This window comes from Aegilops tauschii, chromosome 4 (assembly GCF_002575655.3).
Source record: "Aegilops tauschii subsp. strangulata cultivar AL8/78 chromosome 4, Aet v6.0, whole genome shotgun sequence".
NCBI lineage: Eukaryota > Viridiplantae > Streptophyta > Magnoliopsida > Poales > Poaceae > Aegilops > Aegilops tauschii.
In genome coordinates, this window is record NC_053038.3 from 396,778,149 (window position 1) to 396,850,237 (window position 72,089).

Genomic DNA, 72,089 nt, shown 5'->3' on the forward strand with positions numbered 1-72,089 from the left:
GAAAATCCTCAAGCTGAGGCTTCTGCTCAGCCTACTGAAGAGCATGCCAGCACCGCTGATGACAATCAGGCTGCTGAAGAAACTGCTAGTGTCAGGGCTGATGACTGCATTCCAGCCGCTGAAGAAATTGCCAGGGCAACCACTAGTGTTGCGCCTGAAGAAACTGAAGAAGTCAGGGCAACTGCATCAGTTGTGCCTGAAGTAATTGAACCAAATTCCTCTGCCCCTCCTGCACCTACACCAACTACGATCCTTCCATCTGCATCAGATGTGAAGAAGACCAAGGCTGCAGAGCGTGCAGTAGTGAAGAAAAGGAAAGCATCAACTTCATCAGATTCTTCAGCTTCGAAGAAGATGAAGCCATTGACCAGCTCTTTTGCAAATCCAATTGATGCTATTCCGGTCTCATCCATGCCATCAAAGGACCTTGTTCCTTTTGATGAAGAATATGTGATTCCAAGTGAATCAGATGAAGAGAATCCTTCTGCTGCTTCGTCAGAGCAGTTGGATGAAGAAATTGAAGCGGATGCAATCCCTTCAACCCCAATAGTCTCATCGTCCATGCCTCAGTTCACTGCTGAAGAGGCCGGCGTTGAGGAAAAGAGTGAAGATGAAGATGTGGACATTGGGTGTACAACACCAGTGCTGAATGATGACTTTTGGGAAAGTCAGCACCCCAACTCTCCTCTGTTCACACCACTACAAAAAATTCCTCAGTCCCCCATCAATACTGAAGTAAAAATGGGATCTAAAGAACCTCGTGCAACCCCGTCTATCCATGAAGAGATTCTAGCCACTAGTCTTGAAGAAAATGTTAATGAAGAATTAAAGACCCGGGCTGTCACTGAAGAAGAACCTGAAATTCCTCAGCTTGTGGAGCCTGAGATTGCGATTCCTGAGGTGGTGATGCAGTTGACTGATACTCCTCAGCCCAAGCCAAAGGATCCCTTCTTGAAGAAGCAGAAATTCAAGGCTGATGGCTTCTTCGGCGAGCATGTTTTCTTCACTGACTTCAACCCATATGACTCTGCTCGTCTTAGAAGGAAACGCTTCTGGACTGCCAGCCAAGCAAATTTTTATTCCTCACTACTCTTCAACAAGGACAAAGTCTTCGACCATGAGCATATTCCTCACGTCCACATGGAATCACAGCCGTGTTTTACCCCAGTCCCCAGTGTGCTTCATGATGCAGGATTGCTCAACTTTTGCACGGATATTTGCAATTGGAATGAAGAGATCATTCTTCAGTTCTATGCAATCCTGCACATCACAGGCGATGTTGATGATATCAACTCTTGGGTGTTGGACTGGATGACCGAAAACACTCATTATAAGGCACCGGCCTCTGAATTACTTCACGCCCTGCCCATCAGTCCACCCCTTGAAGGAGCTCGCTGCCTGTACCAGGAGCCTGAACTCACTGCTCATTACATGCAAGTGCTTATGAAGCCTCTGAAGCTCGGTCAAGCCCCAAGGACCAAATTCCTCGTGAAGGAATTGTTGTCTGTACCAAGAACTGTCTATTGCATTCTGACGAAGACTATGAGTCCAATAAAAGGCCACGACTCATCTGATGAGGAAATTGTTGGCATCATGAAGAATCTGCTATTCAACATCATACATGGCATTCCTTTCAATTATCATGATTTCTTCATGAGAACTCTGGCAAATGTTGCACTCTCTCCGTTTGAGTTGAAGCCTTATGCTCCATGGATTATGAGATTCCTCAGAACAAGGTCTTCACTCAACTACAAGGCTGATTTTCAGAATCACCTCAGCTACTTGCCCCCAATTGAAGTCCTCAAGCGGACGTTTTCCTCAGCTGATGAAAAGGGCAAGGCCGCTGGTGTTATTGGATGGTCAGTTTCGCAAAGCTGCATCTTATTCTACCAATGATGACTCTGCCACTCATGATTCTGCTGCCAATGCATCCAAGCCAAATCCTCAAGCCACAGCTCCAAGAGTGATGACTAACCGTGAGCTGCTTCTTAGTCTTCACCAGAAGGTGGATCGAAACCACAAATGGGTTAAGCGTCAGTTTGGTTCTATTCTTCACAACATGACTGCTACACACAATGCAGTGAAGAAAAACCATTTCTACCTCCATGAAGTCTTCGGTCGCACCTGGGCTATTTTGTCACATCTGTATGGTGAAGAAGATCTGAAGCAAATGGGTCTCAAGGAAGATTTTGACTAGTCTGCTCCTCCACCGAAGAAATTCAAGAAGGTCAAGGTTCCTTCCTTGGTGGCCAGCTCATATTCTTCATCACGCGAAACCGACGAGTATGAAGACTTGGACGACACTGCAGCAGGCCCTACAACAACAACCGACCCCAACGACGCTGGCGCTCCTCCATCAACTTGATATTCTTCAGGGGCGTTAGTCCTCATTTTTTGATCCTTTTGGTCATTTGATGACAAAGGGGGAGAAATTTGAGTTAGTCTTCAAGCGGGTCTACCTATATGGGTGTTTTTTTTGCTAAGTTACAACTCTCGTTCTTCTGAGACTTTATTCGATCGAGTTGTAAACTTAAACTCTATGGCGGTCTGATACTTTTGTTGTGTTCTTCTGCATGCTTATTCCTCGTTAATGTTAATACACGCATGTTGAATTACATCAGTCACCATATTTCATCATGCATTTCAAATTCTTCATATTATATGTCAAATGCGTGTATGAATTACAAGATATAGGTGGAGATCTCCATGATTCTACTCTTCAAGTGTGCATTGCTTCAAAAGCAAATTCCTCACTATGCACATCTTCAGGGGGAGTTCTTCTATATCTTGCAATCAAATTCCTCATTATCAGTATTTACACTTCATATGATTATCCCCGTTGAAACTTAACCTATATTATCATCAATCACCAAAAAGGGGGAGATTGTAAGTGCATCTAGTGCCCCTTAGTGATTTTGGTGTATTGAAGACTTATAGGTTAAGGGACTAATGTGTTTATGAGTGTACACAGGTCTATAAGTCTATGAGGAGTTTGATATTTATAGAGAAAGTCGACCCCTAAAAATGAAGTTCTTTGACTGAAGATTTTGGTTTTCTGAAGACTTTCTGAAGACTTTGAAAGTGAAGAAATTGGTGTGACCTGAAGACTTGGTATTCATACGAGGAACATGAAGCGTGAAGACTTTTGTTTTCATAGTTTCATTTTCTCTTTCTTGAGTCATAGGAAACACCGTACTGTTAAAGGGGTCGAGGAAATACTAAGGAAAATTTACCATGTGATGCTCAACTCAAAATCCTACACCTACCAATCCCTTCGAGTGAAGCCATTGGAAATCTCATACAGTTCAGTCAATTTCTTCAGTGACAGAGACGAAGTTCTTCTGGTCGCTGAGGAATTTGTTCTGACTGAGGAGTTAGGAATTCGCCAGTGCGGATTGCCTACACAGTGAGGAACATGATAGCCCTGAGGAACTTGAGCCTCAAATATCCGACCGTTGTTGTGCTACGCGCCAGCTGTCCCAAAATATCTACCCACCTAACGGTCGTATCATTGAAGGGCATTTATGTCTTATCATGTCAGGCTGCTCCCTAGGCTATAAATAGCCGCCCCTTACAACCACTAGCTGGTTGGCTGCTCCGAGAGAAACTGACACTTGTCATTTGAGAGCATCCCATCCTCCGAGGACTTTGAGCGAAAATCATCAAGTGAGGACACCCAAACCCAAACACCTACAAACCCAAAGTGATTGAGCATCACTGAAGAGATTGATCCTGCGTGGATCTGACGCTTGTTACCTTTGAAGACTGTGCATCTTCCAGACGGTTAGGCGTCATGGTCTAGAGCATCCAAGAGGAAATTGTGGATCGCCGAGTGACCGAGTTTGTGAAGGTTTGGAAGTCACCTGAAGACTTACCACGAGTGATTGGGCGAGGTCTGTGTGACCTTAGCTCAAGGAGAATACGGTGAGGACTGTGTGTCCTCAGGTTTAGATACCTAGCCGCTTCAACCAGACGTACAACTGTCACAGCAGTTGGAACTGGTCTACCAAATCATTGTCTTCACCAAGCTTACTGGTTCTATTTCCTCAACTCTTTCATTTCCTCATTATAGTTGTTGTGTGTTTGTTCATATCTATTTGAAGACTTTGACTGAAGACTTTCTCAATTTCCTCAGTTCAATTTCTTCAGTATGTTTGTCTTCATCCTGTTTTATCCTGTGTTTACGCTTTCTGTACTCAGTGCTTGTCTTCATTTCATCATGATGACCATGCTTGTGTTCCGTTATGTTTACATCTGAGTACTTATTCCGCTGCAAGTAGTTACTCGCTTAGGAATTTCCTCACCCTGAAATTCCTCAGTGAAGAATTCATAAAAATCGCCTATTCACCCCCCTCTAGTCGATATAACGCACTTTCAATTGGAGAAGAGCATCCCATTATGCAATGGTAGAGAAAGTAATGCAGATAAGGTTCAAGATAGTGAGACAACCATGTTGGTCTCCAAGAAAGCTGACAAAAACTAAAACTATCTTGTAGACAATGAGACAACCCCAAAGTCCTGCCTTGATGTAGTGTTCGAGTTACTGGCCAGTACCACAGGCACAAGCTCTTCGAACTTGCTACCTGAATCAGTTCGGCTTCTTGAGTCTCAGCTACAAGCTGAAAGGCATCAGTCAGCTGTGTTGTGACAAGAAGCCGAAGGACTGAGGAAGTCCTTGTAGAATTCAGATGCATACTTTCTGGTGCAACAGCAAGCATTGGAGGATTTTAGCGCCAGACAAGAGAAAGCTAATAATCTTGCTAAGCTTCTTACCAGCATGGTGGGTACCCAGGATATCGTTTCTTGAGCTCTTCTGAAGTGGTTTTAGTTCTGGACTGGTTTTGCTGTTGCGTTTATTTGCACTGGTGGCCAATTTAGATGCCCAGTGTATGTAATATGCTGCTTTGTTCACTATATTTGCACTGGTGGCGAACTTTGATGTAATATTTGTAATAGCCGTAATAGCCTAGCGTAAGTTGCTTGCTTATTTATTTCCTTATTGTCTTGTTTATTTGTTTGCTTGTAGTCACTGCAGTTCTTTTTCCGCAGTTCGCTAGTTGCCACATTTTTTTTGAGAATTAGGCCACAATAACCATGATCCACATATGGACCATTCTAACCATGGTCCTGCTACCTGTTGTAGTGACCATGGGCCTTGTATGGGCCATCGAATTCATGGGCCTTCTACGGGTCGTATGATCGATAGGCCAAACATGGGCCATACTATTCGTGGACCAATAACGGACCGCAATATGGGCCATAAACAGGCTAAAAATGGGAATCTTCCATTTATGTGCCGGGCCATAACGGGCCATTAACAGGCCGATATGTATCACGGGCTTAATTCTATCGACAAGCATAATTGGTCGTTAATGGACCGGAATAGATGGCACTATCAAAATGGCCCAATGGTTTAACGGGCTGCAAACAAGTCAAATGTAACCACGGGCTGAATTTGGCCCATTAGCAGAACAAGCCAATAATGGTACGTAAGTAATCGAGGGCTGGAAATGAGCCCAAGAATAAATGGGTCCTTACAAGGCTGAAAGATAACACATGCTGGAAATGGCCCAACTGAAAAATGGCCCGTTAATGGGTATAAAGTGATATACTATTCATTATGGGCCAGCTTCACCATGGACCGTTAAAGAACCAAGATTTACAAAGGTCCTCATATGGGTCGAAAGGCGTCATGGGCCATCCATGGGCCGAAAGTTAGAGCGGGCTGGAATTATATTGGATGGCCCACATGAGCTGTTGGGCCGATTTCGGAAAGGCCAGAATGGGCCGTGAGTTAGCGGGCCGTAAATGGGCCATATACGAACATGTCGTTAACATGCTTTCCATGGGCCGCCCTGCTTTTGACCAAGTCAAACGGGCCAACCTTTTTAACCTAAATGGGCCACTGTTGGGCCGTGCCACATGTCGACGTATTATAGGCGCCTCCTATCCATTGGAAGGTTTGCATCTGTCCCAACACGGAGCTGCCACGTGGTTCCTTCAGCCAATGAGAATTTTACATGTGGAAAATAGCCATTGGTTGCAGCTGTTAATGGGTTATCGGATCCAAAATCAGACCCGATAGCTTAATGGCGACCCGTTGCGGTGGATGCCACGTGTTGGTTGCCCTTAATGAAAGCACTTCCATGACGCGCCATTTATCATCATGGAAGTGGACACTTCCGTGATGATAATTTGAGTATTGTCATTGAACACTTCTACGACGACACATGTATGACTATCTTGATTCTGTCATAAAATCTTCATGGATGTACATGCATGACAGAAATCATGACCTACTGTGACAAACATGTATCATCACGGAAGTGTTTTTTATAGTGCAAGACTACTTAAAATAGAAGGTGAATCAAGTGCGGAGCTAGATGGAAGTTCCTTACCTCCTCTCATCTTAGAGGGTACAATCTTAGTCTTAGCGTCTTCTAGATTCTTCATAGTGATAACAAGATATTCAACCCCCAAGTGAACTTAATAAATAGAGCTATGCTCCCCAACAACAGCGCCAGAAAAAGGTCTTGATAACCCACAAGTATAGGGGATCACGACAGTCTTCGGGGGTAGTATTTCATCCAATTTATTGATTCGACACAAGGGGAGCCAAAGAATATTTGTAAGCCTCAGTAGTTGAGTTGTCAATTCAACCACACCTGGAAAGTTGTTTCGCAGCAAAGTGTATAGTAGCACAATAGTTTGATAGTTTTAATAGTAGCGGTACTAGTAGCAATAGTAGCAGTAACAGTAGCGGTAGTGATTGTAACATCAGCAGCAACAATAGTAACCTAGCAAAGATCAACATGAGAAAAGCGTAGGCATTGGATCAATGATGGATATTTGTGTGGATGACATTCATCATGTAATAGTCACAACCTAGAGAGATACACAATAGCTCCAATTCATCAATTCAATGTAGGCATGTATTCCGTATATAGTCATGCGTGCTTATAATAACAACTTGCATCACATCTTTTGTCCTCCCATCCCGTGGCAGCGGGGTCCATAAGAAAATCTAAGGGATATTAAGGCCTCCTTTTAATAGAGAACCGAAACAAAGCATTATCACATAGTGAATACATTAACTCCTTGGATTACAGTCATCCCCGAAGAGTATCCCAATTATTGTCACCTTGGGGTCTACGGATTAAAACAATAACAGGTGCATATAACTAGTAGATAGGATCAAGAACTCAGATATATTCATGGAAACATAAAGGGTTCAGATCTGAAATCATGGCACTCGGGCCCTACTGACAAGCATTAAGCATAGCAAAGTCATAACAACATCAATCTCAGAACATAGTGGATACTAGGGATCAAGCCCTAACAAATTCACTCGATTACATGACAAATCTCCAACTCCATCATCGCCCAGCAATCCTACGAAGGGATTACTCACTCCCGGTGGTGAGCATCATGGAATTGTTGATGATGATGACGACAACGAACCTCCCTCTCCGGAGCCCCGAACGGACTCTAGATCAGCCTTCCCAATGAAGAACAGGAGGTGGCGGCGGCTCCATATCTTAAAACGCGATGAAAATTTCTCTCTGATTTTTTTCTCCGCGAGACAGTACCAATGGACTTGGAGGTAGGGCAAACGGAGGCTCGAGGGGCCCACAAGCTTAGGTGGCGCGCCCTAGGGGGGCGCCACCTGAGCTTGTGGCTCTATGGTGGCCCCTCTAATAGGTCTTTTTGCTAGTATCTTTACATATTCCAGAAAAATCTCTGTAAAATTTTAGCACAATTCGAGAACTTTTATCTCTGCACAAAAATAACACCATGGTAGTTCTGCTAGACACACCGTCAGTCCGGATTAGATTCATTCAAATCATGCAAATTAGAGTCCGAAACAAGAGCAAAAGTGTTTGGAAAAAGAGATATGTTGGAGACGTATCAGTAGCCTCCAGGGCTCTATGGATGATATGAGCAACCTCACCACTTCCTTTCGAGGCACGCCCACCTACATGAACATGAACTTCTCCAACTGGAGCCAAGGATGGGCTCCTGACCAACCGCCACAATGATCCCACTGGTTTCGGCCTGCAAAAGCTTAAGCTGGGGGGGGGCATCTCCACTTCTGCATCAAGATGTGGCGGTATTATTTGAATAAATTGTAATGAGGTTGTACTTAAGCTCATGGAGCTTCAAAACACTCGTGTTGGTTTGTTCCAACACTTTGCTTTTATTTGTTGTTGCCTTTGCGATTTTTCGCTTGCAAGTTAGTTTAAAAAAAACCAAAAGTCAAAAAACAGAATAAGCTTTGCTCGGACTCTTTTTGCCCCTTGGAGTTTGTTTGCATTTTTGTTTTCAGAGGAGTTGATCTACGTCGGACAATGAGGAATGCAAGAGTAAGGAAGAGAAGTGTGTAAATTCGCAACCGTGAAGGTATGTCCTATGACTCCTGTCTTTTGCACTTGAAATACTTAGAATAGATGTAGTAGTAGTATGTGTGATATGTGCAAATGGGAGTAAGTCTTCATAATTACGACAAAGGTTATGTTCTAGTAGCTGAAATAATTTTGTAGCCTTCGTTCTATTTGGTCTAGATAACCAAGACTTGCCATGGGACAGTTTTTCAAAGACTTGGGAGTTGAGAAAAATTGTAGAGAGAATAATGTTTGAAATGCTCAACCCCATATTGTTAATTTTAATAGACTTGATGGCACTTGTGGGTTAAATTGTCTAGAGGAACTTAGTTGAAGGGTGAATGAGATTATGCCAAAAATATGTGTTGTATCTCTTACATGGTGCTTCAGCTTCTCGCTAGTGATATGGCCCTGCTAGTCTATGCACGTGTACATGTGTAAATGTGGATTCGTCACCTTTCTTGATGTTATGCTGAGGACTCCGCTAGCCAATGAATGATCCACCAAGAGTGAAAGCTCTGATTTCAGCTATGAGTTTGTTACCGTACGTAGTCGGAACACTACAAACACATATTATTCGGCTTTCTCTTGAATGGGTGTGTATGTGGTAAATAAAGGGGACTGATCAAAAGAGCTCAAAAGAGACAAATATCAAAGGTCGATAGTTCCCAAACATTAAGCCACATTGAAACTCTATGCATGATCACTTATTTGGCATAACCCTTTCACGTGACAACCAAAGTTCCAGCAAACAATGATTGAAATGAAGTGCTTAAGAGCCTTGAGGATGAAATAATTGTGGGCATGTTTATGAGCACTAGCACATCATGTTTTTCTACATGCCTTTCACTCCCTAATATATGTTTGTATGGCTCTATCCAAAGAAAACTCTTCCGTGCATTCCCGACAATCAAGTGTCGTCCAGAATAAATTAAATAGAGTGCTGCAAAGTTGTTTTATCTAGTTGATCAAGAACTTTCTGTTGAGTATCTTTGCTTCACTAACACTTGCAAACTATGCCACCGCTACAGCTACACTATGTTTCAGGTCAAGAAGCGGAGGGCTATCTAGGCGCACCGATAGTAAGTGAACCAAAACCTTCTTGTTATTTCAGTAAACAACTGAGTTCCCTATGATTCGGATTTCTCTCTATGTTGCTCAAGGACGATCAAGTTTAAGCTTGGGGAAGTTGATGAGTGATATTTTTACACTCATCTACCTTAGTTTAAAATGAGATATTTCATTTAAAAACGAGACATTCGCTCCGGTAATGACTAATGAATGCAAAGGATTCCACAAAAATCCTCTCTTTGGTGTGTTTCCATGGGAAATGGGCTAAAAAGGGAAGAAATCACGTGTGGAAATGGAAATGAAGGAAAATTGAGAAAGAAGGAATCAACATGAGGCGTTTATGCAAAAACAGAGAAAAAGGTGGCGTTCCATATGGGCGCGTGCGCCCGTATGAGCGCCCATATGGCATGGAAATTGAGGTAGATTGTCCACCTGAACAACTTTTATAAAGGGGGCCCCATCAAAATGTCAACGGGGAGAGCGTCGACAGAAGCCAGAACATCATCATCATCTTCTTCTTCATCCACAAACCCTAGCCGCCGCCATTTCCATCTCCATAGCCACCATCACCATCATAGTGCTTCCTCAACTAGTTCATACTTGTAATCGTTCATCGCACAAGGCATCCATTGTAAGAGATATTTGCAATCAATCAATCTTCAAGATGTGTTCTTCAATGCTTTCTTCTCGCGATCTGATCTCCATGTGTGAGTAGTTCGGTAAGGTATGCGTTGAGGCATAGGCTTTGCAACCCTCTATATTGTTGGGATCAATGGAAGGGCTTTGAATTAACATCAAGTATGTGTGATATAAAATTGTTCTTTAGATGTCTCTTGTCTTGTTCGCGATCTTCATCCCTGCAGGTACCCAGATCATGGAGATCGAGTCACGGTGGAGCTAGGAGCAAGGAGACCGCGAAGTGTTATACAGAACATCGGTGATAGTAAGGTTTAGTAGGTTAACACGGATCCTATCCTTCGGGATATATGAGGTGTAGTCATTAAACGCCCAAAGCTCTTGTTTGATTTCATTATCTTAATTATCGAGGCAACCCCGTGCGACGGATAGGGCTTGCGGTACGACAACTGATTCTTGATGCAGGACTCGTGCTGGTCAATATGTTATTTGGACATATCCCCCACTTCGGTTTGTAACAAGCACATCTCGATGGGTGATTTCCAGCGCACAAATTAAGATCATATCTGGTCCTAACACAAAAACATGGTTGTAGGCATTAAGACCTCATACCCGTACCTCTTTTTATTATAAGTGTTTGAATCACTATTTGCTTGATTGATTCAGTCAAAAGATGGAGTTGATCCTTTAACATAAGCTTGCTAGAGACCATCGCTTCAAGAGAATGTTCCTCTCGTGGGTTCGATAACCCAGGGTCACCTCTATAGAAATAGGTGCGGGATACACTTTTCTGTTCCGTTACCGAATCACTAAAAGGAGGTATCAGACATTAGTCACCATCTCCGATGAGAATTTCAGGTTAAAAAGCTTACTGGAGACTAGAGTGCTGAAAAGCCTCAAAGGGCACCAAATCCACTGTGATGTGCTCAAGAAGTCAATACTGCACAAAAGTCCCAAGAAAGAAAGGATTGGGTTCGAGAGAAAACTCAATGCAGATGGAACATACTAGACCCCGGACAATATCCTCAAACCAGTTGGGTTCTTGCCAAGAGTAAACTCTTGAACCAGCATCATTATCGGGCTGTGACAGTCCCATTTTTGTTAACGATGATGAGTCTTTTGAGTCGAATTACAAGTTATTCAAACAACATAATGGAAAGGTATTTGCTCGATAAATTGGCACCAACTGCACGACAGGTTCACCCAAGAAACAAATTTGGCTGAAAAAATTCCCCTAATAATGATGGTTGTATATTGGTTGTTTTTAGGTTTTACATTTCGTTCTTCGTTGTGTAATCGTGTATGTGCATTGGATTTTGCTACTTCACAGTTGTAGAGAGGGTTGGGTGTGTAAACCCCTCACAACCCCTCTGAGTGTGGGCATCAAAGGCATTGGTGTCCATATTTTTATAAGCTACAAACTGCTTTTGATGGTTTCTAAAAACTACAAGCTACTTTTCTGACGAAACTAGCTAGGAGGGAGGAAAAGCGAATACTTCGATGCGTGCACAAATACAACAGAGTCCAACCCGAAAACAGAATATTGTCGGGCGAGATGTATGGAATCGACACCGGTCAGTAAGTAAGTGCGCACTAGCCCATTGGTTAGTCGCTCCCGATATCAGCTACAATTATTTCTTCCTCGCAAAAAAAACTATGATTTTTTATATTAACTATGATTATTTGTTGATACACTAAGTAGTACTTCCTTGGTCCCAAAATTCTTGTCTTAAATTTGTCTAGATACGGTACAACTATGTAACCAAAATTTATTTACAATCTGACCACTGGCCCATCTTTTCAAAAGAAAAAAAATCTTGAAAAAGTTAGCCATTACTCCAGGACAAGAAAAAAGGGAAAGGAATTGGACAAGTAGTAAAACACCACGCTTCGCCACTCGATTCCTCTTTTTATGCGCCCTCCTCTCCTGTTTGTCTGTCCGACGTTGCGATTGGAGTGCGTTCAGACCATTTTCTCTTCCCATCTCCATACATGCGCCACGCCTCCACCCAGAATTCCCAATTCCACGGCCTCCGGGCCTCCTGCCGCCGAAGCAAGCTCGCCGCCTCCACGGAATTCTTCTGCCCCCTTCCACCGGGCCGGCGTGGAGCCGAGATCCGTCCCCGCTGATTCATTCTTCTGGTAAAGCCCTAGCCTTGTCGGATTTGCTCTGTTCTCTCTCGCCCGTGAGCAATCGAATCCAAACCCGCCCCTGAATTTGGGGCCAGCTAGGGGTGCTACTTAGATCTGCGTGGTGTTCGGGACCAATTTGGTGGATTGTCGTGTGGAATTACTCCTCAGGATCCCTGGATTTGCCATTCTTTCTTATGGTGCTCCGTAGACTTTTGATTTCTGTCTGCCCCGTTGGTTAATTTTGTTCTGACGCGTATTACTTAGTGCTGTTAGTGCCCGTGTCACTTTGACACGACGTCGCCCATTGCGTACTTAATCATGTAATGTGAATAACCCCAGCAGGTTCAAGTGCGTTAAATCTTAGTCACAACGAACTTATATCTTTATTTTTCCCTCAAAAGAAATTTATATCTTTATTTCTACCAGTTGGTTCGATCACCTTGTTTGAAACACGTAGCTGTCTTGCGATGCAACTATTCAAAAATAAAATAAACGTTTAACACTCTTGTTGCTTGGTCTGGTATTCTCTGTTGCTTCGTGGATCCTACTCATCAGAGTATGATTCAAGAACAATGGTCTGTTGGCTTCATTACTTCAAAAGAATTAAGGAATTTGGTGGGAAGCTGTGACCTTTATGGATCTAGGGAAATGAAACGATCGAATTTAAGTAGGGTTCTTTGTTTTTATTCCCTCTGTTTCCAAATATAAGGTGATTATTTTTTTCAAAAAGTCAAATTGCTCTAACTTTGACCAAATTTATAGAGAAAATACCAATGTCTATAATATCATATCAGTATTATTAGATTAACTATAAAACACATTTTCATATTATATTTAGTTCATAATTGTAGATGTTGATGTGTTTTGCTATAAACTTGGTCAAGCATAGGAACGTTTGACTTATGGAAAAACTAATACACCTTATAGTTTGGAATGGGGGTAGTAACACAGGGAGAACTTGTTTTGAGGTCTCTACTACTTGCTGATGGAGTAGTTGAGTTGTGCTTTGATTCTTTAGCACAGAGAGCATGTTTGTGTACCTTATCCATCTCTGGCAGGCTGACAGCCTCACCTTTGTCCGCTCTGCGATGTGTCACCAACTCACCATGATGCTGTTGAGGCCCCTGCCGTTGAGTATGCTGGCTGCACGAGTCAACCCCTTATCCACGCTATGCAAATTCTTTTGGGCAAAGGCTATCTTGACATCTCATCTCCCTTAATTTACATGAAAAATATGAGAGGCAAAAATTACTACAACTAATAAAAAATAATAGCTGATGAATGATGACCCCATAATGCTAACCGCTAAATGCAGCTGGATGGATGTGCTGGATGATGATGGCACCCTAAGTTGTTACCTTAAATAGTTACCATCAACATCTACCAGTTACGCCTATATCTCATTGCCAGGACAACTTAAGAGTAAGCAGGAGCCCAATTAAGCAAATTATTGCACCGCCTAATAGTTTTTGCTCTCAAAGTTCACCATCATGATGGTCTTAATATAGTTCCCATTATAGACTCTGATGATGAACCCTGTGATACTAGTCTGTAATGACAATCGCTTAATGGTGGTAATGCTTCTTATCTTATTGGATACTCGTGGTATAAATTTAATCATGCTATGGATAAAGATGTTTCATGTGCATTTTTAGTCTGGAACATTATAGTTATTGTTTATTTTTAGCAAGGTACAATTAGTGTTTCTATCCTTTTGTCTTTTTAGCAAATGTTATCAATACATTCTATGATATTCTTTGTAATAAAGAAGAAAATTCGCTGTGGCATTCAGGTCTGGTTAGAGATTCGATCGCTCCATCTACGAAACAAAGGACACATAAAAGAGCAAAGGTGCCTGTGGGTAGGAAGCTGCTACCTTTCCTTTATATGCTCGCCTTTTTATTTCACGGATTTCTTTCATGTATGTTAGCTTTTTATAGTTCTGATTCACTTTTGGATTACCCGATGTTCTTGCAATGCCAAATTTCTATCTTTTGTATCACCATGATGTAGCCTCCTTGCTTGCCTATATATTTACTTTTTAATTTCACTCTGGCAAGAGGTAGATCTGGTTTAAGCGCCATGAAAGATATAATTGAAGATGAAGCCATTAAGGCGAGTGATGTAAAGATCGCTTCTGAATTTTTGTGTGAGTGTTTTGTTTGTTTTTACTTAGAATGTGGTTTTTATTATGATTCACCCAAAGCCTCTCGCCCCTGCGGTATATATAGTGCCAGTAGAGTTGTAGTAATTCTGGTGAACATGATCGCTTATATGATGTATGGTAGGTGCACAATGTAGATCAAGCAACGAAAGTTGGTTCTGTGAATCACTGCATACGTATCTCTGAGTACATGAGTTGGAGAGTCAATGTGGTGTTGTGGTCTTGCTGTTGTTTGTGTACATTTGTCAAGTTTAGTAGTTTAAAACAAGAACTAACCTTTTTCGGCGTTCCAAATCTCACAAGATCACTTGGGGTGATAAAATATACAGCATTTTAATGTTGGGTCATATTGGAGAGAATAGAATGAATTTTTAAATATACACATATTGCCGTAGATGCTCATTTTTTCCCCATTATAGCTGATTCTCAGAACTATTGTTTTCCATATAAGATTGAAAAGAGAAAGGACAGGCCTGGCGCAGTTGTGAAGTACTCCCCACTCGTGCCAAGAGATCCTGGGCTCGATGCGGCCTCTGCATTGCACTGTGCAGGGGCAAGGCCCCACCTGGCGTGGGAGCTTCTATCACTGGGTCTGTCCTTTTTTTTAGTTGATTGAAAAGTGCTAACCTGGTACATTACATGCTTTTCTCGTAAAATTGTACATTTCCAGTTGAAACAGTTTTCGAGTGTTTAACAGCACTATCCGGATGTGACCCCTTGGTTGGTATGTAGGGTGTAGAATTTTCCACTTGACAGTGCTTCTACCTTTTGTAGGTCAGGCCTAGATATTTCCAATGTACTTCTTATCTGCGTAGTGTCAATCTTCTTTGTTCTTTCTTTGCAGATAGGAGATGATTTTAATGTTAGTCTAGGTCCTTGATTTCAATAATCGTTGATTTCTGATGGACTTTATTATGTGTTGCCTATAGCCATCAACCCAAGTTGTTTTCTCTTGCTATAAAGGGAAAACCCCGCGTTACTTTTTGTAACTTAGGAGGTGAAAGGAAGAGAGGACTAGAGACGAGGAAATAATAATGGGAAAGGGAGATGTGGCCACTAGGTCCAAATCCCAGAAATCGTTGACAGCACAGGTCTGTGTGAACAAACTGAACTGCATGAGTAATTATTGTCACTATCTTACCTTGTTTTACTTGTTCCAGAATGAACAGAGTACACCTACTAATCCTCCTACAGCATATCCTGACTGGTCCCAGTTTCAGGTTCATAGAATGAGACTATCCCTCCTTTCTAATGATCTAGTACCTTTATTATTATTATTATAATAACTAGCATACATCTTTAGGCATACTATAATGTCCCTGGTACGACTCAAATGACCCCGCCGGCTTATTTTCATTCAACGGTGGCTCCAAGTCCTCAGGGGCATCCATATATGTGGGGTCCACAGGTACATTATCTATATTTTTAGTGTTTAATTACTGTTATTTCGACATAATGTTGTAATCAATAACTGGATGGCTACTATCACTTAATCTGTTATTCAAGAATTATGCTAGTTAACTATGGATGTGCGAGTTAGGCAGATCCTTTAACCTTCGGTCATAGGGTTTGCTAATACTTACGAAGCACATTATTCGCTAGTACAACCTCTGAAAGTCTTGGGGAATTAGTATTCTAACATGTAATTTGAATTCATCCGCTGGCAGATGATGCCTCCTTATGGGACACCGCCACCATACGCAACAATGTATGCTCAAGGCACACCATATCAGCAGGCTCCTATGCCACCGGTAGTCCACTCTCTTTTATTTTACTTGGCTGTATAATTTTATCATGCTTCTGTATGGCTCTAAATGTTTCCACATCAGGGCTCACACCCATACAGCCCATATCCTGTTCAAGCACCAAATGGGACAGTTCAAACTCCTGTAAGTTATTGACATCTTTTAGCTGCTCTATTGCTCGGTAGAACAAAAGAACAATTTCACCTGATACTTTTCGGAAGTTTATTCTTAGAGTCTTTCTGTGTGTCCTTATATTTCGGGTCTGGAAACATTACTGTCAAACTTGTTACTTAAAATTTATCACTATTCAATTATTGTGCTGCATAGGGATTCATGTTTTAAAATTTCCCTTTCTGTTTCATCATTATTAGACATCTGGCGCTGGAGGGTCGGAGACAGATAAGTCAAACAAAAATAAGCGGAAGACTCCCCTGAAGAGATCCAAAGGAAGCTTAGGTAGTCTGGATGTAGTTACAGTAAAAGATAAAACGCCACCTGCAAAACCTTTAGTGTCATCCTCTAATGAAGGTTCTTCACAAAGGTAATTCCTTTTATTTCGTTCATGTGTTTCTAATGGATGAATGACGAGTCCTCAATATTTGATATGCAGCAAGAGTGGAAGCGGAAGTTATTCTGGAGGAAGCAGTACAAATTCTAAAAGTGTATGTAATTTCATCATATTTACCTTTTTTATGTTTATCTTCATTAAGTTCATTAGTATTCTGGTAGAGATTCCAAACAGTCTACTTTTTGTTTCACTGTTCTCCCAGTTGTAGGTCTTGTTTGGCATGAGAAACCACCAAACTTTCCGATTTTTGACTATTGCCAGATGACACCTGCACTGCCGATCCAGTACATATAGAGGTGCTATTTGGTAGCATTGCACACTCGTTCTATATAGCAAAGAGGGAACTGACCAAATCAATTGGATTTTGCTTCTGGTCGGGGTGCAGGCCTTTTGCTAAATCCAGCAACCTCCTGGTTAAGAGGATACTGACCAATGATTACCAGCTCTATTTTTTTGTGGCAATTCTGAAGAATTGAATGGTAGCCATTCTATTTGAATTCTTGATTGTTACACGGCCAGCACCTTTTAACAGATGTGCTGATTATTATTAGTTTCTTACTATATTTGATTCCGTGTTAATATCAACTGCTGGTCACCCTCCTTATGCTGCATGCATCTTTGGTAGTTGTATAAGATTTATCATTGCCAATTTTGTTCATGTTGTTTGAAACACGTGCTTATCCTGCTAGTCGTTGGACAAACTAGATGCTTTCTTGTCCTGTATGGTCGATATTACCGTCGTCATTCTTACCTAAGACCGACATAAACGAATAATTTGCCTGCAGGGTTCACACACAAAGGATGGTTCTGAGCACGGCCCGGCTAATGGTAGGTCCTAAAATCTCCTCTAGTGTACTCCCTCTGTTCCAGAATATAAGGTATATTGTTTCCCGTGCAAGTCAACCATTTGAATGTTTGACCAAGATTATAGAATAAACTAATAACATCTGAAATACCAAATAGATAAAATATGAAACAACTTCTCATGATGGATCAAATGATATAAATTTTGTATTGTGGATATTGATATATTTTTCTAAAAACTCGGTCAATCATGGCCTCGTTTGACTTTTGAAAAACCAAATAAAACCTTATATAAAGGAACGGAGGGAGTAATATTTAAAAATTGGTACTCAGCGCCTCATTGGGAAGTGGGGAGAAAAGGATTGAGGAAGTACTATGAATCTTATAAAATGCATATATATTTGAGTACTTGCCAAGTTATCTTTGTTAGGAAATAACTACAATCTGATTGTTTCTTTTGGTCAGATGCTAGCAATAAAGGAGTCACTGCTCAGGGCACAGCAGTTGAGCCCACACAAGTATCTTCTGGGCCAGTTGTGCTTAACCCTATGATGCCATATTGGCCTGTTCCCCCTCCCATGCCTGGCCAAGCAACTGGTGTAAGCATGGGAGTGGATTACTGGGGTGCTCCTACTTCTGTACCTATGCATGGCAAAGCTGTCGCTGCACCGACATCTGCTCCTTCATCAAATTCTCGTGATATCGTTCTTAGTGATCCGGTCATACAGGTCTGTTATTATTTAGGCTTTAGTTCTCCTGGTTATTTTATCCCAGGGCCCTGCCGTGTACTTCTTTTTTCTCAGGTATGCTTTTTTTGTTAATGTAGGATGAACGAGAAGTGAAGAAACAAAAACGGAAGCAATCAAACAGGGAATCAGCTCGTCGCTCTAGATTGCGCAAGCAGGTCTGTAGTTTTTGCATAATTCACATGATCGGTTCAGTGTTATTTGTGGGCACGTGCATCTTCAGGGTAGTTTGGACTGTTGATAGCTTATCTAGGAGAGATCAAGTTGTTGGAGAAAAGAACCAGTTGGTGATGGTTCTCTAGTTGCAGACTGCAATAAGACGAGGAGATAGCTCAGGATTGACTTCAGATGGACTGCTTAAGACTGTATTTGGCATTGCGGTAGATTATGACAATCCCGTTTGCATAGGCAGCGTTTACCTATTTTACCATTTTGCTAACCAAGTCTTTCCTGCTCTCGTGGATTTTCTTTTATAACGGATTTTAAACAAAGTTCAGCGGAGTATAGTTCAGCAACTGCAAGCGACCACTATCAGATCTGGTGTCTAGTTATTGTAGCGTACCTGGCCAGTATTAAGTTTTAAACTAGTGAATTGTACCTAAATCTAGCCTAAACAGCGGTGGATTTGGATATTGGCTGGACTTGTTTGAATTGACTCCATGGGAATATTTCTAATTATGCATGATCATTGTCGGCATGCATGTGTGCCTGCAAACTTCGCCAGTAGTCTAGAACAGTGATGTTTTTTTCTGTAGCATCTTCAATGGATGGCATAATCTGAAATTTTGAAGAATAAATAAGTGTGCAAACATTGTCTGAAAAAATGTGGTTATCGAACCAGCATCGCAGAGAGAACATGGACTACAACATTTGAATAACTAATGAAAACTGGTACCTGCATTTTCGTAGGGCTAAAAGCGAATTACTTGAGACACATCTTCAACTTTTCACCATACATTTGTTCCTGAAGTCATGCATGTAGATGAAAACATGATGAATATCCTGCCGATAAAAATTTAGGTCAACTATGTACTTATTTGGTTATTTCCTGGCTCTGATACCTGCATGATTCGTTCATAGTTGGTTGTTTTGGCTTACTGAGAACTTTCACGCTGCTAGCGTACCAAGTTACCAACCATATCTACTTTTCCTGCTAAGGATATTGGAAACTGCTGTACCCAAATTATGCCATGGCTGGGTGTACACGGGCTCAAATTATATGTGTGATGTCATGCTATTTCTTTGGAAAGTGGTATATTTAGAATACAATAAGTTTACAAACACATGAATAGGAAAACCATGGGAATATTGGTGTAGGCATGCACATAGGAAAAAACTTCAAAACTATAGACACGAAGAATGCAGGAATTCTAGACACAAAAGAGAGAAAAACACGTAGTGTTAATCTTCCTCCAAATTCCTATGGAATAGGCCATTTCTCAGGGCAATCCTGATGAGCTAGCTATTCGTTTGTTCCAAACGGCACCATAGGAATTTTTCCTATAGGGACCCAATCCTCCAAAATTTGTACATACATTTCTTTCTTTATGCCAAAAGGACGCCTTAATGGAAATTTACTACTTATTTGCGATGTATTATTTATGTTGCCTTATGAATGGTGTTATACTACAGGCTGAATGGGAGGAAGTAGCCAGTCGAGCTGATTTGCTGAAGCAGGAGAACAGTTCACTGAAGGAAGAATTGAAACAACTTCAGGAGAAGTGTGATAACTTGACCTCAGAAAATACATCTTTGCATGTAAGTTTTTCCTTGTGTTTTTATTGTGTAGATCCTCAAAGCTGATAGTTATTATATATGTGAGACGTTCGTAATGATTGCAGGAAAAGCTTAAAGCGCTTGATAGTGAGAAGCCAAATGGAAACTTGTGAAGCAGTGAAGGCCGCGGCTTCACTTTCTGACTGCTGATGTAAGGCATAAAACTACTTGGTACTAGCTTCCACTGCCATTACAGAGCACGAAACCTAATATTTCTTGGACCTTTTCAGATAAACTGGAGGTGACATGATAGGCCGGAGATAATTAGGAGGTATTCATGTGTGCAATTAGATTTTTGGCTGAGATGGTAGGATTGTATCATAGGATTCAACATGATGGCTACAGATTCTTCGTCTTCTTTGTCCGGACGTGGCAGCTGCCGCTCTATGGTGTTTTCTTTTCCTGCTTTTGTGTGAGATGCTACCTTAGCAGTATGTAAAGATCCCCAAGTTATATTTGAGACTTTGCGGGATTAGCTTATAAGATGCTTGTTGTAGAGCTGCTGGTTGACCAGAACTGATGCTTGTTATAGTTATAATTTATAACATCCAGAGTTACTAATGTGTATGCTGTACTGAAATATTATGATCTTGCATCATATTACCAAAGGATGGTTTTACAGGAATTCCCCTTAATGTCGTTTCTGAAAATGTCAGTGGTTTGAGCTATACACAATTTTCATTATAGTTTGCAAGCTTATGTCGGCGGTTTCAGATGCATAATTCTCATCTATAGTGCAATTTTATGTGAAACATTCCCGGTCATTTTCGTACCAATCTTAAATCGATTGCGAGATACATGTTGACCGCGCAACACCGTAGCTCTAGCCCAGTCACTTTAGTTGATCTATCCACTCTTTTACTTTCTGTGTTTTTTGGTCTCCAAACAGCACTTTGGCAGCATACATTCTCTTCTTTTTACCCGTCCGTTTACCAGAGTCTATCTCCAGTTGAAACAAAAGGTCTTCGCATCCATGATATCCATCATCCTGTTCAAACATGAAGGGAAAAAGGTTGCGGCAGCTGCCTTTTGATCTCTTTTGTTTGTCACCAGTCGGGCGCTTTTGTCAATCACGTGGGGGGATGGCCATGGCACGCTTTTGATGCCTTTTCCATGCTGTTGTGTGAGCTGGTGGAGCATTTCGATGTCGTGTGTATGCGGTGACCAAACGGAATGAGATCATCGTGGCCAACACCACAACATACACGTACATATATGGGGCAGCCGGGGGAGAGACTCCTCATAAGAAAGAGGAGAGGTGGTCCTGCTCGTTCAACTCATCACTTGTGAGTTGTGACTGTTTTTTTCCCAGCAAAAGAAGAGATAAAGTGGGCGGTCGTTTTTTTTTGGGGGGGCAATTGATTGACTCGGGCATCATGTGGTGTCACTGCAATGCTGCTGTACACAATGGCACGCACTTGTTGCCGATATAAACTCCAGATCTCTCGCTTCACTTTCTCTGCATTTCCCCACAAGAAAAGTCGCAAAAAAAAAGATCTCACATTTTAGGAGTGGTTGCATAGAAAGAAGTCTTGTCACAAGGATGGGGATGGCATCATAGGAGTAGGAGGAGGAGCTTTCACAGGGCTGTCCCCCTTGCAACCATCGGGAGGAGATGGCATGGCAGTGGCAGTGGCATTGCATGGGATCCATCAGAGAACAGCAGGGCAAAGGACGGAGGCAGTGGGAGGAGCAGAGTTAAGTTGCAGGCAGGCATGTTGTGCAGTACGCAGGCGCAGAGGGAACGCAAAAGCCACACTCAAACTGCTTTCTGACAAGGAAAATAACTCACGCACTGCTCATGACCCCATGACCCCATGACCATACCATTGGGCACAGCACAGATGGCAGAAGAAAAATAAAAAAAATGAATGAAAGTACACCGGCCACCGCCCAAACAAACCCAAGCAAGTACCAGTAATAAACTCTGGGAGGGAGGGAGGCATGGCATCGGCATGTCATGTTGCGCAACAACAAGAGAGCAATGCAATGCAATGCGCAACGGAAAAAGGGCACAATCCTGACTCACCCCTGACTAAAGTATCATGCCACCCTCTGGTCCCGTGCAACTCTCTCATACCTTGCGCATCATCATCCTTTTGAACTCCTCTTTTTATTTTTTTACATACAATTTTGCTTCAGTTTTTTTTGCCCAACAGTACACCTAGTAATTATAATTATTATCATGTAGTACTGGATGGATGGGTAGATGGAGCACACTTAACCCTAGGAGTAAACAAGTGCTAGCTTAGCCTTAGCTAGACCAGGAAGGAACGAGCAGAGCAGGAGCATAGCAGCTCCAGCCTGAATTGTCTAGCAATTGTGGGGCGCTTTCCGGCTGCTTTTCTCGGATGGTGGTGGCGCTAGCTAGTGGCCACTGATGGTCATGGTACAAAGAAAAGTAGAAAGGAAAGCCAGAAGTGTGTGTGTGTATGCCCAGTCTCATCTCATCTCATCCTTGTTGTATCAGATGAGATACATCCTTTTCTTGTACCACTTCCGAGCTCTGACCACTGTCCGTCTGTCTCGCATCCCATCGCGTCTCATCTCATCCCCGCCCTACCAGTAATTTACCAAACCCCTCTGCATTCCTCCACAATTAAACACCACAGTGGGCTCGACTCGGAGAGGGGGTGCCACCACTTCAACTGAACACACCACCTTCCTGCCTGCCTGCCCTCCCCTCCTTCCTCCTCCTCACTTCGCCTCTCACCCTTCCTCCCCCCTTCCAGTCGGTGCGCGCAGGCGGCGCTAGGTCTTGGAGGCGGGGAGCCATGGCCTGACTTACGGGTTCCTTCTTCAAATCTTCTTCGCGAGTGGTGTGGGGCTGATCGGAGACGCAAGGAGGGGTGTGTTCGAGGTAATTAATTCGGTTCTTCTCCTTGCAGAAGCGCATGCATCTTTACTGCTTTTCCTCCTCTTCTTTTTCTTCTTGATTCTGGCGTTTTTTTAGTTCATCCATCCTTGCCTTCTCGGTTCTGAGCAGAGTAATTCTTTGTGCACGCATGTCTTGTTCGGCGGATCAAGGGAGTTCGGCACAATTCGGTCTAGTCAAGATCAAGGGCTAGCCAAGATCTTTCAAGTAATTTTGCTTTGATGGTTCATTCAACTCAAGCACGGGCTTTTTTTTTGTTACGGTACAATACAATATATCGCAGTAGTATGAATCTAGTTCGTGTGCGCTCCAGTCCATGCCCACTCCTGTTCTGCCGGTTGGTAGCACGTCGCTCCATCAGGGTTTTGTTCTTTATACACACAAGAGTTGATGGGATTTGGCAGTCTCTTCTCTGAATAATTATGTTTTTTTTTTGCTTCATGTGTCTTGCCAAAATTGGCAAATCTCCTGGTCCAAGTGCCTCAATAATTTATATATCTCCTAAATAAGATACTCTACTCCATCACTAAGCTGTGGTGCATGACACTACTTTTCCCAAAATTAATTCTCAGTATTATTACTCCAGTTGCCATCGAGTAGTACTATGATGCATAATTCCAACCTACAGGATTGGTGTTGTTCAGCTTATTTGTAATGCAGTCTGGTAGTGGTGATCTGGTGATATCTGCAATGGCATGGACAAAAACAAGTCCAACCTAGTGGTCTTCAGAAACACTGGTATCAGATCACTTGTAGCAGGCACATCAAAACACCACCAGGGAAGTCTTGTTTCTTGGGCCTCTTTGACAAAACAAAAAAGCATTCTCTGTCGGTGAATTCGGCGTAGCTGTCCAGCATTTATATTCGTGCTCTCATCAGATCTCCAGAAACACCACAGGGATTTGGATGGGAACACCAGGGCTTCCATCTTTTCATGACAACAACTGAATGTGCTATTCCTGGACCCTTTCCTTTCAGATAAGGTTCCGTTTTAGAGATTCCCGGAGCAGAAAAGAGGCCACGCTTTTCATCTGTTTGTCCTCTGATTTGGCATCAGACGTAGCATATCCAGGCTTAGCAATGGATCGGATACTTGTCTTGATCTGCCTGCACTCCACATTCAGACACATTCAGTTATTGAGCACACATGAAGCTTGAAAAATTCTGCTTCTGCTCCTCTAGCAGCCCTTTAGTCATCTGGATAAATCTGAACTTGCTTAGATTCCTAAATCGACAGCATAATGAACTGTCGTCTTCGGAATCACGTAAGCCGGAAGCAATTTCGGAGAACAAAAGGTGTGTCAATTCAGACTCCATAGTGCTTATCCACAGGGCTATCTGATTGCAAGCACTCCCATTTGTAAGATTCAGTTTGCCATGATCATCACACTGACAAGAGCAACACATGCTATTTTATCCTTGTACAACTGTGGTGAGTGAGTCAATGAGTGCAGCTGAGACTAGAAACAAGCGATCCTTTTCAGTTTGTGCATCAAATCATCTCACCAAGTACAGAAGAACACATGCACTTGCTTACATGACTTGGCTTGTTCTCTGGACGCATGCAGGTGAGAGATAGATAAAGGAGCAAACAAAGCGCAACGAAAGAAAACAGACAGAGAGAGATTGTTCAGAGATGAAGAGCAGCAGCGTCCAAGAAGCGTGTGAGGATCAGGTGTCCGAGATCAGCAGCCAGGCGGCGTCCAACAACAACGAGGCGTCCAACACCTCCTCCGGCCCCAAGCTCGCCCTCGACCTGTCGCTCACCGTCACCGCGGCCGCCGCCGCCGCCACCACGACCGCCGAGTCGAGCACCACCGACAGCAACAACGGCGGCGGGCAGGCCGCGCGCGAGCCGACGCGGGTGTTCACCTGCAACTACTGCCAGAGGAAGTTCTTCAGCTCGCAGGCGCTGGGCGGGCACCAGAACGCGCACCGGCGGGAGCGCACGCTGGCCCGGCGCGCGGTGCACCGGCTGGAGGCCTACCCCTACGGCTACGCCGACGTGGCCTCCCTCCCGCTCTACGGCTCCCCCGGGCTGTACCCCATCGGCATCCAGGCGCACGCGTCGGCGCTCCAGGGCGCGGCGGCGCAGGCGGAGCGGCAGCAGCACCAGCAGCAGGACGCCGCGGTCCTGGCAGCGCCGGCGCGCGCGCGGGCGCTGCTGGGCCCGATGCCGTTCCTCGTGGGCGGCGACGAGGAGGTCAGCTTCGGGTGGCCCGGCAGCTTCAGGCCACCGCCACCGGGCGCCGGCGTGCTCCCCCTCCTCCACTCAGGCCCCAACTTCGGCAGCAGCAGCGGCAGCGGCAGCGTCGTGGTGCAAGCCGACGAGGAGCCCGACCTGACGCTTAGACTCTAGCCGCCATCCGTACGCCGTCCATCGCTGCGCTTATACTACGTACTAGGTTGGTGCAACTCGTCAGGCTCCCGACGCCGATCAACAGATCATGGTGGTAGACGACCCGTATTTGTTTCATGCGTGCGTGGGTACGTACGTACGTACGCTCGTGGAAGTATTTCTGTACAGTTTTGGTGCTCTTCTGTGGTATTGGTAGTAGCGTGTACCCTACAACTTCCCGCGGTATATTAAAGATTCATGTGATCAATCAATCATGTTGCTGTGTCCATGAACTCCAGAATGTTTTTTCCCTTTTCCTTGCTAATAATGTTGTCGTGTGAGACTTCCCGTCCCGGCCAGTGCGGCGTCGACACGCCTCCCGCGCCGTCGCTCTCGGCGGCGGAGCCGGAGTAGTACAACGGTGAGCGACGGGTCGGGGTCGAGGCCATCGCTGCTGCTGTCGGACCATGATGTGCTAACAGGAGTTGCAGCCTGTAGCTGTGGCCAGGATCAGGGCCAACAACCGAACAAGAAAATCCACGCGGGATCACAACGCGCACACCAACAGTGAAAAAACATCGAAAAAGAGAGGAGAAAATGACAAGCTGGGAAGTTGAAATATTCCCATGACGACGATGCCAATTATAGCATGGCATAACATGGCATGGGGCGAAATGCACAGGTCATGACCCAACGACTGCACTCTGCACACCATCAGGCAATGAGCAAGCAACGAACTGAAAATGCTGTCAAGTTATATCCGCCGGCGCAAGGTTAGGCCTCCTCCGCTTATAACAACGGTTAACAACGGGTAGTAAAAAAGAGCAAATTACAGATGGAACACAACAGCTTTGGTTTAGAAACCATTCCACTCTAATGGACAACAACAGCAACGCATCTCCAGGCATTCAGGAGCAGCAGGCGGTGATTTTTTGTTTTTTTACCGGGTTTCCTCTCTACACCCACATCTTCTTTGTGGCCTCCATCCGCTCGAGCAGGCCCTGGATCTCGGTCTGCATCCGCAGCTTCATCTTGTGGTAGTCGTAGTGCGAGTTCTCCAGCGTCTTGAGCTCCTCCATCTTCTTCCTCCTCTTCTCCTCTGCCTCCTGGAAGCACAGCTTCGCCACCTTCGACGCGTACTCCTCCTCCATGCTCTGGATTCTGTTGCGGACCATCTGCCGGTAGTTCTCCACCTCCTTCCGGGCATCGTCAGCCAGCTTCTGGAACAGTTTTGCTTCGGCTTCCTTGCACTTGACGACGGTCTCGAGGGTGGAGGCTTCGTCGTCCTTTGAGGTGGTGCTGAAATGGGGCTCGATAGAGAGCGGCTTCGGGCTGGCGCCGAAATGGGAATCAATGGACAGCGGCTTTGGGCTGGCACCGAAACGGGAATCGACGGACAGCGGCTTCGGGCTGGCGCCGAAACGGGAATCGACGGACAGCGGCTTCGGGCTGGCGCCAAAACGGGGTTCAATAGCCAATGGGTTTGAGCTGGAGCCAAAACAGGGTTCAATAGAGAGGGACTTTGGGCTGGTCTTGAGCGCATCAATCTGTGAGTCGAGAATGGAGGTGCTGGCATTGAAATTGAAGGATTTGGGTGGACTGATGGCCGGAGATAGAAGGGGAATCGTAGATTGGCTCGCCTGATTTGCTGCCAATATGCCTTTGGACTTGCTGCCAGTGACAGAGCAGTCGGTAACGCCATCTGTGAAAACATAAAGATTAATTAGAGCTGTGGTGCCTGAGAAATTCTATAAAACTATGTCGGAATTATTTTCCATTGCTCTAAAAGAACATATATAATGACACCAGATTTTCGTTGTATTTGGAGAGGTGGGAGTATTATAATAGATTTAGTCTCAACAGAATATGCATTTTGATTCTTACATCATGCCCAACATCACATTTTGGAACCCTTAACTGTTCATGGTTCAGTAGGAGCAATATGTTTTCCAACAGAGTTCAAGAAAGCTACTGTTGGCAAAAAAAAGACATTCAAGGTTAACTCGTTCATTTAGAGCCATTGGCTTAATGCTATAATCATTTTTTTTCCTTTCGAACTCAATTGAATCAAAGTCACTCAGCCAAAACACTATCCAGCTTTGCCCTTATTGCAGTGCTATATGACTGGAAGTTCATTGTGCATATCTACAAATGTACCGATGATGTGGCCATGCATACATCCTTATGGCAAAGTGGTGAGTTGTAGTGCCGCACAACAAAAGGATTCCCAAATATGTGACAACCGGAAACAAATTGTGAACACCTAAACATGACTGAGCAATGCCATAGTTGTAGTGTCACAGCAAATGGATTCCCCGAATATGGGTCAAACAGAAGAAACTGTGAATACCTAACATGACTGACAGAGATGGTGTGTAGCACAAAATATACATAATGATCGTATTTCCCAGCAGTTTAAAGGGGGGACCCACATGGAAAGTGTATGCAGATGCGACATGATCATGCTAAAACAAATAATAAAGCAAGTAATAATTCATTTAGAGAACTCAAGTTTGTAACATGGTGCTTTATTAGAATGTAAAGTAAAGAGATCTCACATTTGAAGAATTGCAGCATGTTGTTCAATGCATCCGGCAGGGAGATAACTTTCTTTGAAAGCATGCTGAGGACCTCTTCAGCCTTGGCATGAAGCCCCTTTCCCTCAAAATCATCACTAGCAGCAAATATCTTCCTGACAACATCTAGCTCTTTCATCAGCGTCTCAGCATTCCAGTTCTCTGCGCAGCAATTGAACACCTCCTTAACAAATCCAAACATCTCAGAAGAATGGCTGCAACCAAGACACTGGAACTGCATCTCAGTCGTCCCTATCGGCCCCTTGAGTGTCGGGCCTGGTCTGATCAAGTTCCTCTCCAGACCGCACGCAGCATGGCACCAATGGCCGCAAACGTCACAACCGACCCAGCTGCAGGTATTTGCAGCACAGTCAAACTTGTGGCACACCGGGCACATACATGCGCCACAGAACCCTTTGTTGCTGGAGCAAATCTTACACTCGCAATCGTCCACAGGCAGCATGCTCTTGCAGTTGAGGTTGCGGCACCGTGTCATGAGGAACATCTCCACGAGCTCGCTGCTTGGTACGCGGCCCTTGCCGGTGACAAACGCGGCCGAACCAGTCTTGATGGCCACCAGGATCTCCAACTGCGTCCTGTTGGCCCGCGCCAGTGCCTCGGCCGTCAGGTCCGACCTGCGCTCCAGCCTCCGCTGCAGGCTGGCCAGCTCGTCCCTCTTCTCCGGAGCATCAACCATGCTCCGCACCGCCGCCCGCAGCACCTCCAGAGACTCGCTGGGGAACTCCTGCAGCACATGCGCCATGGCCGACACAGAGTCCGACACGATGTCCCGCAGGATCCTATCAGGCCGCGACGTATGCCCGCCGCGGCCGCCGTCAAAGCTGCCACCCGCGCTGGCCGCCGCCATCTTGGCGGGGAGCTCAGTGGGGAAGAAGGCGGAGGTGCCCTCCTTCATCGGCGGCGTGGCGAAGGCGACGCTGCCGTCCCCCATGGGGCGGAAATTGAATCTGCTGTGCACGGAGCCGTTGGTGCCCTCCCCGGCGGCGTAGATGTCGGTGGAGTTGTGCGTGAGGGAGCAGCTGGGGTTGTGCGAGAACATGGAGTAGGAGTAGGACATGTCGTCGGAGTTGATGCTCCGGGTGCGGCCCGTGGTGGCGCTGTAGGTCCGCCTGGGGGGCGGCGCGGCGGCGGCGCCGGCCGACGCTGCCCGGAGATCTCCATCGGCGGCGGGGACCGACGGGAGGTGCTGCTGCTGCTGCGCCTGCGCCTGCCCCTGCCCGGGCCCGTCGGACGGGAGGGAGAGCGAGAGCTGGAGGGAGTCGAGGCGGGGCTTCTTCCCGCCGACCACGGAGGAATCGTCCCCGGGGGGATCGCCGCGCTTGGGCGCGGAGAGATGGAGGAAGTCGCGCTCGACGCAGAGCTTGGCGTTGGCGGCGTCGGCCGCGGCGTCGGCGGCGGGGTTGGGGTTGGGAGGGGAGGAGGGCCCCGGTGCTGCTGCCGCTGCGGCCGCGGAAGCAGCGGCCTCGGCGGCGGCGGCGGATGCGAGGGTGGGCTTGTCGCAGAGGTAGCTGCTGAGGGTGAGCTCGCGGTTGGGGAAGGGCTGGTCGGCGGGCGGCGGCGCGGCGCCGGGGTCCTTGGATCCGTCGGAGTCGCCGAACATGGCCGCCGGATTCGCGGCGATTTCCTGCGGGCTGCTGCGGGGCGCTCGGACGGGGGTGGGTTGGGGTTGACTTCCGCACGCCGAGACGCGGAAATGGGGCGGAAGGACGGGACGGCGGGGGGTGGGAGGAAACTGTGAGCGCAACTATTTTTTAACCTGTTGCTTTTGGTCTGTCCCGAGGCCTTGTTTACTTTTTCTTTTCTCTCTCTCCCGTGAGATGATGAGATGAGAAGACTGGGGGCTAGTGGAAGGGGGGAATGAATGTCTCGTCGCAGCAGAGGAGCTTCCTTGCGCTCCCGGTGGCTGGCTGGCGCCCGTGACGTTCAAAGCAGCGTCGCCTTGCCGGAGCTACGGACGCGTGAAGCTTTTGGCCGTTTGCCCGTCTTCCCATGTGAGAAAACGGACGGTTGCGCCAGCACAAGTCGCACTGTCTCTCTCTGACTATTTGAAACGCGGAGATATTTACGAACTGTCTTCACTACCGCCGTCATTGCTCGTGCGTGAAAGTGGGGGAGTAGATGCAGTCGCGTAAAAAAAGCGGCACGTCAGTCGTGAGATGCAAACCCGTTTGGCACGCAGGCGACAAGAGGGGGTCAAACTGCATCATGTGATTTCGGACAGCGACGACGAACGATCGATCGATCCCGTGTTTCTCTCGGAAAGACGATCGGACCATCTCCACTCACGTGCAGGGCAAAGCAACCATCGGCTCATTTCCGTTCGCAAGAAGAAAAAAAACCGGCTCGGTGCGAGCGGGTAGAAAGAAAGTGTGGGCCGTTTGGTCTCGGTGGACTGCCGACGCGGCAGCAATCAGCAGTGGAGGTGGAGCACCCTCGGTGGGAGAATTTCTTAGCTTATCTCACGCCAGTCAGTGCGACGGCCTAGCTAGCTGTCTATCCATCCGTCCATTGTTAAGTGCGGCAACGACGCAATGCCAATAACTTGATCTCTACCATAATGCCCCATTGCTTCCATGTCGATACGGTCCCTCATATATAATGCCATCCAGCCTGAACTGGTCTGCATTTGATCTGAAAAATGATCTTAAAGACTTGCACGACGAGAAATGAAATGCAGTGGTTGAGAACTTGAGATGGCACATGCCCACTGCTTGGTCAGACGAATTCCAAACGGCATTCAATTGTCAATTGGGCTAACAGGGTGTGCTTGGTTTCTATGTCAACCCCCACGCCGCCAGCCGCCCAGCTAACTCAGGTGATAAATTACGTCGAAAAACATAGGCTGTTTTATGAATCCTCGCCGGTTGCCACCCGTTGACCGGCCGGACATCTGTTTTTTTATACACCATTTTCTCTGTCGATCCTACGCGTTCAAATCAAGCTGTGCTGCATCCCCGTCCCCTACGCCGCAGGCCCGTGGCAGTCAGCCCAGCCTCGTCTGGGGGTTCTGTCGACCGAGCTTCATGCCGAGATTGTCTAAACCTGTATAACGCCGCGACTCGCAAAATAACCGCTAAAATACAGATCGGCACGGAAAATTCTGCCTAACCAGGCCCCGCAAATGCGTCCGATCCGTAAAAGTTTTTGCGTGGCGCGGCAAAAGTTCACCCTTAACCTTTAGATTCACGGGGTGGGAGGCCGACCCGAGCTCGCCTCCTATCCGCAGCGAGATTTGGCGCGAGGGAAATTTCCGCGCGGCCGTTCCCGCTCCTCGGCCGCCATTGCCCCGTCACCGCGCGCTCCGGTCCATCTTCCCCATCATTCTTCGCCGCCATGGAAGCCTCCCAACCGTCCCCCGTCACTGTGGAGGTCGCGCACGCGCAAACCCCTCCGGCGGATCTCGTCGCCGGCCATGTCGCCCCCGCGGTCGCCCAAGGCACCAACGCGCCTGCCCACAAGCGGCAGGGCAACGTTGTCGTGCAGGGCGGCAATCCGGTTGACCCCGCCGGAAAGGCACACGCGCCGGGCGCCGCCGCCGCCGCCGCACGATCTGCCCGGGCGCCGGCGGAGAAGGTGAGCAAGGTTTCGGGCGTGAAGCGGAAGAAGGTTCCTATGAAAAGGCCGGCGCCTTCGTCCACTCCCTCCGCCCCGGCGAGATGTTCCCCGACGATGCTGTTCAACGGCATTGCTTCCACCGCAGGCGAGGTGTTCGATGAAATGGCCGAAAGGTATGCATCTTTGATCCCTTGTTCTCGCTTCGCTTTTCGCCATTGTGATAGCTCGTGACTTGATGTCACTCAATGTAGCGGTGGTTCGAACAATGCCACTGCCAAGTTCGTGAACTTGTTGGACACCAACGCCGTCGACATCGATCAAGCCCCGTTCGCTGATTTCAATTACAGTGAAATGAAGGGTGGCGTGGATGACCACGGTGGTGAAGATGAAGCGAAGGAGGTAGATGAGGGGCGTATGAGCAAGCGCAAGCAAAAAAAATCGTGAGATCGAAGAACTATATGATCTTGGAAGATCAAATCTTGATCAAGGCTTAGAGTGCGGTGTCTCTTGATGCTTGCACGAGTACGTCTCAAACCTCCAAGAGATATTGGCAAAGAATCGAAGATCAATACTTCCGCATGATGGCCAAGCATCCCAATAGGACACCACGGACCTTCCGGTCACTCCAAGGTCGTTGGGACGTGATCAAGCCGATTTATAGCCGTTGGGCAGCTTGCTTGGACAAGTTCGCAATGCACCTCCAAGTGGAATCGTGGAATCCGACTATGTGAGTTCGTTTTCACGTCCCAAGTTTTGCGTTTGGAACAAGTTCGCAATGCACCTCCAAGAGCGACCAAGATGATGACGGATGAGGTCGTCGTTTTTGCTTGAAGTTCTTTTGCGTTTGTCCTACAAAACTATGATTTTATTTGCACGCGAATTATGTTTTATTGTTTGAATTTGAACTCATTTGTCGGAATCGTTGTCAAATTCGCTTATTGGGGGTTTTCGGTTTGCGGGTCGACGTGGCGGCGCCCGAATAGACCCCGCGTAGCCGACCCGTAAAAAAGGATATCTTATATCTTTTTTACGGGTCCGTTTTGCGGGTCTGACTCTGCCCTCACCCGCGCCGGCCCGCAAAGCCCTTTTTCCGTGAACTGTAAACGCGTTTTATGGGCCGGCGTTATACAGGGTCTGCTAGAGATGCTCTAACAGTCTGAATATTAATACTTCCGTGCAGATTTATTGGGCCCCTTCATATTTTGAGCCAGACTTTGACCATCTATAGACTACTAAAATATAAAATATATGATATAAAATTTATACTTTTTGAATTGTATTTAAAAGAGCTTTCCGATAATATAGTTTGCATTTTCTTAGTTAAATTTATAGATTAAATTTTAGCACAAAATAAGAGGGGGTTTAATAAAGCCGAGGCAGTAGGCAGTATCCCACGGCGCGAGCAACGGTCGGTCATCGTCTCTGTTGTCCATTAACTAGCGTTGCTTATTCGCTTTGGTTTTCTTTGTTTATACTCGTTTGGAAGGATGGATGAATGGATGATACACGTGCGTACACCGGAAGGCATGAAACTCTCAAGCATTCTTCTGAAAGAAACGGAATCCCAATCTGTACTTTCTGCGGCAGTATGTGTATGTCTCTCTCGATTCCGCAATTTGGCTCCGCATCTCCGCACTCTACTCCACTGTTTCTTTTTAGGCAACTCCACTGCTTTTTCTGTAAAGCTCAGGGATAGCGTAGTCCACTCGCCCATAAGCAAAGCAAAGAGCGCACTGAGTTCAGGCAGTATCATCGATCGACACAGGCTCCTCCACTTACAATTTCAGCAGATTTTTTTTTTGAGGGGTTACAGTTTCAGCAGATGGGCTAAAAGTAAAACCCCGTTATATATGGGCTGAATCAGAAAGAGACCGTTCAACCAACTCAGGCTGTTCAACCAACTCAGGCTGCAATGGGCCAGTCCGGAATTTTATTTATCTTTTTGTTCACCGGTTTTCTCCCAGTTTCATTTTCTTTTCGGGTTTTACATTTTCTTCTCTATATTTTTATATTTTCTGAATATTTCATAAATTATGAACGTTTTCTCAAATTTGTGAACATTTCTTGTATCACGATTGTTTTCCAAGTGCACAAACATTTTGAATTCGTGAAAAACAATTTAAACTTGTTAACATTTTTAAATCCGCATACATTTTTAATTCATGTGAATAAATAACATTGGTACCTCTTTCTGTATTTACAAATAACTTTTGAATTTCTGAATATTTATTTAATTCATGAACTTTATTGAATTCGTGAACTCTTTAAAATTGAAGAGCATTTTCTAAGCTGGTGACATTTTATAAAACTGTAAACATTTTTCAGATTCGTAAAAAATGAATACATGAACTTCTTATAAATATACGAAAAAAATTATTCCACTATTTTTTTCAAATTCGTCAACTTTTAAATTTTTGGAACTTTTTAACCTCATGAAATTTTTTCCAATTAATGAACTTTATTGCATTCGTGAACTCCTTTCTAAATTAAAAATCATTTTCTAAGATGTTGATATTTTTAAAATTCAATAAAAAACTTTATATGCATGTGTGGAGTTTTAATAATTTTGCTATTTTTGGGAATCTGTCAACATTTATCGAATGCATGAACGTTTTCTAAATTCATGGATGTATCTTAAATCCGTGAACATTTATATAAATTGTTAAATTTTTATGAATTCATGAATTTCTTTGGTATTAATGAATATGTTTTGAATACATGAATATATTTTAATTTAATGACTTTTTTAAATTTGGGAACTAATTTGAATTCATAAAAATATTTTAATTCATGAATATTTTTCAAATTCGTGAACCTTTGTTCGATTCATGAAAAACATTCCAACGCATGAATTTTTTTAATTCATGAATATTATTTAATGCATAAAAATATTTTGAATTCATGAACTTTTTTAAATTCACAAATAGTTTTTAAATTCGTGATTTTTTTTCCAATTCATGGACATTTCTAAATTTCTTGAACGTGTTTTAAATTTGTGGTCTTTTTGACATTTGTGACTTTTTTATATTATATTTTTTAATTAATTATTTCTATGAAAATGGTTATTGTTTTATTCCACGAACTTTTTGGAAAACTAACAAAAAGTCAGTAGGCTAGTCTGTTTAGGAAGTTGAGCGGTTGACAAAGTTGATCATGGAGTAGCTTTAGATTGAATGGTTGGTGAGAGCTGGTGTCGTAACAATTTTTAAATTATAAAGAACACTTGCAAATTATCAAACATTTTTAATATGGAAATTCATGAAAATTCTTTGTCAGTGATTTTTTTTTCATTTTGTGAACATTTTTCAAAGTCACGACCAATTTTCACTTTTTGATATTTTTTGAATTCACAAACATTATTTAAATTGTGAGACATTTTTTTAATTCCTGAACATTTTACAATTCATATTCATGTTTTTCCTTCCCTGAACATTTTTAAATTCATGGCCTTTTTAAAAATTAACAGATATTCTAACCCCGCGAGTATTTTTAAATATGTGAGTGGTTGTAAATTCAAGAACATATTTCTAATCCATGGCTATTTTTCAAATGCATGAAATTATTTCATTATGGAAATATTTTTTTCCTAATTGGCGATTTTTATACCTTTTTATCATTTTCCAATTCATGAATACTTTTGAATACTCAATACATTTTTTCTAATTTGCAAACATTTTTTAATTCTTGAACATTTTTAAATCTCTGAATATTTTTTTACTGAAAATAAATGATTTTCTAAAAGCTATTCAGTGGACTAAAGTTTTCTATTCAACAAGCATTTCCCATTTCATTTTTTATTTTCTTACATCTTTTTCTCCCACCATGGTAGACATAGCACAGACAAACGGGGCGTAGCTAATAGAAAAAAGGTGTCATGAAGAAAGAAAAAAGGAAGCAGAATGGGAAACTTTGATCTTTGGAGCTTTGGGTAGAAAAGAACTCAATGAAGAAGGCACAGAAATATTGATAAAAACCAAGTGAAACTTGGCAGGATAGAAGATCAGGCCAATACAAGATTATGACAGTTATTTGGGGAAATTTGGAGAAACTTTCCTATGGAAGAATTTCAAATACTTGGTTTCCGCAGAAACAAAATATGGATGGTGAAGTCCATTTTCAACCAAGAGGTTGTAGAGCGCGACCCAAATAAACCCACACATCCAAATCCCTGAAATCGTTACACTATACCACTGATCCCAGTTAAACGTAACCCTAAACCGCCCCTATACATGTTAGGAAGGGCAATCTCGGTTGGGATCGCACATTTCTCTCACTGACTACATGATCTGACATTCTCATGTTCATCTTCTTTCTCAATCTCCACCCGTCTCTCCTATCCACCATCTTCCTAAAAAAGAAAGTATATTTTCTGCTCATCCTGTTATTGTTGTACTGAATGAGCAGTGGAGCATTTGATTCAAGGCACGCCCATTGCCGACTGAAATCACTGTTTTGACCCTTTCCACGAAGCTTAGCACGATATGGCCCCAGTTCAAAAAACATCATGATCTAAACTTTTTCCTACCGTCGTAGCCCTTGGCGGTAGAGTACACGACAAAAAAAAGACACATCCGTGACATTATGGCTCGAATGAAAACATTTTCTATCATGGTTATGACACTTCTATGACGATAATTGTGACAAAAACACGTATGATCATAGATGTGGTGGGCTCCTACTTCTATGACAAAAAATGGGCTTTTCGTCCTGGGCGGGCCGGAGACGCACCTGTATGACATTCTTTGGGCCGTCCATGACTTCAAAAATTGTGGTAGAAGTGAGGGCGAGGAAAATTTCAGGGAGCTCCCAATTACGGTGGGTGGTCACGGCCTAGCGTGATGCAGTGTAGTTTGCGTGTTTTTCTCGTACGCGCGTGTGTGTGAGGCGTTCACTAATTGAACCCGAGCGAAGCGTCCGCTAACTGAACCCGAGCGAAGCGTTCGCTAACTGAACCCGAGCGATCGAACTAGCTAGCTACTACTGAACACGAGCAATCGATCCCACTGCATACTGAAGCCAATCGACCCCTTCGCTGCTAACTGAAACAGAGCGATTATTTCGCTGCTAACTGAACCCAACCGATTCCCGATGGGGAACGTTGCATGAAAAAAAAATCTACACACACCCAAGATCTATCCATGGAGATTCATAGCTACGAGAGGGGGAGTGCATCTACATACCCTTGTAGATCGCTAAGCGGAAGCGTATATAACGCGGTTGATGTAGTCATACTCTTCGCGACCCGATCACGATCCAACCGATCTAGTGCCAAACGGATAGCACCTCCGAGTTTAGCACACGTGCGACTCGATGGCGTCTCCTCCTTCTTGATCCAGCAAGTGGGAGAGGAGAAGTAGATGAGATCACAACCAACATGACAACGTGGTGGTGATGATGGTGGTGGAGCACCGACAACGCTTCGCTAAGCGTCGTTGGGACGAGGTGGTAGAACTATGGAGTAACGGGAGAGAAAGGGCGCCAAGGGCTTGGTGTATCCTCTTGGGGCACCCCCTCCCCTCTATATATAGGTGGAGGGGCGTGGGGAACAACCCCTCCAAACCCTAGGGCACAACCAAGGGGGAAGGAGGTGGAATCCTAGTCCTCCTCCTTCCCTTCCATACAAAAGTGGACTTTCCACCTTTCCCAACTGCATGGGCCTTGAGGGACTAGTGTGCGCCTGGCCCAATAAGGCCAGGGCGCCTCCCCTGAGCCCATGCCGATCCTTGGTGTTGGAAATATGCCCTAGAGGCAATAATAAAATGGTTATTATTATATTTCCTTGTTCATGATAATTGTCTATTGTTCATGCTATAATTGTGTTATCCGGAAATCGTAATACATGTGTGAATACATAGACCACAACATGTCCCTAGTGAGCCTCTAGTTGACTAGCTCGTTGATCAATAGATGGTTACGGTTTCCTAACCATGGACATAGGATGTCATTGATAACGGGATCACATCATTAGGATAATGATGTGATGGACAAGACCCAATCCTAAGCATAGCACAAGATCGTGTAGTTCGTCTGCTAAAGCTTTTCTAATGTCAAGTATCTTTTCCTTAGACCATGAGATTGTGCAACTCCCGGATACCGTAAGGGTACTTTGGGTGTGCCAAACGTCACAACGTAACTGGGTGGCTATAAAGGTACACTAGGGGTATCCCCGAAAGTATCTGTTGGGTTGGCACGAATCGAGACAGGGATTTGTCACTCCGTATGACGGAGAGGTATCTCTGGGCCCACTCGGTAAGACATCATCGTAATAAGCTCAATGTGACTAAGGGGTTGGTCACGGGATGATGTGTTACGAAACGAGTAAAGAGACTTGCCGTAACGAGATTGAACAAGGTATCGGTATACCGACGATCGAATCTCGGGCAAGTGCTATACCGGTAGATAAAGGGAATCGTATACGGGATTGATTGAATCCTTGACATCGTGGTTCATCCGATGAGATCATCGTGGAACCTGTGGGAGCCAACATGGGTATCCAGATCCCGTTGTTGGTTATTGGCCGGAGCGGTCATGTCTGGATAGTTCCCGAACCCGTAGGGTCTACACACTTAAGGTTCAGTGACGCTAGAGTTGTAATGGGAATTGTATGTGGTTACCGAAAGTTGTTCGGAGTCCCGGATGAGATCCCGGACGTCACGAGGAGTTCCGGAGGTGAAGATTTATATATGGGAAGTCCAGTTTCAGTCACCGGAAAGGTTTCGGGGTTTATCGGTATTGTACCGGGACCACCGAAGGGGTTCCGGGGTCCACCGGGAGGGTCCACCTGCCCCGAAGGACCTAATGGGCTGTAGTTGGGTGGGAACTAGCCCCTTAGTGGGCTGGTGCGCCCCCCAAGGGCCCAAGGCGCCGAGGGTTGGAAACCCTAGGGGGCCGCTGCCCACCCCCGGGGGCAGGCGCCCCCCTAGTTGGAAACCCTAAGGGGGCCGCCGCCCCCCTTAGGTGGAAACCCTAGGGGGCCCCCGCCCCCCTCTAGATGGATCTAGGTGGCCGGCCCCCTCTGCCCTTCCCCCTATAAATAGTGGGGGGCGGGGGGCGGGGGGTGGGGGGGGGGTGGGAGGGCAACCGACCCCCTTCTCCTGGCGCAGCCCTCCCCCTTCCTACACCTTCTCCTCCTTCGTAGCGCTTAGCGAAGCTCTGCCGGAGAACCACGAGCTCCACCGCCACCACGCCGTCGTGCTGCCGGAGCTCTCCCTCAACTTCTCCTCCCCCCTTCCTGGATCAAGAAGGAGGAGATGTCCCCGGGTTGTATGTTTGTTGAACGCGGAGGCGCCGTCGTTCGGCGCTTAGATCGGAATCAACCGCGATTTGAATCGCTACGAGTATGACTCCTTCATCCGCGTTCTTGTAACGCTTCCGCATCACGATCTTCAAGGGTATGGAGATGCACTCCCCTCTCTCTTGTTGCTAGTCTCTCCATAGATTGATCTTGGTGATGCGTAGAAATTTTTTAATTTCTGCAACGATCTAGGTCTATGCGTAGTTTCTATGCACGAGTAGAACACAAGTTGTTGTGGGCGTCGATTTTGTCAATTTACTTGCCGTTACTAGTCTTATCTTGATTCGGCGGCATCGTGGGATGAAGCGGCCCGGACCGACCTTACACGTACACTTACGTGAGACAAGTTCCACCGACTGACATGCACTAGTTGCATAAGGTGGCTAGCGGGTGTCTGTCTCTCCCACTTTAGTCGGATCGGATTCGATGAAAAGGGTCCTTATGAAGGGTAAATAGAAATTGGCATATCACGTTGTGGTTTTGGCGTAGGTAAGAAACGTTCTTGCTAAGAAACCTATAGCAGCCACGTAAAAATTTGCAACAACAATTAGAGGACGTCTAACTTGTTTTTGCAGCATATGCCGTGTGATGTGATATGGCCAAAAGGATGTGATGAATGATATATGTGATGTATGAGATTGATCATGTTCTTGTAATAGGAATCACGACTTGCATGTCGATGAGTATGACAACCGGCAGGAGCCATAGGAGTTGTCTTAATTTATTTATGACATGTGTGTCAACATAAACGTCATGTAATTACTTTACTTTATTGCTAAACCGTTAGCCATAGTAGTGGAAGTAATAGTTGATGAGACAACTTCATGAAGACACGATGATGGAGATCATGGTGTCATGCCGGTGACGATGATGATCATGGCGCCCCGAAGATGGAGATCAAAAGGAGCAAAATGATATTGGCCATATCATGTCACTATTTGATTGCATGTGATGTTTATCATGTTTTTACATCTTATTTGCTTAGAACGACGGTAGCATAAATAAGATGACCCCTCATTAAAATATCAAGAATTGTGTTCCCCTAACTGTGCACCGTTGCTAAGGTCCGTTGTTCCGAAGCACCACGTGATGATCGGGTGTGATAGGTTCTAACGTTCGCATACAACGGGTGTAAGCCAAATTTACACACGCAATGCACTTAGGTTGACTTGACGAGCCTAGCATGTACAGACATGGCCTCGGAACACGGAAGACCGAAAGGTCGAACATGAGTCGTATAGAAGATACGATCAACATGAAGATGTTCACCGATGATGACTAGTCCATCTCACGTGATGATCGGACACGGCCTAGTTGACTCGGATCATGTATCACTTAGATGACTAGAGGGATGTCTATCTGAGTGGGAGTTCATTAAATAATTTGATTAGATGAACTTAATTATCATGAACATAGTCTAAAACTTTGCAATATGTCTTGTAGATCAAATGGCCCACGCTAATGTTGCCCTCAACTTCAACGCGTTCCTAGAGAAAACCAAGCTGAAAGACGATGGTAGCAACTACACGGACTGGGTCCGTAACCTGAGGATTACCCTCATAGCTGCCAAGAAAGCATATGTCCTTGAAGCACCGCTAGGTGATGCACCTGTTTTCCCAGCAACTCAAGACGTTATGAACGCCTGGCAGTCGTGATGATTACTCCCTGGTTCAGTGCGGCATGCTTTACAGCTTAGAACCAGGGCTTCAAAAGCGTTTTGAGAAGCACGGAGCATATGAGATGTTCCAAGAGCTGAAAATGGTTTTCCAAGCTCATGCCCGGGTCGAGAGATATGAAGTCTCCGACAAGTTCTACAGTTGTAAGATGGAGGACAATAGTTCTGTCAGCGAGCACATACTCAAAATGTCTGGGTTGCACAACCGCTTATCTCAGTTGGGAGTTAATCTCCCAGATGATGCGGTCGTTGACAGAATCCTTCAGTCGCTCCCACCTAGCTACAAGAGCTTTGTGATGAACTTCAATATGCAGGGGATGGAAAAGACCATTCCTGAGGTATATTCAGTGCTGAAATCAGCGGAGGTGGAGATCAATAAGGAACATCAAGTGTTGATGGTGAATAAAACCACTAAGTTCAAGAAAGGCAAGGGTAAGAAGAACTTCAAGAAGGACGGCAAGGGAGTTGCCGCGCCCGGTAAGCCAGTTGCCGGGAAGAAGCCAAAGCATGGACCCAAGCCTGAGACTGAGTGCTTTTATTGCAAGGGAAACGGTCACTGGAAGCGGAACTGTCCCAAGTACTTAGCGGATAAGAAGGCCGGCAATACCAAAGGTATATGTGATATACATGTTATTGATGTGTACCTAACCAGCGCTCGTAGTAGCTCCTGGGTATTTTATACCGGTGCGGTTGCTCATATTTGTAACTCAAAACAGGAGCTGCGGAATAAGCGGAGACTGGCGAAGGACGAGGTGACGATGCACGTCGGGAATGGTTCCAAGGTCGATGTGATCGCCGTCGGCACGCTACCTCTACATTTACCTACGGGATTAGTTTTAAACCTCAATAATTGTTATTTAGTACCAGCTTTGAGCATGAACATTGTATCTGGATCTCGTTTAATGTGAGATGGCTACTCATTTAAATCCGAGAATAATGGTTGTTCCATTTATATGAGAGATATGTTTTATGGTCATGCCCCGCTGGTCAATGGTTTATTTTTGTTTAATCTCGAACGTGATGTTACACATATTCATAGTGTGAATGCCAAAAGATGTAAGGTTGATAATGATAGTCCCACATACTTGTGGCACTGCCGCCTTGGTCACATTGGTGTCAAACGCATGAAGAAACTCCATGCAGATGGACTTTTGGAGTCTCTTGATTATGAATCATTTGGCACATGCGAACCATGCCTCATGGGCAAAATGACCAAGACTCCGTTCTCCGGAACAATGGAGCGAGCAACCAACTTATTGGAAATCATACATACTGATGTGTGCGGTCCAATGAGTGTTGAGGCTCGTGGTGGTTATTGTTATGTCCTCACCCTCACTGATGACTTAAGTAGATATGGGTATGTCTACTTGATGAAACACAAGTCTGAGACCTTTGAAAAGTTCAAGGAATTTCAGAGTGAGGTTGAGAATCAACGTGACAGGAAAATAAAGTTCTTACGATCAGATCGTGGAGGGGAATATTTGAGTCACGAATTTGGCACGCACTTAAGGAAATGTGGAATTGTTTCACAACTCACGCCGCCTAGAACACCTCAGCGTAATGGTGTGTCCGAACGTCGTAATTGCACTCTATTGGATATGGTGCGATCTATGATGTCTCTTACTGATCTACCGCTATCATTTTGGGGTTATGCTATAGAGACTGCCGCATTCACTTTAAATAGGGCTCCGTCGAAACCCGTTGAGATGACACCGTATGAATTGTGGTTTGGGAAGAAACCTAAGCTGTCGTTTCTGGAAGTTTGGGGATGTGATGCTTATGTCAAGAACTTCAACCTGAAAAGCTCGAAGCCAAATCAGAAAATTGCGTCTTCATAGGATACCCTAAGGAAACTATTGGGTATACCTTCTACCTCAGATCCGAAGGCAAGATCTTTGTTGCCAAGAATGGATCCTTTCTAGAGAAAGAGTTTCTCTCGAAAGAAGTAAGTGAGAGGAAACTAGAACTTGATGAAGTATTGCCTCTTGAACCGGAGAGTAGCGCAGCTCAAGAAAATGTTTCTGTGGTGCCTGCACCGACTAGAGAGGAAGTTAATGATGATGATCATGAAACTTCAGATCAAGTTGCTACTGAACTTCGTAGGTCCACAAGGACACGTTCCGCACCAGAGTAGTACGGCAACCCTGTCCTAGAAATCATGTTGTTAGACAATGGTGAACCTTCGAACTATGAAGAAGCGATGGCGGGCCCGGATTCCGACAAATGGCTTGAAGCCATGAAATCCGAGATAGGATCCATGTATGAAAACGAAGTATGGACTTTGACTGACTTGCCCGATGATTAGCGAGCCATAGAAAATAAATGGATCTTTAAGAAGAAGACAGACGCGGATGGTAATGTAACCATCTATAAGGCTCGGCTTGTCGCTAAGGGTTATCGACAAGTTCAAGGGGTTGACTACAATGAGACCTTCTCACACGTAGCGAAGCTGAAGTCTGTTCGAATCATGTTAGCAATTGCCGCATTCTATGATTATGAGAGATGGCAAATGGACGTCAAAACAACATTCCTTAATGGTTTCCTTAAGGAAGAATTGTATATGATGCAGCCGGAAGGTTTTGTTGATCCTAAGAATGCTGACAAGGTATGCAAGCTCCAACGCTCGATCTATGGGCTGGTGCAAGCATCTCGGAGTTGGAACATTTGTTTTGATGAGATGATCAAAGCGTTTGGGTTTACGCAGATTTATGGAGAAGCATGTGTTTACAAGAAAGTGAGTGGGAGCTCTGTAGCATTTCTCATATTATATGTGGATGACATACTATTGATGGGAAATGATATAGAACTCTTGGAAAGCATAAAGGCCTACTTGAATAAGTGTTTTTCAATGAAGGACCTTGGAGAAGTTGCTTACATATCAGGCATCAAGATCTATAGAGATAGATCGAGACGCCTCATTGGTCTTTCACAAAGCATGTACCTTGACAAGATATTAAAGAAGTTCAATATGGATCAGTCCAAGAAGGGGTTCTTGCCTGTATTGCAAGGTGTGAGATTGAGCACGGCTCAATGCCCGACCATGGCAAAAGATAGAGAAAATATGAGTGTCATCCCCTATGCCTCGGCCATAGGGTCTATTATGTATGCCATGTTGTGTACCAGACCTGATGTAAACCTTGCCGTAAGTTTGGTAGGAAGGTACCAAAGTAATCCCAGCATGGAACACTGGACAGCAGTCAAGAATATCCTGAAGTACCTGAAAAGCACTAATGATATGTTTCTCGTTTATGGAGGTGACGAAGATCTCGTCATAAAGGGTTACGTCGATGCTAGTTTCGACACAGATCTGGATGACTCCAAGTCACAAACCGGATACGTGTATATTTTGAATGGAGGGGCAGTCAGCTGGTGCAGTTGCAAGCAAAGCGTCATGGCGAGATCTACATGTGAAGCGGAGTACATGGCAGCCTCGGAGGCAACACATGAAGCAATCTGGATGAAGGAGTTCATTACCGACCTAGGAGTTATTCCCAATGCGTCGGGCCTGATGACTCTCTTCTGTGACAACACTGGAGCTATTGCCCTTGCCAAGGAGCCCAGGTTTCACAAGAAGACCAGGCATATCAAGCGTCGCTTCAACTCCATTCGTGAAAATGTTCAATATGGAGACATAGAGATTTGTAAAGTGCATACGGACCCGAATGTCACAGATCCGTTGACTAAACCTCTTCCAGGTGCAAAGCATGATCAACACCAGAACTCTATGGGTGTTCGATTCATCACAATGTAACTAGGTTATGGACTCTAGTGCAAGTGGGAGACTATTGGAAATATGCCCTAGAGGCAATAATAAAATGGTTATTATTATATTTCCTTGTTCCTGATAATTGTCTATTGTTCATGCTATAATTGTGTTATCCGGAAATCGTAATACATGTGTGAATACATAGACCACAACATGTCCCTAGTGAGCCTCTAGTTGACTAGCTCGTTAATCAATAGATGGTTACAGTTTCCTAACCATGGACATAGGATGTCATTGATAACGGGATCACATCACTAGGATAATGATGTGATGAACAAGACCCAATCCTAATCATAGCACAAGATCGTGTAGTTCGTCTGCTAAAGCTTTTCTAATGTCAAGTATCTTTTCCTTAGACCATGAGATTGTGCAACTCCCGGATACCGTAAGGGTACTTTGGGTGTGCCAAACATCACAACGTAACTGGGTGGCTATAAAGGTACACTACGGGTATCCCCGAAAGTATCTGTTGGGTTGGCACGAATCGAGACTGGGATTTGTCACTCCGTATGACGGAGAGGTATGTCTGGGCCCACTCGGTAAGACATCATCGTAATGAGCTCAATGTGACTAAGGGGTTGGTCACAGGATGATGTGTTACGGAACGAGTAAAGAGACTTGCCGTAACGAGATTGAACAAGGTATTGGTATACCGACGATCGAATCTCGGGCAAGTGCTATACCGGTAGACAAAGGGAATCGTATACGGGATTGATTGAATCCTTGACATCGTGGTTCATCCGATGAGATCATTGTGGAACATGTGGGAGCCAACATGGGTATCCAGATCCCGCTGTTGGTTACTGGCCGGAGAGATGTCTCGGTCATGTCTGGATAGTTCCCGAACCCGTAGGGTCTACACACTTAAGGTTCGGTGACGCTAGAGTTGTAATGGGAATTGTATGTGGTTACCGAAAGTTGTTCGGAGTCCCGGATGAGATCCCGGACGTCACGAGGAGTTCCGGAGGTGAAGATTCTTATATGGGAAGTCCAGTTTCAGTCACCGGAAAGGTTTCGGGGTTTATCGGTATTGTACCGGGACCATCGAAGGGGTTCCGAGGGTCCACCTGCCCCGAAGGACCTAATGGGCTGTAGTTGGGTGGGAACCAGCCCCTTAGTGGGCTGGTGCGCCCCCAAGGGTCCAAGGCGCCTAGGGTTGGAAACCCTAGGGGGCCGCTGCCCCCCCCTCCCGGGGGCGGGCGTCCCCCTAGTTGGAAACCCTAAGGAGGCCGCTGCCCCCCCGAGGGGCCGCCGCCCCCTTAGGTGGAAACCCTAGGGGGCCGCCGCCGCCCCCTCTAGATGGATCTAGGGGGCCGGCCCCCTCTGCCCTTCCCCCTATAAATAGTGGGGGGGGGGGGTGGGAGGGCAACCGACCCCCTTCTCCTGGCGCAGCCCTCCCCCTTCCTACACCTTCTCCTCCTGTGTAGCGCTTAGCGAAGCTCTGCCGGAGAACCACGAGCTCCACCACCACCACACCGTCGTGCTGCAGGAGCTCTCCCTCAACTTCTCCTGCCCCCTTGCTGGATCAAGAAGGAGGAGACGTCCCCGGGCTGTACGTGTGTTGAACGTGGAGGCGCCATCGTTCGGCGCTTAGATCGGAATCAACCGCAATTTGAATCGCTACGAGTACAACTCCTTCATCCGCATTCTTGTAACGCTTCCGCATCGCGATCTTCAACGGTATGAAGATGCACTCCCCTCTCTCTCGTTGCTAGTCTCTCCATAGATTGATCTTGGTGATGCGTAGAATTTTTTTAATTTCTGCAACGATGCCCAACACTTGGGACGTGGTGGAACCCTTGGTGGACTTTAGGACTCCTCTGGAAGTTTCTGGAACCTTCTGGAAGCTTCCCGGTACAGTACCAAAAAAACTAAAACTTTTTCCGGAACCCTGCAAACAACTTCCCATATATAAATCTTTACCTCCCGACCATTCTGAGACTTCTCGTGACGTCTGGGATCTCATCCGGGACTCCGAACAACACTCGGTTACCACTCATCAAATATCCCAATACTACTCTGGCGTCAATGAACGTTAAGCGTGCGACCCTGCGGGTTCGGGAATCATGTAGTCATGACCGAGACACCTCTCCGGTCAATAACCAATAGCGGGACCTGGATGCCCATATTGGTTCCTACATATTCCACGAAGATCTTTATCGGTCGAACCTTTATGACAACATACGTAGTTCCCCTTGTCCGTCGGTATGTTACTTGCCCGAGATTTGATCGTCGGTATCTCCATACCTAGTTCAATCTCGTTATCGGCAAGTCTCTTTACTCGTTCCGTAATACATCATCTTGTAACTAACTCCTTAGTCACTTTGCTTGCAAGCTTCTTGTGATGTTGTATTACCGAGAAGGCCTAGAGATACCTCTCCGTCATACGGAGTGACAAATCCCAATCTCGATTCACGCCAACTCAACAGAAACCTTTGGAGATACCTGTAGAGCATCTTTATGATCACCCAGTTACGTTGTGACGTTTGATAGCACACAAGATATTCCTTTGGTATCCGGGAGTTACATGATCACATGGTCGAAGGAATATGTATTTGACATTAAGAAAGCAGTAGCAATAAACTGAACGATCATATGCTAAGCTAACAGATGGGTCTTGTCCATCACATCATTCTCCTAATGATGTGATCCCGTTATCAAGTGACAACACATGTCTATGGTTAGGGAACCTTAACCATCTTTTGATCAACGAGCTAGTCTAGTACAGGCTCACTAAGGACATGTTATTTTTTTATGTATCCACACATGTATTTAAGTTTCCGGTCAATACAATTCTAGCATGAATAATAAACCTTTATATTGATTAAGGAAATATAATAATAACCACTTTATTATTGCCTCTAGGGCATATTTCCAACAGTCTCCCACTTGCACTAGAGTCAATAATCTAGTTCACATCGTCATGTGATTAACACCCAATGAGTTCTAAAGTGTGATCATGTTTTGCTTATGAGAGAAGTTTAGTCAACAGGTCTGCCACATTCAGATCCATATGTATTTTGCAAATATCTATGTCTACAATGCTCTGCATGTAGCTACTCTAACTAATTGCTCCCATGTTCAATATGTATCCAGATTGAGACTTAGAGTCATCCGGATCGGTGTCAAAGCTTGCATCAATGTAACCCTTTACGACGAACTCTTTATCACCTCCATAACCAAGAAACATTTACTTAGTCCTCTTATGTAACTAAGGATAATTTTAACCGCTGTCCAGTGATCCACTCCTGGATCACTATTGTACCCCCCTTGCCAAACTCATGGCAAGGCACACATCTGGTACACAACATGGCATACATAATAGAACCTATGGCTGACGCATAGGGAATGACTTTCATTCTCTCTCTATCTTCTGCCGTGGTCGGCCGTTGAGTCTTACTCAAGTTCATACCTTGCAATGACGGTTTCAAAGAAAGTTATACCTTAGGGCCGGCGGGATGTGGCTAGGCGTGCGGTGGGAGGCCGGATCTGCCCACACTACGTACGACAGCGAGGAAGAAGGGGTCGGAGGCCCTCCCACGCAGGCGCTGGGTGAAAGAGAACAACACATGCGACAATGGATTCCCTTCCTCGCCGAAGGCGACAGAGTGAACGCCGCACCTCCTTCCCTTCCCGGTCCGACGGGATCCAGACGGCTCTTGACCAGATGTGAGGGGGGGAGAGGCAGAGAGAGGCCAATGCAGTCTTGTTTAGATCTGACGAAGAGGGTGAGAGATTGTGAACAGAGCAAACCCTAGCAAATGAACGCTGAGCCTCCAGCATGTGTATATATATAGTGCAGTGAGAGTGTGAAGAGTGCAAACCCTAGCGAACAAGCGCTAAGGCTCTACCTTATATAGTACTTGTATATTGTACTAATATAGTGGAGTGGTTTTCTTTTTCTCTCCATATAAATACAAAACTTTTGTTCTTAGTACCAACATAGATGCTTCTTTGAGGAAACATTTGGTTCATACCAAAGAAAACGCGACCAAGGTGCACTGATGAATGATATCTTTGTCTTTGTGGGTAACTGATGTCTACTACACAACCTTCTTCTTGTAGACGTTGTTGGGCCTCCAAGTGCAGAGGTTTGTAGGACAGTAGGAAATTTCCCTCAAGTGGATGACCTAAGGTTTATCAATCCATGGGAGGCGTAGGATGAAGATGGTCTCTCTCAAACAACCCTGCAACCAAATAACAAAGAGTCTCTTGTGTCCCCAACACACCCAATACAATGGTAAATTGTATAGGTGCACTAGTTCGGCGAAGAGATGGTGATACAAGTGCAATATGGATGGTAGATATGGGTATTTTTTATCTGAAAATATAAAAATAGCAAGGTAGCAAGCGATAAAAGTGAGCGTAAACAGTATTGCAATGCTAGGAAACAAGGCCTAGGGTTCATACTTTCACTAGTGCAAGTTCTCTCAACAATAATAACATAATTAGATCATATAACAATCCCTCAACATGCAACAAAGAGTCACTCCAAAGTCACTAATAGCGGAGAACAAACGAAGAGATTATTGTAGGGTACGAAACCACCTCAAAGTTATCCTTTCTGATCGATCTATTCAAGAGTCCGTAGTAATAGAACACGAAGCTATTCTTTCCATTCGATCTATTCTAGAGTTCGTACTAGAATAACACCTTAAGATACAAATCAACCAAAACCCTAATGTCACATAGATACTCCAATGTCACCACAAGTATCCGCGGGTATGATTATACGATATGCATCACACAATCTCAGATTCATCTATTCAACCAACACAAAGAACTTCAAAGAGTGCCCCAAAGTTTCTACCGGAGAGTCAAGACGAAAACGTGTGCCAACCCCTATGCATAAGTTCACAAGGTCACTGAACCCGCAAGTTGATCACCAAAACATACGTCAAGTAGATCACGTGAATTTCCCATTGTCACCACAGATAAGCACATGCAAGACATACATCAAGTGTTCTCAAATCCTTAAAGACTCAATCCGATAAGATAACTTCAAAGGGAAACCTCAATCCATTACAAGAAAGTAGAGGGGGAGAAACATCATAAGATCCAACTATAATAGCAAAGCTCGCGATACATTAAGATCGTGCCGAATCAAGAACACGAGAGAGAGAGAGAGATCAAACACATAGCTACTGGTACATACCCTCAGCCTCGAGGGTGAACTACTCCCTCCTCGTCATGGAGAGCACCGGGATGATGAAGATGGCCACCGGTGATGGATCCCCCCTTCGGCAGGGTGCTGGAACAGGGTCCCGATTGGTTTTTGGTAGCTACAGAGGCTTGCGGCGGCGAAACTCCCGATCTAGGTTTATTTCTGGGGGTTTCCGTATTTATAGGAATTTTTGGCGTCGGTCTCACGTCAGGGGGGTCTCCGAGTCGTCCACGAGATAGGGGTGCGCGCCCAGGGGGTAGGGCGCGCCCTCCACCCTCGTGGATGGCTCGGGACTCTTCTGGCCCAACTCTTTAACTCCGGAGGCTTCTTTTGGTCCATAAAAAATCATCAAAAATTGGCACGTCAATTGGACTCCGTTTGGTATTCCTTTTCTGTAAAATTCAAAAACAACGAAAAAATTGAAACTGGCACCAGGCTCTAGGTTAATAGGTTAGTCCCAAAAATCATATAAAACAGCATATAAATGCATATAAAACATCCTAGATGGATAATATAATAGCATGGAACAATAAAAAATTATAGATACGTTGGAGACGTATCAAGCATCCCCAACCTTAATTCCTGCTCGTCCTCGAGTAGGTAAATGATAAAAACAGAATTTTTGATGTGGAATGCTACCTAACATATTTGTCAATATAATCTTATTTATTGTGGCAGAATGTTCAGATCCGAAAGATTCAAGACAGAAGTTTAATATTGACATAAAAATAATAATACTTCAAGCATACTAACAAAGTAATCATGTCTTCTCAAAATAACATGGCCAAAGAAAGTTCATCCCTACAAAATCATAAAGTTTGGCTATGTTCCATCTTCGTCACACAAAATGTTCAAATCATGCACAACCCTGATGATAAGCCAAGCAATTGTTTCATACTTTAGTATTCTCAAACTTTTTCAACTTTCACGCAATACATGAGCGTGAGCCATGGACATAGCACTATAGGTGGAATAGAATGGTGGTTGTGGAGAAGGCAAAAAAAGAGGAAGATGGTCTCACATCAACTAGGGCTATTAATGGGCTATGGAGATGCTCATCAATAGATATCAATGTGAGTGAGTAGGGATTGCCATGCAACGGATGCACTGGAGCTATAAATGTATGAAAGCTCAACAAAAGAAACTAAGTGGGTGTGCATCCAACTTGCTTGCTCATGAAGACCTAGGGCATTTTGAGGAAGCCCATCGTTGGAATATACAAGCCAAGTTCTATAATGGAAAATTCCCACTAGTATATGAAAGTGACAAAATAAGAGACTCTCTATCATGAAGATCATGGTGCTACTTTGAAGCACAAGTGTGGAAAAAGGATAGTAACATTGCCCCTTCTCTCTTTTTCTCTCATTTTTTTGGGCCTTCTCTTTTTTTTGGCCTTTCTCTTTTTTTTGGGCCTTCTCTTTTTTTGGCCTTTCTCTTTTTTTCCTCACACGGGACAATGCTCTAATAATGATGATCATCACACTTCTATTTATTTACAACTCAAGGATTACAACTCGATACTTAGAACAAAATATGACTCTATATGAATGCCTCTGGCGGTGTACCGGGATGTGCAATGAATCAAGAGTGACATGTATGAAAGAAGGTGGCTTTGCCACAAATACGATGTCAGCTACATGATCATGCAAAGCAATATGACAATGATGGAGCATGTCATAATAAACGGAACGGTGGAAGTTGCATGCCAATATATCTCGGAATGGCTATGGAAACGCCATAATAGGAGGTATGGTGGCTATTTTTAGGAAGGTAAATGGTGGGTTTATGGTACCGGCGAAAGTTGCGCGGTACTAGAGAGGCTAGCAATGGTGGAAGGGTGAGAGTGCGTATAATCCATGGACTCAACATTAGTCATAAAGAACTCACATACTTATTGCAAAAATCTGCAAGTCATCAAAACCAAGCACTACGCGCATGCTCCTAGGGGGATAGATTGGTAGGAAAAGACCATCGCTCGTCCCCAACCGCCACTCATAAGGAAGACAATCAAAGAAACACCTCGTGCTTCAAATTTGTTACACAACGGTTACCATACGTGCATGCTACGGGACTTGCAAACCTCAACACAAGTATTTCTCAAATTCACAATAACTCAACTAGCATGACTCTAATATCACCATCTTCATATCTCAAAACAATCATGAAGCATCAAACTTCTCATAGTATTCAATGCACTTTATATGAAAGTTTTTATTATATCCTTCTTGGATGCCCATCATATTAGGACTAAATTCATAACCAAAGCAAATTACCATGCTGTTTAAGACTCTCAAAATAATATAAGTGAAGCATTAGAGTTCATCTATTTCTTCAAAATAAAACCACCGCCGTGCTCTAAAAAGATATAACTGAAGCACTAGAGCAAACGACAAACTACTCCGAAAGATATAAGTGAAGATCAATGAGTAGTTGAATAATTATATAACTATGTGAAGACTCTCTAACATTTAAGAATTTCATATCTTGGTATATTATTCAAACAGCAAGCAAAACAAAATAAAATAAAATGACACTCCAAGCAAAACACATATCATGTGATGAATATAAATATAGCTCCAAGTAAAATTACCGATGAACGAAGACGAAAGAGGGGATGCCATCCGGGGCATCCCCAAGCTTAGGCTCTTGGTTTTCCTTGAATATTACCTTGGGTTGCCTTGGGAATCCCAAAGCTTAGGCTCTTTCCACTCCTTATTCCATAGTCCATCGAATCTTTACCCAAAACTTGAAAACTTCACAACACAAAATTTAACAGAAAACTCGTAAGCTCCGTTAGTATGAGAAAATAAATCACCACTTAGATACTGTTGTGAACTCCTTCTAAATTAATATTGGTGTAATATCTACTTTATTACAACTTCTCTATGGTTCATACCCTCCGATACTACTCATAGATTCATCAAAATAAGCAAACAACACATAGAAAACAGAATCTGTCAAAACAGAACAGTCTGTAGAAATCTGTATCATTCAAATACTTCTGTAACTCCGAAAATTCTGAAATAAATTGGTGGACGTGGAGAATTTTTCTATTAATCATCTTAAAAAAGAATCAACCTAAAATCACTCTCCAGTAAAAAATGGCAGCTAATCTTGTGAGCACAAAAGTTTCTGTTTTTTACAGCAAGATCGCAAAGACTTCACCCAAGTCTTCCCGAAGGTTCTACTTGGCACAAACACTAACTAAAACATAAAACCACATCTAAAAAGAGGCTAGATTAATTATTTATTACTAAACAGGAGCAAAAAGCAAAGAACAAAAATAAAATTGGGTCGCCTCCCAACAAGCGCTTACGTTTAACGCCCCTAGCTAGGCATGATAATTTCAATGATGCTCAGATAAAAGATAAGAATTGAAACATAACGGGAGCATCATGAAGAATATGACTAGCACATTTAAGTCTAACCCACTTCCTATGCATAGGGATTTTGTGAGCAAACAACTTATGGGAACATGAAACAACTAGCATAGGAAGGTAAAACAAGCAAATCTTCAAGATTTTCAACAGATAGAGAGGAAACTTGATATTATTGCAATATGTAGAAGCATATGTTCCTCTCTCATAATAATTTTCAGTAGCATTATGAATGAATTCAACCATATAACCAGCACATAAATCATTCTTTTCATGATCTACTTGCATAGAAATTTTACTACTCTCCACATAAGAAAATTTATTCTCATCAATAATAGTGGGAGCAAACTCAACAAAATAACTATCATGTGAAGCATAATCCAATTGAAAATTAAAATCATGATGACAAGTTTCATTGTTATCTTTGTTCTTTATAGCATACGTGTCATCACAACAATGATCATAAATAGGAGGCATGCTTTCATCATAATAAAATTGCCCATCAAAACTTGGGGGACTAAACATATCATCTTCATCAAACATAGCATCCCCAAGCTTGTGGCTTTGCATATCATTAGCATCATGGGTATTCAAAGAATTCATACTAACAACATTGCAATCATGCTCATCATTCACATATTTTATGCCAAGCATTCTATGTAATTCTTCTTCTAGTACTTGAGCACAATTTTCCTTCCCATCATTTCGCGAAAGACATTAAAAAGATGAAGCATATGAGGCACCCTTAATTCCATTTTTTTGTAGTTTTCTTTTATAGACTAAAATAGTGATAAAACAAGAAACAAAAAGATTCGATTGCAAGATCTAAAGATATACCTTGAAGCACTAACCTCCCCGGCAACGGCGCCAGAAAAGAGCTTAGTTGACGGGGTGTTAGTGCCACTTACCTAGCCTCCCCGGCAACGGCGCGAGAAAAGAGCTTGATGTCTACTACACAACCTTCTTCTTGTAGACGTTGTTGGGCCTCCAAGTGCAGAGGTTTGTAGGACAGTAGCAAATTTCCATCAAGTGGATGACCTAAGGTTTATCACTCTGTTGGAGGCGTAGGATGAAGATGGTCTCTCTCAAACAACCCTGCAACCAAATAACAAAAAGTCTCTTGTGTCCCCAACACACCCAATACAATGGTAAATTGTATAGGTGCACTATTTCGGCGAAGAGATGGTGATACAAGTGCAATATGGATGGTAGATATGGGTATTTGTAATCTAAAAATATAAAAACAGCAAGGTAGCAAGCGATAAAAGTGAGCGTAAACGGTATTGCAATGCTAGGAAACAAGGCCTAGGGTTCATACTTTCACTAGTGCAAGTTCTCTCAACAATAATAACATAATTAGATCATATAACAATCCCTCAACATGCAACAAAGAGTCACTCCAAAGTCACTAATAGCGGAGAACAAACAAAGAGATTATTGTAGGGTACGAAACCACCTCAAAGTTATCCTTTCTGATCGATCTATTCAAGAGTCCGTAGTAAAATAACACGAAGCTATTCTTTCCATTCGATCTATCTAGAGTTTGTACTAGAATAACACCTTAAGATACAAATCAACCAAAACCCTAATGTCACCTAGATACTCCAATGTCACCACAAGTATCCGCGGGTATGATTATACGATATGCATCACACAATCTCAGATTCATCTATTCAACCAACACAAAGAACTTCAAAGAGTGCCCCAAAGTTTCTACCGGAGAGTCAAGACGAAAACGTGTGCCAACCCCTATGCATAAGTTCACAAGGTCACTGAACCCGCAAGTTGATCACCAAAACATACATCAAGTAGATCACGTGAATATCCCATTGTCACCACAGATAAGCACATGCAAGACATACATCAAGTGTTCTCAAATACCTAAAGACTCAATCCGATAAGATAACTTCAAAGGGAAAACTCAATCCATTACAAGAAAGTAGAGGGGGAGAAACATCATAAGATCCAACTATAATAGCAAAGCTCGCGATACATCAAGATCGTGCCGAATCAAGAACACGAGAGAGAGAGAGAGATCAAACACATAGCTACTAGTACATACCCTCAGCCCCGAGGGTGAACTACTCCCTCCTCGTCATGGAGAGCGCCGGGATGATGAAGATGGCCACAGGTGATGGATCCCCCCTCCGGCAGGGTGCTGGAACAGGGCCCCGATTGGTTTTTGGTGGCTACAGAGGCTTGCGGCGGTGGAACTCCCGATCTAGGTTTCTTTTTGGGGGTTTCTGTATTTATAGGAATTTTTGGCGTCGGTCTCACGTCAGGGGGGTCTCCGAGTCGTCCACGAGATAGGGGCGTGCCCAGGGGGTAGGGCGCGCCCTCCACCCTCGTGGATGGCTCGAGACTCTTCTGGCCCAACTCTTTTACTCCGGAGGCTTCTTTTGGTCCATAAAAAATCCTCAAAAATTGGCACGTCAATTGGACTCTGTTTGGTATTCCTTTTCTGTAAAACTCAAAAACAACGAAAAAACAGAAACTAGCACTAGGCTCTAGGTTAATAGGTTAGTCCCAAAAATCATATAAAACATCATATAAATGCATATAAAACATCCTAGATGGATAATATAATAGCATGGAACAATAAAAAATTATAGATACGTTGGAGATGTATCAGTAATAAGCAAAGAACACTGATAGAAGACAACTTGTTCTTCATTGAACATCGATCAGCTTCACCAGCCGATGCAACCATGAGACGCAGCCATGAGCATCGATAGGTCATCGTGGTGATGCATCATCCATTTTGGCATCAAATTTGGGTGAGGCACCACTAAAGTTCGATAAATCCTCACTATGGTCTGTTTCTTCTCGGTAAACAAGCTCGAGAAAGGAAGAACCACGTGGCAGAGGACAGTGAGGCAGAGCAACAGTGGCCTTGCAATTTTGTGCACTTCCACTAAAATTGGGGAAGACATGCTCGGGTATGGAGATACACATCGTTGTTTGCAATAAAATTAAAAAGGGATATTTAAGTAGTGTCGTTACTCTGTTTTGGCAATGGTACAAGATTAATAGCGGCATCTCAATTGTCAATAAGAATTAATGAAATTTACACCAACAAATAGAAGCATCATGATTATATTGATGGGAACTAAAGTAGGATACCCAAAAAAAACTAAAGCAGGAAAAGCATTTATCGACGCCTCTATATTGACAGCAGCATCACTTAAAAGGGACGTCACTTCAACATGGGCATTGCTTCATTTTACCAGTGATAGTATTAGATTAGCAGCAGCAATAGGAGCATATGGACAATGACCGCACAACCACCATGTACTTTTGTCGAAAAAGAAACCATGTATACCTCCACCGAGTCATAAACCAGGACAACCTTTGGAGTGGCCTTTCCTCTAATAGTAAAAATTAGGTGATGTTGGACCAGCCGACGAACCCTAGCTATTGTACATGGGGAGCCGGGGAGTAGTGGTATAGAAGAAAACCACATGCAGCGACCTGGGGAGCTGGACCAGTACAATGAAGCATGAAATCGAAAAGATGTTATACCTCAGGTGGGCGAGATGTGGCTTAGGCGGGCGGGTGGGATCTGCTCACATGACGGCAGCGAACAAGGGTGCGGAGGACCTTCGTCCGCGCCGGCGCCGACTCGGAGAGGACGGTGCGCATCAGCTTCCTCCATGGCCGACGACGACAACGTCAATGCTGCACCTCCTCACCTCCTGCAGCGAACAGGATCCGGCCAGAGCTGTGACCACCGGTGAGGAGAGAGATACAGTGGACACTGTCGTCTTGTTTAGATATGGAGAGGGTGAGAGAGCGAGACGCGAGAAACCCTATCAAACATGAGGCTACATATACAATGGAATAAAAAGTCTCTCCATAGCAATGGTTTTAAATAGAATACGCGCGTTCCTAGAAAAAAGGAACGAAAACTGGCGGACGAATCCTTTTTAAGGTACCAGGAAAGAAAACTTGATCAATAACACACCTCCTCTTCCAGGTCGCACTTTGTATCACTCACGTGTGGTTCTCGACCCTCCATTATTAAGTGAACAAATTAAAGGGTCAAATTATTATGTAAGCTGCCTCTTCGTGTACAAATGCGCTTCATCGTGTGCTCGCGGGTGTGTCGGAGGCAGAGTGCATGCGTGTACATTTCTTGTACGTATTACTCCATTTATCTCACTTTCTATTGTTTCCCACTCCTATGATATTCCTATCCTAGGAACAAAATGAGGCCGTACTAAGTTTGTGTGTGTGTAGGGAGAATGAGACATCGATAATGTGTATGAGTAGTCATGAGAGTCGTCACTATGTGTGTGTACGCACACACACGCATAGACATACATATCCGTGTTTAGGTAAAATTCTTACTTTCATCTCCATCTCCATCTCCATCTCCAATGTATTTGTACAACTGGCACATTAGTTACGTTAATTATGTAGAAATATTTACGTACGTCTAGCATCTCTCATTTGCGGGCGTTCGGACCGCTGCCACGCCCTGGCCAACCCAAACCCTCTTCATCACCCGCCCCCAATAGCGCTTCGCTTGCATGCAAGGCAGCTAATAAAAGCGCCAGGTAGACACACGCTTCCTGCCCGAAACGGTCGGTGCCACATTCATGCCCGGCCAGAGCGGACGCGACCTCTCACTGGCGCCGACATTGAAGGGGCTTGTCAGCCGAGAGAGCGCCGCTCACGCCACTTCCCGGTGCACGCGACTGCTCCGCATTCGAGCAACACCATGGCCGGCCACAACATGCATGCAAAAAAGTTCTTGGGAGTCTGTGCTACAACTAGCTGTCCTCCCCCTCCTCGTCTATCTTTTCTAGTAGTAGAGTACTGATACTCCATGGCGTGATCCGTTGACAAGCAGGCGGGATAGTTTGCATATAGTCGGTTTGCGGTGAGGGGCATGCCGAGCGACTGTGTGGGGTGAGACGCGAATGCCACAAACGTGATCCAAATGTTAGTTTTGCTCCATGGCGCGATCAACCGAAACAAAACATTGGTTTTCGAAAGAATACTGTAGTATAATGTACTGCATGAGGGAGAAGTGGATTAACCGAAGAGTGATGGTTGCTTCGTCCATCCAACTTACTGACGAGTCTATGTGATTTGACGGCTCATTGGTCATTATTACTATGGCGGTAGAGCGTCATAGAGCGTCTGCACTCTTATTTTTTATTCTTTGATAAAACTAATTTTCTCCACTCTTACACCAGAGGAGTGCAAAACACGGCAGCCCAATGAGTACATGGCCCACCTCACACTATCACCATATTCCTTGGACATCATGCGACACCTCTGGTCCCTTTTTCTTTGCATTTATTAGCACCTACATAGTAGCCCACATGCCAAGGACACAAGCGCTCAGAGAAAATTACTACACCGGAGTAGTAGACTATTTTGCCCCCGGATTTGCTATGGAGGAAATGCTGGGTAGTTACACGCATGCAAAGTATTGGCTCAGCCTGCAGCCCTCAATTCTCGCGCACAATTACTCCTCTCTCCATCTCTCTGGATGCAGTCTCTCTCTCTCTCCTCTTCATCTATCTGCATCTCTCTCTCTCTCTCCAATTTTTCATGCATGCGACTCTCTCTCTCTGTGCAAGCATGCCTTGGGAAGGGACGAGGAATATGGGAGAGAGAGATGGGAATTATTGTGGCTGCATGTGCGGTACTATTGGAAAGAGCAACATAAAGATGCTAAGGCGCAGACCATTGTGGGAAAAATGAGATTTTCTTATACGCATAAAAAAGGACCGGAGGGACTACTACAATGTTATGAAGCATTCAGATTTTGTTTCATGTATGTATCTTGACTCAAGGTTGCACCGTTATAACATTCCATCAAATACAAAGGAAAACTAACATGCATGCTGATGATTTTGTGCCGTTCCACTAAAATCGAGCTGAGCATCCTTGTTGGCAAAGATATTGAAGAAGTGATTAGAATAATAGTAGTGTCACTAGTTGATCAGACATAAACTCATCAGAAATAGAAGCCAATAGAAGTAGAGAAAGATCCACATGGAGATGGAGCTACGTGGGAAGCTACAACAGTGGAGCAAACCGGCTCCAAAAGGAAGTTGTACCTAAGGGACGTCAGGATGTAGCTAGGAGAGCGGTGGGAGGTGGCATCAGCCCATACCCCGGGGACCCACGATCGGGACGCACCAACAGTGGGTTTTCTCCCTCGCTGCTGCCCACCGCGTCTATGCAGAACATCCTCCCCTTCCCCCGACAATGGGATCCAGCCAGATATGTGACCAATGGTGTGGCCACCGTCATTCTATGCGAGAGAGTGTGAAGAGAGCAACCCCAACAAGCAGGAGTGTAGCTTAGGCTCCTGGCTAGTATCATGTTATTATGTACTAGTGTATATATAGTGGAGCGCTTTTCTTTTTCTCTCCATATCAACCTTTTTATATTGCATAGTGTCATTGAAGAGTGAAATGATGGTTGCTTCGTCCAACCAACTTACTGCGTGATTTGGCTACTCATTAGTCATATTAATGTGGACCCTGCACGTACTCCCCCTACGTTTGTGACTGTTCCTGAGTCTTACTTGTACTTATCTCTATTTCCTTGCATGACACATGGACCCAGATGCTGGATATCCCACATGTCGGTGAAAGGAAGAAGAACAAGTTCCGACGACCGAGAAGTAGTATTTCCATGCAAACGGATCTTACGATGCATGAGCTATTTGTTGTGTTAACGACAAAAATACCCCCGCGTGTAGGTTTGTCTCACTCCTATGTGCCCTACCTTCTCTAACATCCATCATTTTATCAAGGGGTAATGTCGTCTAAAACTGCGTCCACATGGTACATTATGGGATTTTGGCCAAAAGCTTATGGGCACTATAAAACAGAACAGATGGAGTATGTTTTACCATGCTCGTATTTCCATGCTAATACTTGGTTGTTGAAAGGATAAGGTCATTAATCTATCACTTGTTTCTGAATGAGAGAGTGAATTGGTGATCTTGTGATCTCCATTTGAAGGTCAATGATGTATGCATGAGTAAACATAATAGAGAGAGTATGTTGCATGTTGTGGTGCAGTATTTTCTTACGCATGTTCATGTGGAAGCATTGTGATTTAAAACCCACTTAGAATGCACTAATGCATGTTGCATGGTAGATAATTCTTGAGCATACTGCATCAAACATATGGTACTGGATCTAGCTGCTAATCCGTCTATACCGGGCTCGTGTGTCAGATAATGGAAGAGAGAGGTGCGTACGCGTAATTGCGGAAGCATGCTCAACTGGCAGACATGATGGCATTACAGAGTAAGGCATGTATTGTCACTTCACTATGAATACTGGTTGAATAGTTTTCTCTGACCGATGGGGAACAATGCCTCTACTTGCATCTTGTCCAATAACAAGAACCATTGGCCAAGGCTCCGGGTGCCAATTATGTACCTACTCCCTCCTTCGGGTTTACTACTAGTAGATGATGAGTCCTGAAATACCTTTTTGTACTTTGCAAAAGTACTCAATTCATGGGCTCGTTTTCCTCAAGAAATTGTCTTTACCAACGTATTAATATCAGTAATGCATGCATGCATGCGTGAACAACGAATGATTAAACCTTGCATGAAAAGTTTTAACGAAGCTTTGAAATATGAACATGTGAATGTGAGGGACTAGAACCCTCATGCATGCATGCAACAGTCACACGTACACATGCACACAAAAATGCATGCCAAGCCCTAATGCATGCATGCATGCAACACACACACGTACACATCGGTGTGTACATCGTAAATTTTGCATGTGTACAACACACGACCGAACACAGACGCTCACGCTCAAGTGCTCAACCTACACATGCATGCACACACACATAGTCAGGGTGAGCTAGTGACCGTATAAACACCGGAAAATGTATATATTGACCGCAATGAGCATATTATGAAGTCCACTAAACGTATTTTTATAAATATACAGTGACCGCCAGTGTATTTATCTCGTTTCAAATTAAGCCATATTAACCGAAAAGGAGGCAGTACGGACTGGCACTACTTTTCCCGTCAACTCCCAGAACGAGGAGAAGCTTGCAGGACAAGGTGAAGCTTGCTTATACTACGCCCTCTCCATGTACCACACGCGCGGTGGCTCGCAGGATGAGGAGAAGCTTTTGACTAATGCAACCTCTCCCTCGTCCAGGCGGTGGACGTGCAACAGTTCATTCGGTATCAGATTGCGAGTAGCATAAACTGTAGTACCATCATTGTTCGACTTCCCAAAGAGGCGAAGAGCCAAGAGTATTACTAGTAGTATACATGTACTAGTAACCGCATGGTGGAGAGTATGCACTCTTATTTTATTTTAATCTATGATAAAGTAAACATTTATTCCGGAGCAGTGCAAAAAACGGCAACCCAATGAAGTAGTACTATTCAAAAACATCGAACATGTATAGATCACATAATATTTCTTGGCCTCCGTGCGACACCTCGCCGATCTGTGTTCTCGCTCCATGTCTCTCTCAAGAGCCCATCTGTGTTCTCGCTCCTCGTCTCTCTCAAGGAGTAGCGGGTTGGCCATTTTGCCGTTAATTGATATTGTTTTGCTCACACTCTGGTCCCACATGTCAGTGATATGCCAAGAGGAAGCGCGTTGACCGACATGCCATACGCGCACATGGTTTTGCACCTTCATACTAGTAGGAGCGGATTCAAAGAGTGTATTCATGGTTGCTTCGTCCGAGCAACTTACTGTGGGAAAGGTGGGGCTTATGATTTGACTTCTCATTACTTATTATTACTGCGGCGCAACGACCGGGCTGAATCTCCCATGCGGTTCTGCACTCTAATTTAGTGTATGGCACATGGACCTGGATGTTGAATGGCTTCTGGCAATGCTATCAAGCTTCCAGCATTTGTTTACATAATTGATGTACACATAATTGGCCATCGACATGAAATTGTACAATGCTCTAAAGCTTTCAGCTTTTGTTTCATGTGTCTTGCCAGCTAGAAGGTTGTCCCGTTACAACATTCAATCAAATAGGAAGGAAACTAACATCCATGCTCTTTTCCAAAAATAAAAAACTAACTTCCTTGCTATTGCATCTCAATGATTAGCAGATCAGAGCTAATAATACATCACAACTGAAGACAAAGTTGTGAGAAGGTGTTATAAAGAAAAATATATTAAAATTGATCGATGCTTTCATTGGCAGCAACTTTCCGCAGCTCTTTTAAGACCAATAAGATATGTTGGAAAAAAGTAGTTGTTAGGAGCATGGAACATTTCGATCATTTTGTGCGGTTCCACTAAAATAGAGCAGAGTGTCCCTGTTCCAAAGATATTGAGTAATTAAGTGTGATTATAATAATAGAGGACTATTGATGAAACAATAAACACACAAATAGAAGCCGGTCACCTTTGCTGTCTCTTAAGACTAACTAGTTGGAGAAGATTAGGCAAATAGGTGGAGAAGATTAGGCTCAGAGTTGGATGAGGAGGATAGAGCAAAACCAATTTCCCTTTGTGCAGTCCCACTGAAATGTAGAAACGTTGCCCGTGTGACATTTCAGTAAAACTCCACAAAACACTCTTAAGAAAAAAGTGCTTTGTGCAGTTCACCAAAAGATCACAATAGCAACGAGGTGAAATGGATAACCCTGTTTGGAAAAAGAGGTAGAAAGGAAACAATTACTGGCCAATAACAGTTGATGACACATACGCCGACAAAAAAGAAGCATATTCCTTGTCCTAAGGGAAGATAGCTGCACGTTTTTTAAATCTAAAACGGTGTGAGCACGAGATTGCAACATGGAAAGTACGCCGGTCGAGCTACATTTTAGGCAAAGAACTAGGGAAGATCCACATGCAGGGTTTTCCACATTCATCGACATGGGAAGATGGGCAGTGGAGTACGGCCGGAGGGGAGGAAGTTGTACCTGGGGGTCATTGAGATGTAACCAGGAGGGTGCCGGCGGGCGGGATCTGCCCTACCATGCCGGAGCTTGGTCAGAGAGAACGTCGGGTACCGCAGATCGGGACGTGTTGTCTCGACGTCATCGAACGTAGCAACGGTGCACGTCCTTCCTTTTAGCCGGCGTACGGGATCGGGCCATATTAGTGACCAACAGTGACACACACACACACACACACACACACACACACACAGAGGCCACCACTGTCTTGTGTGAGAGAGTGTGAAGACAGACCAACCCCGGCAGGCAACCTCCATTGTATATAGTGGATCAGATTACTTTTTTCTTGATAACAATCGTTTTATATTCTATACGTGCCATTGAGCAATATAACTTTATTTAAAAATAATGCGCCAACGCGTCAAGTCGAGCTTTGTTTCGTGCACGTGTGGTACACGACCCTCCTTCAAGTAAACAACCGCTACACGCGTCAAATTAGCATGTGGGCTGTCTTTTCGTACAGAAATGAGCTCCATTGTGTACCCGCGCAGGTGTGGCTGGGAACAAAACGTGAGTACGTGCGTGCACCTCTTCTCTTCTTGTAGATACCCTACCTACGTGGGTGGGTGTGAGAGAGATACAAACCTAGAGAGAGATGGTGTGTGGGTTCGTGAGTGTTTTGGGGGGTGCGTGGGAGATAGACAGGGAATATGTGTAGATGACATCTCAAGCAAAAACTGTAACATATGCAATGTGTGTGAAACAGAGGCCTAGATATATCATATATAGAGGGGGCAATCCACGAGAAGAGAGTGGAGAGATCATCCGCATGAGATATCGATAGAATCGAAGAGAGGGATGTTATGGGTGCGTGATTGATAAAGAGGGCCAGCGAAATTGTGTTTACGCACGTCAAAGATATTGGGCGGCTGACCTACTAGAACATGAGAGGGGAGAGCTGCAGTTTGTGTCTGTGGCACGGATACCTACCTATAGCTTTCAACTATAAGTGTGTGTGTGTGTGGGGGGGGGGGGGCAGAGACCTAACTATAGAGAGGTAGATCGACTGGTATATGTGTGGAGAAGGAGAAAGACCTAGCTATGTTGTAACACCCCGGATGTAACTTTCCATATTTGTAACTCCGACTCTTGCCATTTTCGGCTATGTGCTATGTTATTCCCTTCATGGTTGGGTTTTGTCTTTCGTTTTGCATTTTGTTCATGTCATGCATATCATACCATGTCATCATGTGCATTGCATTTGCATACGTGTTCGTCTCATGCATCCGAGCATTTTCCCCGTTGTCCGTTTTGCAATCCAGCGCTCCCATCTCCTCCGGTGCATCCCTCTTGTTTTCTTTCATGAGCGGGTGTCAAACGTTCTCGGAATGGACCGAGGCTTGTCAAGTGGCCTTGGTATACTACCGGTAGACCACCGGTCAAGTTTCGTTCCATTTGGAGGTCGTTTGGTACTCCAACGGTTAACCGCAGATGCCTTCTGTGTGTTGCAGCAAAACCCCCCTAAAAACCAGCCCAAAACCTACCAAACTCTCTTCCATGCTGTAGGTCGTTCGATCACGATCGTGTGGGCGAAAACCGCACCTCATTTGGACTCTCCTAGCTCCCTCTAGCTATATAAGTGCACCTCTCCCGAAATACAAACGCAGACGAAACCCTAGACCCGCTCCCCCTGCGCCGCCGGACACGTCCGGGCGGAGCCGGACGCGTCCACTCCCACCGCCGCCGCCATGTGTCACCGCCGCCTTCGCCGTCGCCGCCGGCCCGCCCGAGCCCGCGGGGAGCCCTCCCGGCCCGCGAGCCCGAGCCGGCGCCCGCCTCCGCGCCCCGCATCGCCGCCTGCCCGCGCCGCCGCCGTGCGCCGCCGCCGCCGCCTCGCCGCACTCGCCGCCGCCGCGTGCGCCGCCGCCTGCCTCGCCGCGCCGCCGCGCCTGCCCCGCCGCCTCGCCACACCACCGCGCCGCGCCGGCCTCGCCTCCTTCCCCCCCAACGTCGGCCGCCGCGGCCTCCCTCTCCTCTCCTCCCGCCGGCGAGCTCCATCGAGGCGAACTCCCCGATCCAGATCCACTGTTCGAGCGACGGTTGACTTTCTCGATCCCGTTTTTTTCGTAAGTCATTATTTTTCTCAGCATGTGCTCCTGTTCAACATTGCATAACTCTCTGCATATAGCTCCGTTTTGCGCGTGTAATATGTCAAATTGTTCGTCTCGTGATACTCTACATTTTGTTAAATTGCACCATATTTATTAGAGGCCATCTTGATGCTCAAATCTCTGTTGCAAGAGTGCTAGTTGCTGTTATCTGCTGGTTCTTAGCAGAACTTGGAGATTTGTTATTTTTGTATCATTTAATCTATGCATCTTATGGGCATGAGATCTACATGTGTTTTGTTGTATGCCATGCTATATTTCTAGTGGTGTATGCCATGTATTTGTTTGATCTCTGTGGTGACTAGCACAAGCATGCAAACTAGGCCCCGTAATGTTTCTGAATTCAGGGACTTGGTGATTTCTCAAAGTCTTTGTCTGCTGTTATTTTGTTGCCATGTAAACTTGATGCTACAGAGAGATCCATGCATATTTTGGAGATATTCAGTAAAGATGTTTTGTAGATATTATTGTAATGGATCCATTCCTGCCTTTGTTTGCAATTATAGAGTGCCATAGCATGACTCAATCTTGCTCTACTTTTGCTATAAAATATTTCTGGCAGATTCTTAACATGATATGCAATTTTGCCAAGCTTGTTGTAGTTGATCCATACATGCTATGTACTTGTTCTTGCCATGGATATCTTCATAAACATTCCATATTGCTGTGGGTATGCTTGTTTTGTCATGAATTGCTCTGTAGTGAGTGCATCAAGCTCACCAAGATGCCCTCATATTATTGTTTCTGCCATGCTCTGTTTTCTGCTAAGTCTGAAACCTGATAACGAAACTTGCTATGTTTACTTGCTTGCCATCATATCTTCTGGTCCTTTTTGGTTTATGATCAGTAAGGAACTTTTGTCATATGCATTTAGTAGAACACGGCCATGACTTGTTTTGCCATGTTAAGTTCCTGTAGCATGTTGATTTTGTGCTCTGAACATTGCTACCTGATGCTGTTTCTGTCATGTCCAGTAATTTCACCAAGTCTGTGAACCTGTTATCTTTTGCACTTTTGCCATGCTTGTTTGAGCTTGTTATGTTGTGATCTAGCCGTAGATCAGTGTTCATCTTTTGTGAAGAATCTCCTGTAGATTACTGCCATATGCTTTTTTGCTATGTTGGAGTGCTGTAGAATTATTGTTTGTTGCATTTTAAGTGCTATCATGCTGTTAATCGCAGATTCGTGTCATTCTTATTTTGCTTGCCATTTGCAAACCGTGCGTCCGTTTCCGGTGATCTTTATATCGATTTCGACCGAAATAATCTCATCTTTCCAGTGGCATGCTTGGTTTGCCAAGTTACTGCCTTTTTCATCTTTTTCCTTCCGGAGCACGCATATGCATCGCATATCATATCTCGCATATCATACATGTTTTGCATCATGTTGCTTGTGCATTTCTCGTGATTGATTGTGGTTCCGTTGCTTGTGTTCTTGTCTTGGGTAGAGCCGGGAGACGAGTTCGTGAACAAGGAACCTGTCGAGTACGCTTACGAGGATCAAGCTTTCGACAACTCTGAGAACCTTGCAGGCAAGATGACCACCCCTCGAAATCACTTCTATCTTTGCTTTGCTAGTTGTTCGCTCTATTGCCATGCCGCGTTACCTACCACTTGCTATATCATGTCTCCCATATTTCCATGTCAGCCTCTAACCATCCTTTCCTAGCAAACCGTTGTTTGGCTAAGTTACTGCTTTTGCTCAGCCCCTCTTATAGCGTTGCTAGTTGCAGGTGAAGTTGAAGTTTGTTCCATGTTGAAACATGGATATGTTGGGATATCACAATATCTCTTATTATATTAATGCATCTATATATTTGGTAAAGGGTGGAAGGCTCGGCCTTATGCCTGGTGTTTTGTTCCACTCTTGCCGTCCTAGTTTCTGTCATACCGGTATTATGTTCCTTGAGTTTGCGTTCCTTACGCGGTTGGGTGATTTACGGGACCCCCTTGACAGTTCGCCTTGAATAAAACTCCTCCAGCAAGGCCCAACCTTGGTTTTTCCATTTGCCACCTAAGCCTTTTCCCCCGGGTTTTCACGAGCACGAGGGTCATCTTTATTTAAACCCCCGGGCCAGTGCTCCTCTGAGTATTGGTCCAACCTGTCAGTCGCCGGTGGCCACCAGGGGCAACTCTGGTCTGGCCTACCGGAAGCTTGGACGATCCGGTGTGCCCTGAGAACGAGATATGTGCAGCTCCTATCGGGATTTGTCGGCACATTCGGGTGGCTTTGCTGGTCTTGTTTTACCATTGTCGAAATGTCTTGTAAACCGGGATTCCGAGACTGATCGGGTCTTTCCGGGAGAAGGTTTATCCTTCGTTGACCGTGAGAGCTTATGATGGGCTAAGTTGGGACACCCCTGCAGGGTATTATCTTTCGAAAGCCATGCCCACGGTTATGAGGCAGATGGGAATTTGTTAATGTCCGGTTGTAGAGAACTTGTCACTTGACCCAATTAAAATACATCAACTGCGTGTGTAGCCGTGATGGTCTCTTCTCGGCGGAGTCCGGGAAGTGAACACGGTTTGAGTTATGAATGACGTGAGTAGGAGTTCAGGATCACTTCTTGGTCATTGCTAGACGACGACTGGTCCGTTGCTTCTCTTCTCGCTCTCTTTTGCGTATGTTAGCCACCATATATGCTTATTGCTTGCTGCAGCTCCACCTCATTACACCATCCTTTCCTTTAAGCTTATATAGTCTTGATCTCGCGGGTGTGAGATTGCTGAGTCCTCATGACTCACAGATTCTACCAAAACAGTTGCAGGAGCCGACGATGCCAGTGTAGATGATGGGATCGATCTCAAATGGGAGTTCAATGAGGAACGTGGTCGTTACTATGTGTCTTTTCCTGATGATCAGTAGTGGAGCCCAGTTGGGACGATCGGGGATCTAGCATTTGGGGTTATCTTATTTTCATTTGGATCTTGACCGTAGTCGGTCTATGTGTGTATGTTGGATGATGTATGAATTATATTTATGTATTGTGTGAAGTGGCGATTGTAAGCCAACTCTTTATCCCATTCTTGTTCATTACATGGGATTGTGTGAAGATGACCCTTCTTGCGACAAAACCACTATGCGGTTATGCCTCTAAGTCGTGCCTCGACACGTGGGAGATATAGCCGCATCGTGGGCGTTACATATGTATTGAGGGAGATAGATCGACATCCATGCGTATGTTTTGGAGAGGAACAAGGTTGGGAGAGAGACAGAGCTAGAGTGCCGGATGCTTGGTGGTGGAGTTGTGATACGTCTGCAACGTATCTATAATTTTTGATTGCTCCATGCTATATTATCTACTGTTTTGGACATTATTGGGCTTTATTATCCGCTTTTATATTATTTTTGGGACTAACCTATTAACCGGAGGCCCAGCCCAGAATTGCTGTTTTTTGCCTATTTCAGAGTTTCGCAGAAAAGGAATATCAAACGGAGTCCAAACGGAATGAAACCTTCAGGAACGTGATTTTTAGGAAGAATATGATCCAGGAGACTTGGACCCTACGTCAAGAAACAAAAGAGGAGGCCATGAGGTAGGGGGCGCTCCCCCCAGGGCCCGCCCTCCACCCTCATGGGTCCCCTGTTGGTCCACCGACGTACTCCTTCCTCCTATATGTACCTACATACCCCCAAAAGATCAGATACGGAGCCAAAAATCTAATTCCACCGCCGCAACCTTCTGTACCGACGAGATCCCATCTTGGGGCCTGTTCCGGAGCTCCGCCGGAGGGGGCATCCATCACGGAGGGCTTCTACATCAACACCATAGCCTCTCCGATGAAGTGTGAGTAGTTTACCTCAGACCTTCGGGCCCATAGTTAGTAGCTAGATGGCTTCTTCTCTCTTTTTGGATCTCAACACAATGTTCTCCCCCTCTCTCATGGAGATCTATTCGATGTAATCTTCTTTTTTCGGTGTGTTTGTTGAGACCGATGAATTGTGGGTTTATGATCAAGATTATCTATGAACAATATTTGAATCTTCTCTGAATTCTTTTATGTATGATTGGTTATCTTTGCAAGTCTCTTCGAATTATCAGTTTGGTTTGGCCTACTAGATTGATCTTTCTTGCAATGGGAGTAGTGCTTAGCTTTGGGTTCAATCTTGCGGTGTCCTTTCCCAGTGACAGTAGGGGCAGCAAGGCACGTATTGTATTGTTGCCATCAAGGATAACAAGATGGGATTTTTTTATCATATTGCATGAATTTATCCCTCTACATCATGTCATCTTGCTTTAGGCGTTACTCTGTTTTCATGAACTTAATACTCTAGATGCATGCTGGATAGCGGTCGATGAGTGGAGTAATAGTAGTAGATGCAGGCAGGAGTCGGTATACTTGTCTCAGACGTGATGCCTATATACATGATCATACCTAGATATTCTCATAACTATGCTCAATTCTGTCAATTGCTCAATAGTAATTCGTTCACCCACCGTAAAATATTTATGCTCTTGAGAGAAGCCACTAGTGAAACCTATGGCCCCCGGGTCTATCTTCATCATATTAATCTTCCAACACTTAGTTATTTCCTTTGCTTTGCATCTTTATCACAAAAATACCAAAAATATTATCCTATCATATCTATCAGATCTCACTCTCGTAAGTGACCGTGAAGGGATTGACAACCCCTTATCGCGTTGGTTGCGAGGAGTTATTTGTTTTGTTTAGGTACGAGGGACTCGCGCGTAGCCTGCTACTGGATTGATACCTTGGTTCTCAAAAACTGAGGGAGATACTTACGCTACTTTACTGCATCATCCTTTACTCTTCAAGGAAAAACCAACGCAGTGCTCAAGAGGTAGCAAGAAGATTTCTGGCGCCGTTGCCGGGGAGTCTACGCAAAAGTCAACATACCAAGTACCCATCACAAATCCCTTATCTCCCGCATTACATTATTTGCCATTTGCATCTCGTTTTCCTCTCCCCCACTTCACCCTTGCCGTTTTATTCGCCCTCTCTTTTCCGTTTGCCTCTTTTTCGCTTGCTTTTTGTTTGCTCGTGTGTTGGATTGCTTGTTTGTCACGATGGCTCAAGATAATACCAAATTATGTGACTTTACCAATACCAACAATAATGATTTCCTTAGCACTCCGATTGCTCCTCTTACCAATACTGAATCTTGTGAAATCAATGTTGCTTTGTTGAATCTGGTCATGAAAGATCAATTCGCCGGCCTTCCTAGTGAAGATGCCGCTACTCATCTAAATAGCTTTGTTGATTTGTGTGATATGCAAAAGAAAAAAGATATTGATAATGATATTGTTAAATTGAAGCTATTTCCTTTTTCGCTTAGAGATCGTGCTAAAGCTTGGTTTTTGTCTTTGCCTAAAAATAGTATTGATTCTTGGAACAAGTGCAAAGATGCTTTTATCTCTAAGTATTTTCCTCCCGCTAAGATCATCTCTCTTAGAAACGATATTATGAATTTTAAGCAACTTGATCATGAACATGTTGCACAAGATTGGGAGAGGATGAAGTTAATGATACGTAACTGCCCTACTCATGGTTTGAATTTGTGGATGATTATACAAAAATTTGCCGGATTGAATTTTGCTTCTAGAAATCTTTTAGATTCGGCCGCGGGAGGCACTTTTATGGAAATAACTTTAGGAGAAGCTACTAAACTCCTAGATAATATTATGGTTAATTATTCTCAATGGCACACTAAAAGATCTACTAATAAAAAAGTGCATGCGATAGAAGAAATTAATGTTTTGAGTGGAAAGATGGATGAACTTATGAAATTATTTGCTACTAAGAGTGTTTCTTCTGATCCTAATGATATGCCTTTGTCTACTTTTATTGAGAATAATAATGAATCTATGGATGTGAATTTTGTTGGTAGGAATAATTTTGGTAACAACGCGTATAGAGGAAACTTTAATCCTAGGCCTTATCCTAGTAATTCCTATAATAATTATGGAAATTCCTACAACAACTCTTATGGAAATTTTAATAAGACGCCCTCTGAATTTGAGACTAGTGTTAAAGAGTTTATGTATTTGCAAAAGAATTTCAATGCTTTGCTTGAAGAGAAATTGCTTAAAGTTGATGAATTGGCTAGGAACGTTGATAGAATTTCTCTTGATGTTGATTCTTTAAAGCTTAGATCTATTCCTCCTAAGCATGATATCAATGAGTCTCTCAAAGCCATGAGAATTTCCATTGATGAGTGCAAAGAAAGAACCGCTAGGATGCGTGCTAAGAAAGATTGCTTTATAAAAGCGTGTTCTTCCAATTTCCATGAAAATAAAGATGAAGATCTAAAAGTTATTGATGTGTCCCCTATTAAATCTTTGTTTTGCAATATGAATCTTGATAATGATGGGACTGAATATGATCCACCTTTACCTAGAAGGCGTTCCAAAAATTCGGAGTTTTTAGATCTTGATGCTAAAATTGATAAAAGTGGGATTGAAGAAATCAAAACCCTAGATGTTAATAAACCCACTATTTTGGATTTCAAGGAATTTAATTATGAAAATTGCTCTTTGATTGATTGTATTTCCTTGTTGCAATCCGTGCTAAATTCTCCTCATGCTTATAGTCAAAATAAAGCGGTTACTAAACATATCGTTGATGCTTTGATGCAATCTTATGAAGAAAAACTTGAGTTGGAAGTTTCTATCCCTAGAAAACTTTATGATGAGTGGGAACCAAATATTAAAATTAAGATTAAGGATCATGAATTCTATGCTTTATGTGATTTGGGTGCTAGTGTTTCCACTATTCCCAAAACTTTGTGCGATTTGCTAGATTTCCGTGATTTTGATGATTGCTCTCTAAACTTGCACCTTGCGGATTCCACTATTAAGAAACCTATGGGAAGAATTAATGATGTTCTTATTGTTGCAAATAGGAACTATGTGCCCGTAGATTTTATCGTTCTTGATATAGATTGCAATCCTTCATGTCCTATTATTCTTGGTAGACCTTTCCTTAGAACGATTGACGCAATTATTGATATGAAGGAAGGGAATATTAGATTCCAATTTCCATTAAAGAAGGGCATGGAACACTTCCCTAGGAAGAAAATAAAATTACCATATGAATCTATCATGAGAGCCACTTATGGATTGCCTACCAAAGATGGCAATACCTAGATCTATCCTTGATTTTATGCCTAGCTAGGGGCGTTAAACGATAGCGCTTGTTGGGAGCCAACCCAATCTTATTTTTAGTTTTTTTGCTTTTGCTTCTGTTTAGGAATAAATCTTTGTTCTAGCCTCTGGTTAGATGTGTTTTTATGTTTTAATTAGTGTTTGTGCCAAGTTAAACCTATAGGATCCTCTTGGATGATAGTTATTTGGTCTTGCTGTAATTTCTAGAAACTTTCTGTTCACGAAATTTTTTGTTAAAAATCACCAG

General features: G+C 44.3%; 3 protein-coding genes across 11 annotated transcripts; 2 read left to right on the forward strand and 1 right to left on the reverse strand.

The window, feature by feature from the left end:
- The first annotated feature begins 11,970 nt into the window (after positions 1–11,970).
- On the forward strand, positions 11,971–20,649 carry LOC109775084 (bZIP transcription factor 16). Of its 9 annotated transcripts, none has more exons than XM_020333850.4 (15): positions 11,971–12,230; positions 14,014–14,082; positions 15,315–15,476; positions 15,546–15,605; positions 15,689–15,793; positions 16,053–16,136; positions 16,215–16,274; positions 16,502–16,671; positions 16,741–16,792; positions 17,484–17,526; positions 17,968–18,230; positions 18,329–18,406; positions 19,881–20,006; positions 20,090–20,175; positions 20,255–20,649. In XM_020333850.4, exons 3-14 carry the CDS (start codon positions 15,420–15,422, stop codon positions 20,135–20,137), a joined length of 1,146 nt encoding a protein of 381 aa, XP_020189439.1. In that variant the 5' UTR covers positions 11,971–12,230; positions 14,014–14,082; positions 15,315–15,419; the 3' UTR covers positions 20,138–20,175; positions 20,255–20,649. The 9 variants fall into 9 exon arrangements, with proteins under 9 accessions (XP_020189439.1, XP_020189441.1, XP_020189443.1 ...); XM_020333852.4 differs by having other exon boundaries at positions 11,977–12,230; positions 15,349–15,476; XM_020333854.4 differs by having other exon boundaries at positions 11,977–12,230; positions 15,380–15,476.
- Positions 20,650–22,501: 1,852 nt separating this feature from the next.
- Positions 22,502–25,530, forward strand: LOC109775085 (zinc finger protein 7). The gene is made up of 2 exons (XM_020333856.4): positions 22,502–22,884; positions 24,468–25,530. Exon 2 carries the CDS (start codon positions 24,536–24,538, stop codon positions 25,256–25,258), a length of 723 nt encoding a protein of 240 aa, XP_020189445.1. The 5' UTR covers positions 22,502–22,884; positions 24,468–24,535; the 3' UTR covers positions 25,259–25,530.
- Positions 25,531–25,959: 429 nt separating this feature from the next.
- Positions 25,960–29,965, reverse strand: LOC109775086 (protein TITANIA). The gene is made up of 2 exons (XM_020333857.4): positions 27,796–29,965; positions 25,960–26,939 (listed from the first exon to the last, which is right to left on the reverse strand). The coding sequence occupies exons 1-2, from the start codon at positions 29,432–29,434 to the stop codon at positions 26,194–26,196; spliced, it is 2,385 nt and encodes a 794-aa protein (XP_020189446.3). The 5' UTR covers positions 29,435–29,965; the 3' UTR covers positions 25,960–26,193.
- Between the last annotated feature and the right edge of the window lie 42,124 nt (positions 29,966–72,089).

What these genes read in the sequence shown, in the direction of transcription:
- LOC109775086 (XM_020333857.4), bottom strand. Translation starts at nt 29,434, where the DNA reads ATGTTCGGCGACTCCGACGGATCCAAGGACCCCGGCGCCGCGCCGCCG. An exon ending in CATGCTGCAATTCTTCAAAT is followed by an intron (nt 26,940 to 27,795) that starts GTGAGATCTCTT and finishes ATGTTTTCACAG; the next exon opens with ATGGCGTTACCGACTGCTCT.
- LOC109775084 (XM_020333850.4), top strand. Translation starts at nt 15,420, where the DNA reads ATGGGAAAGGGAGATGTGGCCACTAGGTCCAAATCCCAGAAATCGTTG. An exon ending in TGAGCACGGCCCGGCTAATG is followed by an intron (nt 17,527 to 17,967) that starts GTAGGTCCTAAA and finishes TCTTTTGGTCAG; the next exon opens with ATGCTAGCAATAAAGGAGTC. An exon ending in CAGAAAATACATCTTTGCAT is followed by an intron (nt 20,007 to 20,089) that starts GTAAGTTTTTCC and finishes TAATGATTGCAG; the next exon opens with GAAAAGCTTAAAGCGCTTGA.
- LOC109775085 (XM_020333856.4), top strand. Translation starts at nt 24,536, where the DNA reads ATGAAGAGCAGCAGCGTCCAAGAAGCGTGTGAGGATCAGGTGTCCGAG.